Source organism: Gallinula chloropus (assembly GCF_964237585.1).
Source record: "Gallinula chloropus genome assembly, chromosome: 15".
Classification (NCBI taxonomy): domain Eukaryota; kingdom Metazoa; phylum Chordata; class Aves; order Gruiformes; family Rallidae; genus Gallinula; species Gallinula chloropus.
In genome coordinates, this window is record NC_140100.1 from 4,167,789 (window position 1) to 4,237,251 (window position 69,463).

Consider the following 69,463-nt stretch of genomic DNA (forward strand, 5'->3'; position numbering starts at 1 on the left):
CATGGCCAAGCCTCACCCTGCAGCCTCACTTTTGGCCAATATGCCTGTGCACAGGTAAGGCAGTCCCTCTCTTTCCATGGGCTAGTGTGTTTGATTTTCCTTGACAAGAGTGACGTTTCAGTCTTAAAAGCAGCCCCACTGCCAGCTGTGGGTGGAATGGCCACAGCCTTGTGCAGCCTTGGGGTCAGGGTTGGAAAGATTACCCTCACAAGACTGGGAGAAGGGATGGGCTCAAACACACTGGGACCATCCAGAGCACTGAGCTGTGGCAATGACACCCTGCAGGCAACACGTGCTCTGCATCATGAGGCTCAGGAGCAGCTGTACCGCTGTTCTGGGGCTGTTCTGGGGCTGTTTGTGGCAGTGGGGGATGCTGTCTTTCACAAACCTCTCCCGTGAAGTGGGACAAACATTTCCAAAACAAACTGGTGTCACAGTGTGGAAACCAATCTCTGCATGAGAGTAACCTTGGTCCATTGAGGTAAATCAAGGTAAAAGGTGGTAAAAACACAGTTACAAGTGGTTGCAGTGTGGAAAATGTCACCTGGAGTATTTCAGGTGTATTTCCTTTCTTGCTTTTGTCATTATCTCTAAGTTGTGCTGCCAGTAATTGCAACTGAATTGATAACAATTTGTATTTTCCCATAAGTGTTACTAAGAAAAAGATGTCGTTTCTTCAAATGTTTGTTGGTGGGGTTTGGGGGGCTTTTGTTTGGTTTTTTACTGAAGAATGTTCCTGGAATAAGAAGGTTCCCTATGGAAGTTTCTATTTTTTCTGGGAAACCTTTTTGAATAAAGTTTTTTAAAGCCACCCCTTGCTTGGGGGGAGCATGGGTTAGGTAAGAGAAGAATCCAGCATTTGGAACAGGATAAGTTTAGACTTGCTTCAAGCCAGTGCAAGTTGGACTTTCTCCTGACTCTTCTGTCAACAGGTTTCAGTGCTGATGCTCACATGTAGGTGAGCTAGTGAAGCTAGGAGGTTGTGTCCTGCAGCATCTCTGAACATGACACGCCTTTTATTATCTCTATATGGATTTTCCTCTTCTTTTTCAGAGTGCTTGGCTCCAGGTCCTTCAGGATGACTTCCTCATATCCTTATATTCTTGCCTTGCCTCTAAACCTGCCAGTGCTATGGATCCACAGTACTCCATTCTGTTCTTTTCCAAATATGACACCAACAAACTTGTAGCTGCTCTGACTGAGTTTAGCCAGCGGGTGGGTATCACACATCCAACTATTTGTTCACCCATAACACTAATGCTGCTGGAGTGGAAGGCTTTAATTAATGGTACTGTATTTTCTTACCTACACATTGTCTTATTTTAAAAAGGATGCTGTTTCAATCAGCAGATCTCCACCAACATAGTAGAGTTCTGTGCTGTTTAAAAATAGCTGGGAAGACAGGAATAAGAAGCATGAGTTCATGTGGGTTAGCTGTTCCTGGGCTTCCTATGTGAGTTATAGACTGACTGCACTTGAAGTACACAAATATAGCTCTGGGGAGAGTTGCTATCCAGAGAAGGGGTTATTGCTAGGGGTGGCTGGCCCTGTGTGGAGCCAGGAGTTGGACTTTATGATCTTTATGGGTCCCTTCCAACTCAGGAGATTCTGTGATTCTGTTCATAATGTTCAGATTCAAATGGATTTATGTTAATGTTTGGTTAGAAGTCCATATTCTGTTGAATTCATGTAATTCTTCTTGTCTCTTGCCTTCAGTTTTCCTATGTGCCTCTTGTTTTTGAGTGGAACATGATCTTCATCAATGGCCTGTGGGAGAAGATGTTGCAAGTGCCTGATATTGACAGCCCATCCGTTTTGTCTCAATGGGTCCATGAAGGACTTCAGCCATTCCTGGTTGAGCCTGAGGCCTTTGCTTGCCTCCATGCCAAAAACATCTTGTGTGAGGCGTTTCAACAGATGTAAGTGCTGAACAGGAGCACTGTTCAGTCCTGTGTGGCTGAGAGGGTAATGTGGCTCTTCCTCCAAAACAAAAGCCTAGACCCTGTAAGCACTATGAGCTGATGGAGGCTCAGGCGAGGTCTCTGAGGGGCTCTCTCCAAGGCTTCATCCACACCTACTGACCCTGTAACCAGTCTCTACACCAGCCAGCACATGTGTAATGACCTTCCTAGTGCTGTGTTTCCAAGCAGGAGCTCAGGATTGGCAGTGCAGCCCCCAGATGATCGTGGGGGCTGTTGTGAGGAGGGGAAGTCACACCGGTGGCTTTGGAATGGGATGTGCTTGATAGTATCAGTCTTCAAGTAACAACAATTTCTGTGAGAATCCCTCCCTGCCAGCTTTGACTTCATCTGTGTTTGAGATGTCTGCCTTTCTTACCCATCCTTAGAGTCGCTGCCCTGAATGGCATATATTCTGACCTTCCAGTGGAAGAACAGAGGAACCTTTACACCGGGATCAAACACTATCTTACCCAGGATGGTAAGAAACAGCAGAGTGCTTTAAGCCAGTGATGCATGCTGCAGCATCAGCTGCGATCTGTGGCAGGGCTGGCACTCCACAGAGTTTTTAGAATTCTTCTGGTTGTGAATGTATGTTGTCTCCTCAGTGGAAGTAGGCTGGGAATATGACAGTGATTAAGTAGAATCAGAAAATTTTACCCTGCCTGAAGGCTTTATTAATCCATGGGTTTTATAAATCAGCACAGTCAGTCCTGTGCTGACTTAGATCCTGTGCAAATTGTATTTACTTCTTCTGTTGTGAAAGGATGGTGCAGAGTTTTGCTCTGAAAGCTAAAGAATTTAGCTTAGAAGGGGGACCTCAGTAAGACACTCCCCTGTCTCCAGGCAGTAGCTTGCATGCAAAAATTTCATGTCCTGCAAGAAGTTTTTGGCAGATTCGAAGGGAGGAAGAAAGAGACTGGTGATTAAATATTTAGAGGGCTGTGAAAGAATGAGGCATCCATCCTGCCTCATGTGCATTTGCAGTCTGAATGCACAGACACAGATTAGAGGATGATGTGTGTTTGTAGGCTCTTAGGGAGCTCTCTGCTGACTGAGTGACAGATTGAAGCCCGTTCTGCCTCTGGAAGTCTGCATTCTCCACTGATTTCCTGATACAGTGCCAGTCTGTAATTTTTTGGTCTATACCTGTTTTTCAGCATCAAACCAGAAGTGCTATAATGCAGCTGTTCCAGGCCTGAATTCCACTGCTTGGTTTCGTAATTATCTTGGATCCTTCTTGGAGCATGCTACCACTGGAGACCTGCAGCTGTTTGCTGATGAACCAACAGTAAGTGCAGGCTCATCTGGGTGATGAAGAACCTGCAGTGCTCAGAATACTCTGTGCCTGGGAGGTGCTCTTCCTGCCGTTACCAAAATCCATGGAGATGCTTCTGGCAGGAAGTTTCCTCGTGTTTATTTATAGTGAACAGCCACTTCAGTTCTTATTTCCCCCCCCACAATGATTTCTTGTGACAAGAGGCACTTGTGCAGAAGTTGGTCACATCAGTGACCCATAGAACAGTCATAGAGCAAGAGCTTTCCCATGCCCTTGGTGTATGAAGAGAAATAAAACAAGGTCCTAGTGCTTTACTTGAAAAATCTCCTGATGATTTTAAAGCCAGGTGAAAAAACCCTTATTGCTTGGAATGAGGTTTGTTCCAACTGTCCCAAGTGACTGTCAGGATTAAGGTGTCCATCTAAATCAATTTTTTTGTTTGTTTCTTTGTTTTTTTTTCCCACCCTCAGCTTCAAAAATTTGCCAGGGATCCAGTCAACATAGAGATGGTCAGCAACCTCACCTTGCTCCCGGAGACAGCCGTGTACTACACCTTGCTGCTGACCTCTGGACCTGGTTTTCCTTTATCAAGGTACAGGATCTGACCTGAATTCCTACCTGATTTATGGTTTAGCATGATACCATGCTAAATAAGTGGTGATGCCCATGGCTGCTTCCATGGAACCTTTTGTTCCTCAACTAATTGCATTGCACTTGGTCTTGGGGAGGGCCAGACCACGAGTTCTGAATCTTGGGAAATGACTGACATGCAGTGTCAGCCACCAACTAATGACCAGCAGTGCATCTTGCATGTTTCTGCAGTGTTTGCATGACACAGCAGAGCTCCCTGTAAACAGGAGTGTCAGCGTTGTCAGGACTAAAATGAATCTGGGGAAATACTGGGTAAGAGAATCCTTTGGAAAAAGATCTGGCAGAGGCACTGTCTATTGTACTGGCAGCCTCTCCTCCTTGTCTCCCACCTGCAGTCTTCCAGACAGATTTCTTTGCTACCTGAGCCCTTCGGCAGTGAGCAACCTGAGCAGAGATGAAACTTTGAGCTTGGCCCAGAGGATCAGTAAGAACTGCCCGTTGAACCTGACACACACAAGAATAACTGAAGAGAGAGCTCTCTCCTCACGGACAACAGAGGAACTGCAGGTAATCCTGTCCAGCCCTGCAGCTCAGTTCTTCATTCACTTAGAGAAAATGGGGGAGGGTTGAGGATTCAACTCATGCTTCTTCTTGCACACAGTGCTGTAAGTCATCTTGATTATTTTTTTTATATTGTGAGGTCTGGCTGGTGTTTCATAATCTGAAAATTCTCAGTGGATAGAGGAGATCTACCAACAGGCTTCATCACACAAGTTTGAAGCAGAAAGTCCAATGATTTAAGATATCCAAAGACCGTAAGATCCAGTAGGCTCATGTCATTGCTTCTCTGAGTTTCTTTTCTGTCTGTGTGGGACCTTCTCAGGTTGCATCCTCTTTGGTGAGAAAGTTTGAGCGCTTCCCCCCTGCGGTCCTACGAGCGTTGGGCCAGGCTGCTGTTGGGCTGTCCATACCTGACATCGAAAGTGGCATCAGTGATAACGACCTCGAAGCATCTATTCCTGCCCTGGGGGAAGTTCATGGCTGGACTGCTGAGCAGTCCAGCGCTATTGTCAACAAACTGCTCAGCTCTGGCTATCAGGTACGAAGGATAAGATCCACAAATGTGCTTCACACCTGGTGTAGCTGGCTGCCAGCAAATAATGCTTGGCTCTTCATGTACTCATGTCTGTGTCCATTCTCTTTCAGATCACAGACGGGCAGAGCCTGGCAAAGCTAGGGAGCTTGGTGGCTGGCCTCAACAGCAGCACCCTTCAAAGTCTGCCTCCAGAAGTAGTCTTGGAAGCCATTAAGTTGCCTGAGTTTGTTCAGCAAGTGGTGACCCTGCCCTCTGTTCTGAAAATGACGTTTGTGGAGAAGGTGAGGTGGTTTTTCTCTTCAGGCGTCATAAATTAGCGAAGCTCCAGTGACTCTCAGCTGAGAACACTGGCTACCTGGGGCCAGGCATTGACACACACCCTCACACCCAGGCAGCATTCCCTCCAGGGTATTTGTCATTGCTAAACAGAGTGTGCAGCAGGACAGGTCCCTATCACTGTGCCTTTGTAGATGTCCTTGGCTGCCAGCCAGCGTGTCCTGCTGAGCCTCTTGGGGATGAGGGCAGAAGAGAAAAGCATTTCATGAGTTGGCCCAAGAAACTACTCCCCAGTGATGTGAAAAGATGCTCTCAGAGAAAGGATACTGTCATAGTTCAGAGTGAAAGTGTGTGACTAGTGAAGGTGGCTTAGAAAGTCCCTTCTAGGGCAGGCTGAGATTTCACCAATGCGGTATTTCATCCCTGTCCATGTGATTGTTTGGGATTTGGATGCCTCTGTGCCATGATTTTAGCCTCCATGTTGTTTTAGCCTCCATTTGTTGCATGTTTAGCATTCAGGTTTGTTGCTACTCATCTTCCCTCTGGTAGGAAAGACTCTGGCCTGTGTTTGGTACCAGAGGCCCTGCCTATAGCATGTCCTGGGGCGATGGGGCTGCCAGGGATGAAGTATTAGGGAAATAACATCTCATTCACCACAGGATTGTTCTGCAGTGTGCCTTTGACAAGTTGAGACATTGTTTGGGTTGGCAGAGAGGAAAGACACGTCCCTCCTAAAAACAGTTAGCCAGCCAGGTCATAAAGCCAGGGGGTAGGAAACTTATTGATAAGAGACTGAATCATTCCCATTCATTAGAACCCCAGGTATTAGCTCTAAGCAGCTCTTCTAGTCTGATGAATGTGTCAAACAGGAAATATTTCATAGCATTAGGTCTCTGAGCAATGCCCAGATGATCGGCAGGGGAGTTTGCCTGGCTTCTTTCCACTCTGTCAGTTCTTCTCCAGCAATTGTTTGTTTTAGCCACAGTGTTTGAATGATACAGTTTGTTGGATGTGGGGTTTTTTTTTTTAAAGATTTCCTCCGGTCTGGATCACCCTGCTGACCTGGTTAAATGTATCCCTGACGGTCTGGCCAGTTACATTCCAAAATCACTGCTTGTTTTTGGGGAAGAAAAGCCAAATGTTCAGGATCTCAATAATAAAACGTGGACTCGAGAACAGGTAATATGCTTGTGTCCTCCTTACCCCTCAGTGTCAGCCCTGAACTCTTCAGGGCTGTGAGTCCACTCTGCAGATCTGTACAGAAAATCCAGGTGAATGCTGCAGAAGAGCGTGGTAAACCACTGACACTCTGGCTTTCCTTCACAGGCTGCCATGTTTTTTGATGATGTGATAAAGGCAGAGCCTGACTTCAGCAGGTAGCCTTTTCCTTCTCTCCTTGCATTTTCCATGTTTGCTTTGATCGCAGTTTCTGTGTTTCCTTTGGCATTTATGGCAGACCCACCATGTTCAGACCATAGCAATAGATGAGAAATATCATGCAAACCCAAACACAGGAGTGTAGCACTGAGATTTACCAGGGTATCAGCTGCAAAAGCCACACTTGGACCCAAAAGCCACCCTTGTTTTCTAAGACAATGCTGCTGGCTCAGACTGCACCTGCAGCCTTGCTTCTGACTGCCTCTGTGAAAGGTGTTTCTAATCAGAGAACATGTCACTATTCCATGGGATTAGGTTCAGTGGGGCTGATACATGTCTTTTGTCAGCTCTCATATCTGAGATGAAAAATTATGAAACCCACGATACATCTCTGGAAAAACTGTGGAGTCAACATCAGTGTCCTGCTTTCTCAATAGAAGCTTTTATGGGAAAGAATAAAGTTTTAAGGGCTTCTCCATGAGCTCTCCCAGGCTGTGCAAACTATATTCAGTGATGAGGATCTGCACAACTCTGTTTCATGTTCAGTGTGCAACACAGGGAGGACACTGACCTTGTAAACAGGATACAGTGGTACTACTTGGGCTGGTGGTACCTGCATTTCTTCTTCCAGTATGAGACTCTAGATGATGTTTGTTTGACCAGTGATGGCTTCTTGATCTCCCACACAGGTCAAGACTAGCAGTGTTGAGGGGATGCAGTTTGGAGGGCATTAAGCTGTGAGAACGCAGGAGGTTTATGCTTGCTGTATTTGTCATTGTATGTGTAGGAGAGCAGCACTGAATGTTCTCCTGAAGTCCTTGCCCTCTGATTTGCTTTCTGTAAATGTTCAGGCTTTCCCAGTCAGTTCTCCAAGGTTTCACATGTGCATCTGCCAATGAGATTGGAGCAGAAAGATTTCAGGAGCTGGCCAAAGTCATGAAGAAGAAGAATGTCAAGCTAGAAGAAGACCAGGTCAGTTCCTGTATTTAGAAATGCTGTGTTTGATGTTGTCATGAAGATAGTAATGAGGAGTGTTCAGCAAGAATAAAACCACTTTCAGCTTAAGGAACTGCAACAAATGTAGTTGGTCCTGGGTGTCCCTCAAACCGTTCCCCAAAGAGAGGAGAAGTCAAAACCCACTTGGGTAGGTTTCTCAGGAACCAAGCCCTCTGATTTCTGTCTTTTATTATTTTGTACTTTGGAGCAGAGTAAAATATTTACATTTGTTTTATTTTTCTCATGTTTTCATGCTGTTTTCCTTCACTGGTGTAAATTGTGGTGTCTTTTCAGCTGAGTTGTTTAGTGAAGATGGTGACGCTGCATGGGATTCCCAAGGATTTAGATAGCTATCCTGAAGACCTGTTGCTGTTTTTAAGGTAACTGTGCTATGGTTTTCATGTTGTTGCCTTAGTACTTAGTGGGACAAAGTGGTATTAGTTCATAACCTAACTGGTAATGTCTAGTTCATGTTTTATGTGTCTTTCAAACTCGCTCAGACTTCCTTATTGGGCGGGGTAAGAAGTTTGTAGAAAGCCTTTAAAAGGGTTTTAAAGTCCTTTCAGATTCACCCATCCATCATACCAGTACAAACAGTATGAAGCTCTTTCTAAATACGTCTCTTTGGATGTGAATCCAGTATGTGGTCTTAGTGCTTTCTGGCCTCTGTGAATGTGCTTTTCCCTTCGAACGTCAAAGGCAACAGACAGTAGAGTGGATTTCTTTGTTGCAGTAGCTACCCATTGTGGTTCTGTGTCCAAATTGTGAACAATTTGAAGAGGAGTCTCATGATAGATCCCTTAAGGTGAAAATGAATTTTTAAAAAATGCAGACTAGGATCTTTGGGAAGAACCAGCTGCTGAGTGTTTAGCCTGCAGAAGCAGATGATGTATTGCACAGAGTGTATGTTGAACAGCTCTGAACCCAACTGTTTGATACCATCCACTAGAATTCATGGAGTATTTGTCTTCTAGTCCTTCAGATTATGCAGCAACGGGAAGCTGCAGGCAGTACTTTGCTCATATTGGGAAGGCAAATCTTCCTGTTCTGCCAAGGGAGTCATCTCAGAGGAAACAGCTGCTCTTGGAAGCACTAGAGTGTTTGGTACGTGGTGAGGGGACAGCTCTGCACAGGGCTGGGGAGAGCTTGGGCTTCAAGAGTGCTCTTCTACAGTGGCATCTGGTTCTGTTTAATGCCTGTGTCTTGTATGACTTCAGAAAATTCCTGGCAAACAAGTAAATAAGGAAAATGCAGAGATTCTGGGACGTCTGGTGTGTGACCTGGGTGGAGAATACATTAGAAGTTCTGGTGGGAATTTGCTGAAGCAGTTAAGCCAGTGTGAATCTCTCCTGCCTGATCAAGAAGAGGCTATTAGAAGTGTCATCAACAGTGGTAACACGACATTTGGGTATGATATTTTTTTTTCCTTCTGAGCATCAGCAAAACAATTCCCTTAAACAAACCCATTGTCCTATTAACACCTGAGTGAACTCCAGCCAACCAGCTTGACTGAAAACTTGAATAATTCTTTGCTTTTTCATTTCACATGAGGCCTTTTACATTGTCACTTCTGCCTTGCTGTAGTTATAAAAGCTTTCCCTCTGGTCTATTTTACATTAACCAAACTTCTCTGAGACTGTCCTAGTAAACAGAGGTGGGTCTCTAGCTGTTTGTCAGCTGCTGACTTTCACAAAACATTCTGTTTCTACCTGTCAGACTGACAGATGATTTATAAATCCCTGGCTATGGCTTACTGAAACATTGTCCAGGGAGGCAAAATATTTTCCCTTCCTGTGGCAAATGCCCTGAGATTTTGGCACTGAATTGGGTGACAGGGAGCAATGGCTATTCTTTGGTTTTCATGTTTAAGGAAATAAATGTATTTGTTGAAGGTCATTTTTCCATCCCTCAGCTCTCATTCCTGTTCCTAACAATTGCTTCTCCTCTGTTGGAATGAACTTTTGTCTAACATAAAAGTGATGAAGAAGTTTTAGGATTTAAATCTTGTACTTTCTCAACATCACAGCTCACAAGGACATAATCCAGGAAGCTTTTAAGGTATAGGAGGGGTTTTTAATTCTTCCTTGAAAGCTGATTCCTGCTAATTTTTCTATTCAGGCCTCCTGTAGCTTGGTCAGCTTTTACCTTGGATGAGCTCAGTGGATTGATTCCTGTATTGGGTCACAGCATCCTGCAGAAGATCCCCAAGGTAGGTTATTCATAGAGCTGTGAGGAGCTTGGGAAGCATTCCTAGGACCTGTAGTGTGGAAGAAATATGAGGAGGCTTGTTCAGCCAGTATGTTTTCAGTAATGTCCTCGTTTACAAGGGTGGTGCCAAAGGGGATGAATGGCCTTTGATCAGTGAGGCCTGATCAAGCTGACAGCCTGGAACTGCAAATCTAGATCGCTGACATCTTCTTCCTGTAACTGTTGGAAGAGTACTAGAGGTGGAAAGCAGTAGTACAGTTCTTTATGAGAAAGTAGAATAATTTATGGAGCATGGGATGTGATAGAGTTTCAGCATTAAGAAATTGGCCTTTGGCTCACCAAGGAAAGGTCCCAGGGCTATAGCAGCAGATCTGCTGCCCGTAGTACTTTAACAATGAAGTTTCTTGTCTGTGTGAGTAGCAACTTGTTATGTTGGTGATACACCTGAGATTGCCATATCCCCCTGATGAAATGTTTTTTTTTCCAGAATGCTGTAACCCTTTGGCTGAAAAACTTTGCACATGACTCACGTCTGTCAAGGGAAGAGCTGGCCACTGTTGTTGAAGCAGTCCTGCCTACTAGGCATAAGCGTGCTGATGGTATGGGAGCTTTCTCTGATCCATAGTGGCAGCATTCCCCTTGGTATCAAGGTTGTCCCCAGTGCTTGTGGGTGTCCCCTGCATATGTCTGAGTTGAACTATGAAAGGCTTGGTGGCAGGTCACCCAGGAGGAGGGTAGAACCATGACTGCATCCCTGTCCATCTCCAGCAAGGGAGCATTCAAAGGCTGAAGCAAAAAGCTTTAACACTGGGCATATTTGATAACTGTTTCAACAGGTTGCTCACCTGACAAGCAGATAACAGAGACGGTTCTTAATGATGACTTGATGCCTCTTTACTACACGCCTGAGGAGTTACATGCTTGCTTGAAGAACATCTCTCTGGAGAATCACCTCTCTCAGATACTGCCCTACGCCTTCAGTAATCCGCAATTAGCTGTGTTGAAGAGGAGGCTGGATGAGGTAATGTGAGGCCGAAGAATGTCCATTTATCTGCTGATGGAATTGCTCGGGGACTTGCCCATTTGAGTTTAAAGTACTTTCCAAGGATGGAGACTCCATCAGCTCCCTGGGCTCCTCTTCCAATATTTGACCACTTTTACTGTGAAAATACATATTTCTTAATATCTAATCAGAATTTTCATTGTCAGTTGGCCCTTGTCCTTTAAACTGTAACTCTGAGAAGAGTGCGGCTCCACCCTTTGTAAAATCTCCCAATAGACAGCTGGAGTCAGAAATAAAACACTTACCTAGTCTTCTCCTCCACAGACTGAAAAAACCCAGGTCCCTCAGCCCCACTGCCCCACTTTGTGTTGATTGAGTTGACACTGCTTCAGGTTTTGTTCCTTCCCCCTGGGGTCTGCTTGCCTGAGAACCAACAGATGTGCTCATGGAATCTCACTGGCTTTGTTTTATTATTTCCTGCACACCTTTTGGGCTTTTCCTCATTAATTTTGCAAAGAGCATAAATCCATAAGTATGATAATGAGTGTTCATAGCAGTAACGACAGTCTTCCCACAGATCTATCCACGTGGGTATCCTGAAAGTCTGTTCCCCAAACTGGGTGAGCTTGTTTCTTACATGACGCCTGAGGATATTTCCAAATTGAAGATAACTTCATCTACCTCGCTGGCTAACTTGCTAAAAAATCAGCCCCTTAATGATCAGGTAAGGATTTGGGTTTGCTTTCCTGCTTGTGTTTGCCTCCTGGTTTGGGAGCTGCTGGTTTAGGACTGGGTTTAGTGGGTTCAGAGGTGATTGGCCCATCCTTGAGTTCCAAACAAATAGACTTGAAATGATTCAATTTTCTTTTTTAAATTGTGCATTTCTTTTTGTTTTGAGGCTGAAAACATAAATTCTGATTCAAGTTAACTCTTGAAAAAATTACCTGTTCTTCTAGGCTTCTGCAATCATTAAACATTACATTAACTTGGGAAATACCCTGGATGCCACTGCCCTGAACGCAATTGGTACTAAATACTTGTGCCTTCTGAATGAGACCGAGTTGAATGTGATAGACCCCAACAGCTTGAAGTGAGTGAAATATTGTGATGCCCTTGGCTTCTTGGAAAAGCACTTTCCTGTCAGCAAGTGTATTTTCCTTTTCTCTCTATTTTCTTTCCTTTCAATGAAAGGAAATCTAGGAGGCACCTGCTCTGTGGCCAGGTTTAAAAGCCTGCTGTTCTATCTACTGGGAAGAGGGGGTGACTTGTTCTGTGTATAGAATCCCTGGGACATACTTGGAATAATTCAAAATTTATTCAGGTTGGAGAAAATTTTAAAAAATTCTCTCCCTAAATCTTCTTTTTTTTTGTCTTTTGCAGAATGGCATCTCTGAATGCTTCAGCGTGTTCACAGCGCACCAAAGACATCTTGTATGAGAAAGCAAAGCGTGCTTTCTCAGACAAGCACTACTTACCTGATTACTATAGGCTTATAGAACCATACCTAGGTATGTAAAGCAACAGCATGTTATGGGAAAAGAGAGAGGTCTTAGCCAGCAGCTGAACGGGTATCAAACACCATCTAAGAGGTGGGAATTTTCAAAGCCAAGTTGTTAAAAGTCTCAGTCTTTTCCAACTTGTAGATGACACACAATATTCTTGAAGGATTCTGTACCCGACTTCTAGTTGCCCAAATCAGATGTCAGACTATCACAGAGAAGATCAAACTCCTGACTTCTGGGATGGATAAGATCTGCTAGATCCATGAGAAATCAAGCTGTGAATGCTTAACACTTACCTCACAGCCTTTTTCCATGTCATAAAGCATAGATCTTTCCCTGTTAACTTATACACAGCCTGAACAAACTCTTCTTACCCTCTGTCTGGCATTTGGCATTGTCACAGATTGGTTTAATGGCCAACTCAATAATACCCCCCAACAAAATGAAGTAGCATCCATCTATTTTGCAGTCAAAACTCGCTTTGTTAGCAGCCCCAACCTAATACATTTTGAAGACACCATCATAGCTCTAACTTACATAGATACACACCACTGCTTGCTTGAGGGCTGTCCTCTGTGCATGGATACATTTTCTCTTTCTGGTCCCAGGGGGTGCTCCCAGTAAGGATCTTGGAGCTCTCAGCAAGGACAACGTGAACATGAACATTAGTACTTTTGCAAAGCTGAGAAGAGACTCTGTGATGGTGAGCTGAGTTCTGAAGTTGTTTGACTCCTCGCATGAGTGTGATGTGCAGTAGTGTGCTTTGGTCTCATTGTCTGTTGGTGTAAAACAGGAGCCGCTCCAGCAAATCCAGAATGATGCTAGACAAGTAAAAAGGGAAGCACAAGCCTGGAACTTCTTTACAAATGTAATTGGAAGTCATACATAGATGCTAAACCAGTCTTACTGGGGAATTTCATTAGAGCAAGCTCTCCAGGAGCAGGGGACAGGAGTCCAGTAGAATAAAATCCAGCTATGTGACAAATCTTCTAGCAGGAGTGTTAGCAGTACCATCATCAATTTTGGAAGAAATCCCAGTGTTTTGGGCCTGGACTGGGGCCCCCACTCTGAGTGTAGGAGACTTGTCATCAGAGGACCAGAAAAATAATCTTTGAGGTGTTTCTTCCCCTAACCTAAGGAAAGATTGTCCCAATTGAAACCACTCACCAGAAATTTGTCTGTCTTGTTCTTCACACTTCTGCTGATGGAAATCTCAAGGGTCCCTTGGTCAGAGGCTTTATTTCCATTTTGGCTTTTTACATCTCTAATGTTTGCTCTTTGCTTTCTCCTAGAACCTGACAATTCCTGAGGTTCAGGGTTTGCTGGGGATGAATCTCAAAGGACTATATAAATGGCAGAACCAGTCTCCCATCCGGGAGTGGGTCCAAAAGCAGAAACAATCAGAACTAGACAAGCTGCACGTTGGGCTCACTGGGGGAACACAGGAAGGCTACATCAACATCGTCACGCCCAAATTTCAGCGTACGTAGTCTGTTGGGACCCTCTCATTGTTGTGCTTTAAATATTTTGGTGGGGTGGGGGGGTTACAGCAAGGAGAACAACTACCTGATGCAAGCAAGGTGCTTTCTGTGAAGAAGTGAGTGCACCAAGCTGATGGGGCTCCCGGGGTGCTGAGTCAGGCTCAAGTAAGTGGTGGCCTTGGGCAATGCTGCCACACAGCTCTGCTTCTCCTCTCAGCAGCACACATGCCAAGGCTCTAGGGAATCCTGCTGCCTGCTACTGTGTGTCAAGTCACACCAGGGTAGGTTTAGATTGGATATCAGGAAATCTTCCCAGGGAGGGTTGTTAAGCCTTGGCACAGGCTGTCCAGGGAAGTGGTGGAGTCTCTGTCCCTGGAGGTATTTAAAAGAAGTGGTGCTGAGGGACATGGTTTAGTGGTGGATGGCAGATTAGGGTGATGGTTGGACTTGATGATCTAAAGGGCCCCTTCCAACCAGGACAATTCTGTGATTCTATGAGAGAGCAGACTGGTGATCTGAGCCACCATGGACCCCTTCCAGTGGCACTTGTCACTGCTGATCCACCCAGCTCAATAAGACGCATTAGGCAGTGCTCACCTCCTCCCTTCACCTCCCAGCACCAAGGGGCAGTGAGTTCAGTTCTGCCAAGGAGCCTTAAGCCTTGCAGAGCAAAATCCAGGTCCGAGATGAAAACCAATCCTGTAATCCAACTGAGAGCATCCTTACTGGCTGAACAGCTCAGCTGAGTGAGCACTTCCAGAGCTTCATCCTCTGCTCTGTGTTGGATTTAGGCTGTAACTTGGTGATCCTGTGGGGGATGGCTACTTACCAGATAGAAATCCTTAGTCAGAAAGCCAGAGTTCTTCCCTGGATGTGGCCTGAAGAGTGTTCTGTTCCATGGGGGAGAACAGTTCAGTTGTTGATTTCTTTGCACTGATGTCTGCTGTTTTTCTTCTAGCACCACCCTCGGCCTCTCTGGGTACTGTGGTCATGCCGCTCCACCTCCTGCCTGCTCTGCTTACCAGTTCCCTGATGATGTTAGTCCTGTCTTAAAAATACTCCCTCAACTGAAAGCAAGATGAGGGGGACCAGCCTGTGACCTGCTCTGAGGCGTGTCGGGGACAGCCATGCCTGGGGGGTGAGGGGATGGATGCTCAGTGCTAGCAGACAACTGCTGTGCAGCCCAGGGTTTGCTTTTAGATACTTTTCTCCTTTAAAATAACTCAGAAAAGCCCTGGTGTTCTGTCTGAAGGGAAGGTTTCAGACTCTTCAGAGCAGGATCCTTGCCTTGTGGACAGACCAAGCTCAGGTAAGGCCCAGACATATTCCTGCAACATGATCAATGTTGGTATCTTACTGTGCAACCCTGGTCAGTTTAGAGGTGAGAAAATTGGCTGTTCTGCTCTTAACAAATAGATTTCTCAGAGCCTGATCTCTTGACACTGCCAGGCCCTCTGAGTGGGAGTGAAGCTATGGCTGATTCTGAATAAATAATGGAACTAAGTAGAAAATGCCAGAAGTTGCTATTGTCTTCTCTTTGTTCAGACTGCCTGCCTTCAGGTCTGCAGGTATTGGTCCCAATTAAATGGTCAGAAAACCCAGATCTGCCTGATATTTTTCTTTGGTTTTGACTACTCAGCTCTAAGGGCTGAGGCTGTTCAGAGCTTCCTCATGGGAAGGGCATAACAACATCATGTCAGATTTTTCAACACTTTTTTCTGCTCATGGGGAATTTCTGCCCAGAAAAGCCTGGATGGAGCTTGTACCCAGCCCCTGAACTCCCCTTCCTCCCCTGCCTTCAAAGACATAAGACGTTAATTGTCTATGCTTTACAGAAAGAACAGGGGGACACTGCTCTGTCCTTCACTGCAGACTTCTAGGTGACAAGAGACAAATCCCTGCTGCCTGCATCCCATAGAGCTGAGGCACTAGGTAGGCTGGAAGTAAGGGGGGGGGGGGGTCTGCACTTTGAACAGCATCCATCCCCTCATAGAAATCTTGATTTGTTTCTTCATGCCTAGGCTCACTCTAAACAAGTGACATACAAAAGTGTCCCTGGCCCATGGAGAATGAAACTAGTAAGTGGAAGATCTACAAGTCATGGGGGACACACTTCTTTGTAGGAGGAGCCAGTAGATAATGAAGAAAGTCAGAGCAACAGGAGTGGCCACCATTCAGACTGAAGCTAGCTAGAAGAACGATGCAAAGTGCTAAACACATCAAAGAACACATTTGATTAGGAAAAAAATAGTTGGTGTTTATTATAGAGCATTGCAAAAGTAATCAAGATAGTTAATTATCTTCAGTTAATCATCCCTCTAACTAGGCTTGGCAATGTTTGAATAAATCTTGATCAAAAATCTCCTAACTTCACGAGACAAGGTAAATGCAGGTTAGTGGATCTCTGAGCTTCCAGACTGTGTTGCTGGGCCACATCCTGCTTCTCTTGCACCAGCCAGTAACTCAAATCCCTGAGTCGTCCCACCGTTTAACAGATGAAGCACTCGGTGTGACACAGTGGGTAGAGCTGGGCCCCTGTCAGGGATGATGCATTGACAAACCTGTTAGTATTGCTGATATCTGTGTGATGTAAAACAGCTACCTAGTTAGCACCTGCTGGGCTGCTTTGGGCTGGAAGAACAGTTCTCCTCCTTTCACTGTCCCACCTCAAAAACCAATCAGTTCTGTGCTGGTATCAAATGGCCAAACTCTACTCCTCTCCCAGGTTTAGGCTTTTCCACAGGGAACTTGCCAGCACCGTTTGCTTTGCAGGATGGTGAAAATTAAAGGAGGGATCCAGTGAGTAGGGTGCTGCAGGTGTCAGAGAAGCCCTTGCAGCAGTGAGCTTCCCACAACTGCCATCAGTATGTGCACCAGGCAGGAGGAGAGTCTGGATCCTGATCCTAGGTGGAGAAGACAGATAAGAAAGAATTGGATTACCCAGATAAAGAGTGTGTGTGAGCTGCCAGGGCAGTAGTGTTGCTTTGTATTCGGGTACCCAGAGGATCACAAGTGTCAGGACAACGTGTCTGCCTTTTGCCCATACCTGTGCCCTCAGGCACCCACCTGCACCCCTGTCAGAAATGTCACCTGGCCGCAAAGAGTCAGCAGAGCCAAGTCCTTCCTTTCACCAGTGTACAGCAGGAGTAAATCTGAGTCGTTAAAGCTATGGGTGTAGCTCTGTCAGGACTCCAGATTTTAGGGCTTTTACAGCGATGCCTGCTCAGAAACATGGTGTGCAACTAAAATACAAAGGCCCTGTCCGTGCCTTGTGAGGAGCACTCGGTGCATTGGCACTGCTGGAATTACCTCAGCCTTCTGCAGAGCAGCTGAGCCCTGCTGCCTGCTCAGAAGTGATGAGACATCTTAAGGTGCACCTTGCTGGAAGTGGGAGCCCACAGGATCCAGAGGCAGTGTGCTGTAACACCCAGTGGACACCCTGCTGACACCCTGTCGCTACCTGGGGTTTCTCTAGGCAGCATCACAGTGTTGGCTGGCCAGGAAGGAGGTGGAGCAGCCACTGCTGTTTAGTGAGGACATCTGCCTAAGCCTTCCCAACTCTGAGCGTTCACACCTTACCAGCTTCAGGTTGCAGGTTGATGTATCCACCCGGTGTTGGTCTCTGTGGCTCTGGCATGCCTGAAGGGCTCCTTTTAGTGGTCTTGCTGCTGGTGGTGGACGAGGGGCTGTGAAATGCTGGAGGGGCACCAGTCTTGCAAGGCAATATTGTAGTCTTGGCTGTCGAGGGGATGATGCTCTCTTGGGTGGGAATGGTGGAGTTGGGATTTGGAGGGGGCTTGTGGGGAGGGAGGTTCATTTCTGTGGCTGCGGTGCGTGCAGAGGTGGGGTTGGGGACAAGGGTGCTGGGAGCTCTGTGAGTGCTCGGAGCGATGGTGTTAGGGGTGGCAGGAGTGGGATGGGTGCTGCCCCCAGGTGTCGGGGGTGTCATGGACACGGGCGGGGGGCTGGTGTTGTGAGTGGTGACAGCTGGATTAGTAACAGCCCTAGTGCTGGTGGTGGCCCCGCGTGTGAGAGCAGGGGGGGGTGGGACGGTGCGGGGAGAGGTGGTGTTGGGAAGGACAGCGGCAAGGATGGTGGTGAGGAGGGTGACAGCGGGAGGGGTGGCCTTGTTTGAGGTGGCAGGCTGGTGGATGGAGCATGGGATGATGGAGCCTGTGGTCAGAGCAGGTCGGGCAGTGGCAGCAGCAGTGGGACTCGCAGCAGTGGGACTCGCAGCAGTGGGACTCGCAGCAGCGCCAGGGGCAGTGGTGTAAGCGCGTGGGGGAGTGCTGTTAGGGGGGGTCGGGCTGATGGCACTTGGGGTGGGGGCTTTGGGAGGGCTGGTACTTGAAGTAGTGGTAGTGGGGCTGCTAATGGCCTGAGGGGTGGGGACAGTGGGGAGGGCGGTGGGTGCAGGCGTGGTGGCTGTGGGGGTGGCACTGGCTGAGGCAGTGGGGTGAGGAGGGGTGGCTGTCCCCGTGGGTTCCTTCTTTCCCCCTTGCAGGCCAATTCCCAGGACACAATCCAGTTCCTGCTGGTATTGTGTCTCCACCCAGCGCATCACCGAGGTCTCATTTTCGGCGTCCTTCAGGTAAGGGAGGTTTTCCCCAAGCAAGTTTTTCACATCCATGACACTGAGTTTCTGCAATACACGTACAACACCATCTTTGCTCATCCTCACAGCCAGCATTGCTATGAATGGCTCTTCCATGGGGGCTGCAGAGCAAGAGAAAGCTTCCATGGAAGTTCAAAACCACTGCTCTGATGGGCTCTGGCCTTGAACCCCCCTGCTCAGCCCTCGACTAGCCCTGCCCTTCAGTGGGGAAGTGAGCAGCACTGTACTGAGGCCATACCTGCAGTTCCTCAGGATTTAGGGCAAGAAAGGTGTCCAGGTCCATGTCTATGGCAACACCGGCTTTAGCCAAGTCTTTCAGGTCTTCTGCCAGAGCTCCACCTTGAAGAAAGCATAGGGGGCACCTAGACATGTACAAACTCTTCCAACGCTTTTAGAGAGCTCTTGGGTGTGTCTCTCATATGTCTAAACCCCCCTGGCCCAGGAAGTGATGCCCAACCTTGGTTGCCATGAGAAGGAGGGTGAAAGCTGAAACACCTACCCAGGTACGGCCAAATTCGGCAGTAATAGGCTCTGGTGGTGCCATTCTGGCCAGCAAAGGCCTCATGGGCTTTTCTGTAGAGTTGGTCCTTGTTGGCTTGAGAGCAAGAAGAAATGTCCAATTGACCAGCAGTCCTGGGGAGAGGGAAGGTTGCTGCTTAGATCCGGGGATGCCACCCCAAACCATAGCTAAAGCCCTTTTGTTGGCCAGGGAGGAGGAATGGTCTGTTGACGAGGGTGCTGGTGGCTCAGGTGGGTGCTGGTGGCTCAGGTCGGAGCTGGGACGAGGATGCAGCCACCCCACCATGCTGCCTATGAGTGGGCAGAGCTGAAACAGAGGTGTAGGGGTCTGCCATCCCACCACCTGCTTCCCCCACAGTCCAGGGGCCTCACAGGATAGAAACACATCCCTACAAAGTGGTTTACCCAATTGCTTCTGGAGGTATTTGCTTGATCTGCTCCTCCTGCAGATCACACAGGTGTCTTCCACCGATTTTCCGTAGCAAGGGACCAGTCAAGGTGCCCCCCAGGGCCAGGTACCTGCTGAGCAGCTGTTGGATCTGTCAAACACAGTTCATATGGTTGCAGGCAGGAAGATGTTCCCGGTAGCAACAGCCTTTCCCTGAGCTGGGCTCACGCCCCAAGCATTCCCAGTTTGGGATCACTGGTGCCTGACCCCCGCTGCTGCTGTGGGTGTACCTGGGCATCCCCCCACTTGCCATCTGAGGGGTTGAGCAGGGCTGAGAGCGTGTCGCTGGATGTCACTGGCCACTGGCTGATCTCCTCTGCCGTGTACAGGCGGGACAGTGACCCCAACAGCCTCAGCTGCTCCTCTGGGATCCCCGATGGGTAAATCTGCAGCAGGAAAGAGGTTTGGGGAAGGGAAAAGGCGGCAGAACCGGGTGCAATGGACCCACTCGAGCACTTTCATCCCTGTGGCCAGCAGTGCCTGTCCCCACAGTGGGTGTTGCCCATCCCAGAGCATGTCCACACGAAGGGGGCTGTGGGGGGGGGGCTCCTGCCCTGTGTCACCCATCACCTGCTCTAGCTTCCTTTTCACGACCCACAGGTAGTCACTGGTGAGCGGCTGTTCCAGCAGAGGCCCCAGGTTTGCCTGTAAAACCTCATTGCTCAGGCACAGGTCAAACTGCTCGCTGGTGTCGTAGCTGATGAGCAAGAGGGGGTCGGAGACGTCGCTGGCTGTGATGGGTGCGGACAGGCAGCCTGTGGGCAGGGAGGCACATCAGGCAGATGGCATTTCCCCCTTCCCTCCTGGTCCTGTTCCTGCCACGGGGCCCCAGAGTCCCTCGCAAGGGCCCCAGGGAATGAACAGGGAGTCTCAGTAATGTGGCTTAGCTGTCCCTGCCAGGCAGGACTGCGACTCATCCTCCTGTTCCCCAGATCCCCAACCCGCAAAGACACCTTATCCGTAATTCCTGAAGAACCCAGCCAAGTTTCTGCAGGCTTTGTCCTGTTAGACATCTAAAAAGGCTCCAGTGAGGTGAATCCCTTCCCATGCCACCCACACAAGCAGCCTCTGCTCTTGCAGTGTCTTCCCTTGGGAGTTTTCTTTTTCCCTCCCCAGGCTCCTTCCTGGCCGCTGCTGCCATATTCCTGCTCCCAGGAAGAGCGAACACCCCTGAGGTGTTGTAAGGACACCCCCACCCCCCATCTCCCCAGTTACTCTGTGGGAATTTCACAGCTTTCTGCCTAGCTCTGCCCTCCTCCCCAGGATACCAACCAGCCCGGGGGTGTTTCCCCCCACCCCAGGAGCTCAAAACTGGTCTGGACTGGCCGCAGCGAAGGGAAATAGATGCTCACGGTCTGTGCTGCGCCTCAGCCTGGGGTGAGATGAACTTGACACTGCTGCAAAGGCCTTGAGGAGGGTCAGAATCTTCTCCCGCTGGGAACGTCCCTGGCTGCCATACGCAGCCACGATGGTCATGCCGAAAGCCTCCCTCGCTGCCTGCCAGGGCAGAGGGTGCTGGGTCCCACAGCCTGGCCTGGCTGATGGGCAACTTGCCCCAGATCTTGAGGAGGGGGCTTACCTTGGGCACCAGACTTAGCGTGGTCTGGTTCAAAGCCAGCAGGAGCGGCCCCAAGTCCTGCAGAGTCTGTAAATCCCAGCTTGAAGGATCCCTGAGGCCAATGGGAGCAAGACCCAGCTCAGCATCCTTGCAGGTACACCATCCCACTGCTCAGCACCCACCCCCTGAGAGTAGGGGTGCTCCTTAGGGGTGCTCCTTACCCGTACACTGTGCCCCCACTGAGGACCACGGCATTGAGGGCATCCCGCTGGGCCTCTGTCAGTGCTGGGCAGAGCTTCAGGTTCTCCAGGATGCCAGGGGCTGAGGCTGTGATGGTCCCAGCTGCCATGTCACACACCAATCCTCCAAGGCTGCTGAGCTGCTCGGGGCTCAGCTGGCTGCTCCTCACCCCCTGGGAGAGAAGACACAAATGCCTGGTGAGGGGTGGGGTGACCCTGGCTGCATCCCAGCTCAGCCCCCACTCACCAGGCAGGCCAGTGCCCCCTGCAGCAGCCCTGTCCGCTGGGCTGAGCCTCTGGGCAGCAGGTCCAGGTTCCCACGGGAAGCCCGGGCATAAAACGCGCTGCAGTTCCCACTGGGCACCTTGGTCAAGCTGTGGGAAGCCAGAGTCAGTAAGGAACAGGGTGAAGAGCTCCTTGAATCTGGGCAGGAGGTCTTTCATGTTGATTTGGGGGACAGAGAGGGTCTGGGGAGAGTCATTTTATGTGATCGCTGAGCAATGAGCTGCTGGGCTGCATGGGGATGTGGGGGGGATCTCCTCTCACCCTGGGCAGGATTCCATGTGGGATGGGGACTACTCCATCTCAGAGGAGTGAGGTAAGGAGAGGACTGGGGAGCTGCAGGGCTGGAAATGTCCTGCACAGGTCAGTGTGGTGCCCACAGATGCCGGCTATTGTCCTAACCCTCTTCTCCCACACAGATCTCCTGTGTGCCCTGGGTGTGCCAGGGCTGTGCTGGCAAGGGCTGGATGGCACTGAAACCGCAGCCGTGGGCTGCCCTCGATACTCACTCGAAGAAGAGCAGCAGGTCCGGTGGGTACCTGCTGAAATCAGCTGTCAGGTTCTTGGCAGCAAGCAGCCTGGCCAGGCAGGAGAGCTGGGCAGAGAGATCATACCGAGAGGGTGAGAGCCCTTTTTCCTCAGCACCCCCTGTCTCCCCGTGCCCCATTGGGCTCTGGGGGGGTCTGTGCCCCCACCTCTGCCCACCTGGGTGCTGCTCAGCTCCGCTGTTTCATTTTGCAATCCCTGGACAAACGCGAGGATGTCGGCAGTGGTCAGGTCACTGGCTGTGAAGCACTGGAAACCTTTCTGGACTGAGGCCACGGGGCTGCTGGGAGGAGGCACAGCTGCATTTTGCCACCCACTTCAGCTCCCCAACACCCTATGGAGGATGAACCTGTTTGTTCCCTTGGGGAACCACCCCCCCCTGCTGCTCCCTGCTGTAAGTAAGTGGGTAAGTGGGAATAAGGTGGGGTGTCATGAAAACATCCCCAGCCCCAGCGCTGCAGTGGTGCCCAGGGGGATGCCCTGCTGCCCATCCCCTCAGCTGGTGGCAGAGGTGCCTGCCATACCCCAGGCTTTGGGTGAGGGACAACCAGCGGAGCCTGGGTTTCGCTCCGGGGAGGCTCCCGTCGCATCTGCTCCAGTCCTGTTAAAGGGGAGGAAGTTCTCAGTGTGTTTGTGCTACAACAAAAGCCAACATAGCTGAAATCCCAGCCAGGTGCTGGAACCAGAACCGGCTGCACAGGGCTCTAAATCCTCCCCAGCCAAATGACCTGTCACAGCGGCTGTGACGCCTGTGGGGAGAAACATGACATCCACCTGTGCCTGCCCTGCCACCCCTGCCCCCTCTAGAGTGTCCCTACTCATCAGAGACCCTGGCTGGGGCCATACTTACTCGTGCTGCTCTGTGGCACACAGGACAGCTCCGATGACCAGGGCAGCCTGGGGAGGAGGATGGGGGATGCTCAGCCATGCTGGGGGGGGAGGGAGGGGGGTGGGGGGGGTGGACAACAAAGGGTTTTTCAACTTGGAGGTGAGGTGGGCGATGGGATCTGACCCAGCCCATGTGCCCAGGTTGGTGGCACTGCAGGCAGCTGAGAACTGCAGCAGTCCCGAGGCTGCCCTGGGCAAAATCCACCACAGCACCTCTCAGGAAGGGGGACCCTTCAACAGCAGGACTGTCCTTGCTCCCTAGAGCTGTGAGGTACCCTCAGGTTTGGGATCCCAGCCCCTGGTTTGGGATAAGGGCAGGGAGGCTCCTGGGCAGGTGAGGGAGGGCCAGGATGGGACAGGACTATGGGCTGCATAGGGGATCAGTGGGGAGGCTTTGCCTCTCTGGAACCAAGGGCTGGAGGAACCGTGGCAGGTCTGCTGCTCCTGGCACCAGTCACGAGGTTTCGGCAAAGCCCTGGCACATTTGGAGCCACCAAAGAAGCTGGTGGGGACTCACCACTGCTGCTTTCACCAGGTCTGGGGAGAAACCTGCAACAAAACAAGAGCAGATTGTATGGGGCTGTGTGGGGATCTATGTACCGGCAGTCGGGGCTGTTCCAAACCAGGTCCAGGTTTGGAGGCTGGGAAGGGTCTGTTTTTTGTCAGTCCAACAGCATTCAGTAAATGCTGGCAAGTGCTCAGCAGTGAGCAGCCCCTGTGTCAGCCAGCACCAGCCCGGGCATCCTGGGGTGTCTTGGGGTGGGCTTAGAGGACAAAATTGATAAATCTGTCTCTGGAAATCTGTGCAGATTTCCAACACGGTGCCAGCTGTGGCTGGGAAAACTTCCCACCGCCCATGGGTGCCAGTGGGAGCCTGAGGCAGGGCAAAGCCACGTGCGTTGGGAATAAAAGGTGCCGTGGGCTGGAGCATCCCCAGTGCCTGGGGGGATGCCTGGGGGTCCTGGGGCAGGGCCAGCTTTAGGGGGACAAGTCATAACTCACGGAGGCAGAGAGCGGTGTCTGTCTGGGCTGGGGCTGCCCACACCATGCTGCTGGTGCCGGGGCTTTGTCCTCGATGCAAGCGCTCACGGGGAGCCGTGTCCTGCCCCCGGATGGTGCTGGCTGCTGGCCGGGCTGGGGATGGTCCTGTAGCCGATTCCTTTGTCTGCCGCTGGGGCTGGAACCGTGGGAGTGCAGCGGGTGAGTGTGCCCACCCATGCTCCGTGAGCGCCCACCCAAACCCCCCCAACCAAGGGAGAGATTTAAAATCCTATCTGACAGAAAAAATAACGTCATTCTCCATCCGTTAGGAAAAGCAGCTCCACAATAAAGTGTCCTTCCCGACACCGAGAGCTCTGATCCCGCCTGGACCCTGTAGGGATAAGGTCCCCCTCCATCCCCTGGCTCTGCACGGGGCCACAGCAGCACAGACTGGGAGAACCCCAGCATAACCCAGTGTGGGAGCACCAGCAGGCAGCGCCCTCCCCAATTCCACACCCCTCAGGTAGAAACCCGACAGAGAAGAAATCCCCACTCTCGAAACGCCACTGACGGGCTGCTCAGTGCTGCCCAGACCCATTCACTCCATGCTGAGCAGTTTTCCTGCTGAGCCTTAACTATGTTCCCTAAATCCTACCGGTGGCCTCTCCCGCCTGGCTGTCGGTTTGGCTGGCGATGAGGATGCAGCGCTGCTGGGCTGAGGAAGGCGCTCGCCCACCTGCAGCAGCCAGGGATGGGCAGTGACGGGGACAGCCCGGCACTTATCTGCTGCGGGGTGGGGATCTTGTGCTGAAAACGGGGTGTGACAGCGCGGTTTCTCAACAGTGTTTTGTAAAGCTGCTTTCTCTCCCGGTTTTGGGGTTGGGTTGGGTGGGTATTTTTTCCCCTTTGTAAAAGGTCACGTTGAACTTTGGGGCGAATGAGTTGAATTCTCTGGTTTGGTAATTTCTGTGCTCTCAGTGGAGACAAAGGTCTTCCCAGGTAGTGAAAACCCTTTGGGCTATTTGGGGGGGTATTTTATAGGGCAAATGGGGTACAGAATGGACGAGTCCTTGGGGGTGGGCTCAGAACCCCCCTGGGAAGTACTTCCCTCATGCCCTTCCCTTCTGCCCTGCCTGCTGACAGTCCCAGTCCCCTTTTTTGCACCTCTCTCCCTGGAATTTCTGATCTCGCTCTGAAACCCCATCAAGCACATGCAGGGGAGAAGGAGGAGGAGAGGAAAAGAAGCAAAGCCTTTCTCATGCTGTGTGATAAAACCCTAGAGAAGTCCAATGCCGTGCGGTTCCAAAGGGTATATGAGCATTAATCCTAGGAGAAAGGAAGGATGAGAGCAGTGGGCAGTGGTCAGCTGAGCTGCAGCACCCGCCTGGCATCAGCAAAGGGTCATGGGCCTGCCGACACAGCATCAGGTCTGACAACCCCTGGCGCTCCCAGCCCATGTCCCCAGCCCCATCCCTCTCTGAGCAACCGGTCCTGCAGCACCAGGGCTTGGTCAATGCCCGTGTTTCTGGTTTCTATTTCGGAATGATTTACTGTAAAAATAGCTCTTGCTGGAGCAGTTCAATTACAGAAACTTGTTTGCTACAAGGCTGCGGGTGGGACACAGCCCCCGCCCCGGGCTCGCTGCCCAGAGGTGGCTGGAGCAGGAGGGCCGGAGCAGGCTGGGGCCCCTCTGTGGGTCACCAAGTCCACCGTGTCCCCACAGAGCTTAAAACCGGCTTGAAAACAACCCCAGGGGCTGCAGAGGAGCAGGCACAGGAGCATCCACCCCAAACCCAAATGTGCTGGGAAGCAGCTGCGGAAGCCCCTTCCCCCAGGGCCTCGAGGGGTCAGCGCAGGGCACTGCTGCTGTCAGCTGGACAGACGGAAACTCCAACTGCATCTCCTCCCTTCCCAGCCAGCTGTTTTTCCATCCTTGCCAGGTTTATGCTCTTAAAACTCTCATGACCTGAAGCCTGTAAGTAATTCCTTTGGTTCCTCACTTGCTTTTCCTGCTGCTCCAACCAGACCATTGATAGGTGGCAGCAGCTTTCCCTGCGCACCCCCGAAACACTGCTCCCCCGTTTCCCTGCCAGGGAGAGCTGCGGTGGTTCAACATGAGCTTTTGTGGTTTGGGACAATCCCAGCTGCTGGTGCAGGCTGGGGTGGGCAGTGGGCAGGGGAAGGGCTGGGGCTGTGGCATGTGCCCTGGCCACCTCGGGCATCCTTGGTCATCCGTGTCCGAGTTACTAAATCCAGAAGGACTTTCGGGCAGATAGTGCTGGTGGTTTCGGCCAGAGGGATTTCAGCAGGGTGAGGATGAGCACCAGTGCTTGCACAACACATTGGCCGGGCTGGAACCCCAGAGCTGGTCCTGCCGTGCCGGTCTGGGCTCATTCCTGGAAGCCCCTGGCACTGGCTACGCTGCAGCAACGCCCCGCACACTGGATGGAGAGACCAGAGAGTGACTGTGGGGTGTGCAGGTAGTGGTTTATTGCAGTGCAAAGAGAGGTAAGGGTTATTGCAAGCTGTACAGCACGTCACAAAACACGCAACCGACTGCAACCCATCCCCCCCAGTATGAATGTGCGAGTGGATCCCCACGTGACGCAGCGACGGCCCCGTGGCAGTGGGGAGGAGGGAGCAGGACTGGAAAACACCTCTTTGCAGGGCAAGGAACAGAAATATTCATCTCTGCTTCCTGCAGCGTCAGGTGAAGGTGCAGGACACAAAGGGTGGTGCAGGGTGCAGGGGCTCCCCGATGTGGATGGCGGGGTGAGCACTGGGTGCCAGCCCCCCAGCTTTGACAGCTCGTCACCATCCCTTTGTGCATGCCCATGTACGTCACCCACCTGTGATGTCCCCCCATGTGCCACCCCCATGTGTGACCACTAGCCCTATGGCTGAGGACAGCCACGTCCCAGACGTGGCACCCACCACGCAGCAGGGATTGCTCCTGCACCGGGGCCCGTGGGAAGGGCAGGCTGTGTCCCATCTCCGAAGTGGCAAACCTCAGCCATAACTTTTCAGTACCTCCTGCACACGTCACCCATGTTCGTTCTTTGGCAAACAGGTTCATGGCATTAATTTACAGCTTGAGGACCTGCCCATGGCTGTCTCTTCCCTCCCTGGGCGCATCTGTGAGAGGGCATGGAAACTGGGAAGAAGAAGATGGATCTCTTGTTTCTCCAACCCCCCAAGCCCTGTGCCACCAACTTACAAGCCCCCAGTCCCTGCTCAGTGCCCAGGGCTGGTGCCTGCAGAGCCACGAGCGCATCCCCACCCAGCAGCACTCTGTGCCAAGCATCAACAGCAAGGTGACATCGCCTCGTCCCCAGCCACACACCACGGCACGGTGAGCTTGCACCCCCCCTATGCCAGGGATGTAACCCCATGGGGTTTCGGTGACCCCTGTGGGGTGTGAGCAGAGGGCTGTGCCACCGCTTTATGGCCCCTCAGGGTGGGAACACGAATGATGTGAAGCCACCATCAGACCCTTTTTAATGGGGTGAGGCTTGTGGGGTGCCGGTGACTCTGGGCACATGCTGAGGTGCTGAATACCTGGGGATGGGTGTCAGTATGTGAGGGGCTCCAGCCAGCTCTGTCCCCTGCCAGCCCACACCAGCTGCCCTGTGCTCTTTATCTTCTAAGCATCCTCCACGGGCAGCAGAGGACAAGAGGGGTGGGAAGGTGTGAGTGAAGTGGCATGACACCAGCCTGGGTACTTCCAGAGAGAACCCTCTTGGCATCCCGCAGCAACTTCCCGGTGAGGAGCCATGCAGGGCAGGGGGTAAAAACATGAGGCTTATCCCCCCCCTCTTCACTGTTTGGGTAGAGCAGAAAGGGGCTTGTAGCTTCTGACATGCCTCAGCAGGGTCACAGCCATGCTAGAAGTGGGTTTGAGGAAAAGGCAATGCTGCTATCAAAAGAACAGCGAGACCGATTAAAAAAGCTTTGGGCTGTCAGCTGTTCTGACCACAGGAGGACTAAAAACACACGTTCCCGAGACCACCCGTACTGCAGAACTGCTAAAAGACTAGATTCTTCTCCTAGAAATCTGAAAAAAGTTTAAAATCCATTCCTATCCACTCACTCACCTTTAACAAACATATTAAAAAAAAAAAAACCCAAACCAGACGTGGGCTGAGGCAGGAAGGAAAATGCGAGGGGATGGGCAGGGACAGGCAGGGATGGGCAGGCAGCGCATCCCCTGCAGCACTCAGGGACCTCTCCCAGCCCTGTCGCACAGCCCAGATCTGTGGGCAAAACACCCTGGGCCACCCTGGGACTAGGAGTGCCCCCAGGCTGTACTCTGGCCTCCTCATCTCCCACCTCCTGTGCAACACATGTGCCCATGAGCATGGCAGCCTGGAGTGACAGGAATGGGACCAGGGGACACAGACATTGATGCTGCATCCAGCATGTTCCCCCCCTTGCTTTGCTGGGCTGCGTTTTATCATCCCAGCACAGAGGGTTTGCAGAAGTGTCCCTTGTGCTCGTGGCACTGGCAGTGTCTGCACCAGCCTGGCTGTGCCGGAGCCCCAGGACAGGGACGTGAAGCTTTGGGGTCACTCTAAGCTGGTATGTGACACACTGGCTCTACTGCTGAGCCTTGGAATTAGGAAAGGGGCATCCAGTGGCCAGATGGATGATGTGTACATTAAAAAATAAACCCATCCTAATCCCTGCTAAAATCTGTCTGATCCCAGCCCCAGAAGTGAGGGAAGCCACGGCATACAGAAAGTGCAGATGTGGAGTCAGCGCTGGGCTCCGCGGGGACCCACCAGGGACAAGAATGGAGCATTGGGCTGGAAATGCAGAGACGTGGTTTGTGCTCACTCCAGAGCCCACTCGGCCAACCACTGCTCGCACCGGGCTCGCTGCTCCTCTGTCTCCAGGTTCTTGGCTTCATGCTGTTCCTCTTCTCCACTGCCGCCACGTACAGCTTCCTCCTGGCGCTCTTCCTCCTCTCCCTTCTGCATCACCTTGTCCTTCAGCTCTTGGATGATCTCATCCAGCCGGTGAGTGACGTGGTGGGGCACCCAGTTACTGTCCATTGTGGTGACGAAGGGGTCGGGCGCACAGACCTCGATGAGCTCCTTGCCGGTGGGGATGCGCAGGTAGTAGGCGTGGAGCATCATTCTATAGGGACTGCTGTCCTTCTTGTGGCTGTAGGTGAAGTCCCCCACGATGGGGTGGCCAATGGCGCTGCAGTGAACCCGGAGCTGATGCGTCCGCCCTGGCAGGAGCAGAGGAACAAGGAACACAGGTTACCCCCAAATCCCCCCTCAAGGGCATAGTGCTGGCAAGGTGACAACGGGCTAACTGGCAGTTGTCCCTCTGATCCCAGAACCTGAGTCCTCTGCAAGCTGAGTGCCCTGCTCAGCTCTGCTCAGCCCTTTCTCAGGCTCTGCTATTAACTATGCCACCATGGTGCAAACAAGGCCCGGAGCTGCAAGCATGGGTCCTGCTACAGCACCTCTGCATGTCCAGCCTCAGAAGCACCCTGTGCCCGCGCTGCCCCAGCCCCCAGCTCCCACCTGTCAGCGGCTGCAGCAGAACCTTGGTTACGGGGTCTCCGCTGTAGGACCCGTGCTCGAGCACAATCAGCTCTGACTGGCAAGGCTTGGGATTTTCACAGCCTGCAATGAAATCCAGAAGGGGTTGGGGGTGTCAGCTTCGCTGTGGCACGGCCCAGGCATTGCAGGAAGCACAGGCAGGGTGTGGGAGCTGCTCACCCTCTGTCCCATCGATGCACATCATGTGGGTCATGCCCTCGGTGGTGTTCTTCCCTATGGCGTAGCGGATCGTCACACGGCTCTGGCTGACGTGGCCCCGGACCTGCAGGCCCAAAAGCTGGGTTGCAAACCAAGGCACAGCACTCGCTCCTCCCCAGTGCCAGAACCAGGAGGAGCAGAGGTCAAGCCGCAGTTTGGCCAGCTCAGAAGATACACCCAAAAGCAGGACTCGGAGGGGTGGGCTTACCAGGGCGAGATAGGCTTTGGTCACCAGACGGTCCTTAAAACACTTGTAGGCGCTTCCCGCTGCCGCTTTGTTGAGTGCCACGCACAGGGCCCCGCTGGTGGAGAAGTCGAGCTGGTGGCAGAACCTGTGGAGGAGACGGGAGGCGGAGGAGTGTGCCGAGGGCAGAGCAGTGTGGAGGCAGAGCCCGGTTTGGTCCCTGGCCGCTCACCTGAAGCCGTAGTAGGTGTCGGGGTCGGCCAGCTCGGGGAAGCGGTACTTGAGCTGGCTCTGCAGGGTCAGCGTCTCGTACCACATCTTGCTGTCGATGCGGATGTCCCAGTGCTTGTTGACCACGATGAAGTCGGAGCTCTGGTAGAGGATGGACAGGTTGTCGATGGTGCCCGGCTCCATGGCCAGCGCCCTGCGGGGAGTGTGAGGGAGATTCGAGGTGAGGGGGGCGGGAAGAGCTGCCAGCGGCAGCCCCAGGGGTGGGCACGGCACCCCGGGGAGAGGCAGGGACCCCGCCGGGACAGGGCACCCCGCGGGCTACAGGCACACGGACGATGCGGCGGTACCGGTGTCACCCCGCGCGGGTCCCAGAGCGACACCGACGTCACGCCGGCCCCAGCCTCACGCGTGTGATGCCGCGTAGGTGCCGCCACCGTGCCGGTGCCACAGCAGCGCCGCAGCCACGGTCCTGCCGGTGTCCCACCGCACCGTCCCGCCGCTGTCCCGCGTGGCGGCCCCCGGGCCGATCCAGCCCCACGGCAGGGGGGCCTCGGCCTCTCCCAGGTCCCGCCGCCCCGCCCGCTGCCGATCTCGGCCGCGGCGCCCCGCAGGAGGCACGCACGGCGGGACGGACCCGGGACGGGTCGGTCGGTCGGTCGGTCCGTCCCCGTCGGGGGGTCCGTCCCCCGTCGGTCGGTCCCCGGCGACCGACCCCGCAGCGCCGTCCCCGGGCGGGGAGCGGCTACATTGTATCCACCGGCGGCGCCGGGCCGCTGCCGCGCATCGCGGCCAATGGGCGCCGCCGCCGCCGCGTCCAGCCGCGCGTCACGTCCAATCAGTTCCACCACCGCTTCCGGCCGCCGCGCCGCGTCCAATCAGCGGCGGTTCCGCTGCGGCCGGAAGCGCGGGACGCGGCCCATGGCGGGTCCCGAGGAGCTGCCCGAGGAGCTGCCGGAGGAGCTGCCGGAGGAGCTGCCCGAGGATGATTTCTGCCAGAGGTTCGCGGACGAGCTGGAGGTGCTGGCCGAGCTGGGAGGTGGGTGCTGCTGCGGCGCCGTGCCCGGTGCCGGAAGGAGGGAGGGAGGGAGGGAGGGAGGAGCGGGCTGTGCGCGGCTGGACGGGGAGCCGCGTGTGCCCGCCCCACCGCGAGTCCCCTGCGCTGACCGGCCCCGCCGTGCGATGCCCCTCGCAGATGACCCGTCTCCGCTCGCTGGTCCCAGAGTCTCCCAGTTCCGGGGCAGGAGGCAGCCGCCGGAGGAGCCCGACCCCAGCGGGGGCAGCGGCCCGGGGGATGCCAAGCCCGGGAAGAGAGAGCGGGGCTGCTCCCCGCCCGAGTCCCCGCCGCCACCCGCAGCTCTCAGTAAGTTCTGCTCCGGCCTGCTTTGTCGGAGGCTTTGCGGCCCCAGGGGGTGCCCGGGTGCTGCTGGAGACGGTACCACCCTTCACTCAGAGATGCTTCTCCTCCTCTTCCTCCCACCCCGGTGCCTCCTGCAGCCCCGAAACCAAAGCGGCAGCGCCTGGAGGCTGTTAAGAAGCTCGACTTTGCCACAGATGATGACTTAGCTCCAGATCTCCCCTGGGATGCCGACACGCTCGTGCCTGGCTCAGAGACACCATCTGCTCCCCGGGTTGTCAGGTTGGCCGCCTTGAACCCCCCCCTTTTAGCAGGGGTGAGGGAAAGAGACCTTGAACCCTGCCATGGTGGGTTCCCTCGCCCCTGCTGAAGAAACCTGGTGTTCTCCAGCTCGGAATACCCAGAGATGATTGGCATGGCCCCGCTGCAGCCCACGCCGCCCTCCGAGAAGAAGCGGGTCCTCAAGCGGCCACCCATCCTGGAGGACTACATCAACGTGACATCTACCGACGGCACCAGGGTCTTCATGGTCGTCAGGGATGATTCCTCCAGGACAGGGGTGGAGGTACGGAGGGGTCTGAAGGCTGGGTTTGCTTCTCTGTGTCCTCCACCCAGTCCAGGAGGAGAATCTTTGATGGAACTTAAACCATCTGTGCTGAGCATTGAAACGAACGTTGGTGTGTGTCCTCTGCTCCTCACAGCTCCCTGATTCCCTGGGCTGGAACGCACGCAGGCCACTGCATTTGTTGGGGGTGCCTTTCTCCTACCTGAAGCAACAAGTAGATGAAGAGGTATCGCATCTTATACCGACCTTCCCATCTTTCCCTGCCACCTCTGTCTCCCAATTCCCTGCTCCTCCCAGACATCAGTTAGTGGGACTCTGGCACCCACCAACTGCCCCTCTTTGTGCTCAAGCGTCGCAGGTACGTTCTGGAGGCATCGCAGCAGTTAACAGAGATAATAAACAGGTGAGATGTTGGCTCAAAGTCCTACTACTGTCCCTGCCGTGCTGTCTGATGTGGATCCTGAGATGCTCTGGTGAGGTCCAAGCTTTGGAGATCTACAAGAAGACTCTCTGCCCTCAGCATCCCCAGCTTGGGAGGTCTGGGGGTGATTCCCAGTCCATCCTGAGTTGCTGAGTGGTTTGGGGCACGTTAATTCTTTCTTGCAGTTGCCTTGAGAGTGAGACCAGCACTGAGAGCCCAGAGCCCACCAGGGAAGTGGGGCCGGCTGACGAGGAGGAGTCAGCACCTCATTGCCTTTGGGTGGACAAGTTCACTCCCCGGCGCTACGTGGAGCTGCTCAGCGATGATGTGAGTTCTCAGATAAGTGGGGGCCTAACTAGGGTTTGGGTGAGTTTGCTGCTTCTATAGTTTTCCTTAATGCTGTGGGATCTTGGTTTTACGGTGCTGCTGGGACCTTCAGAAGTGCTGGCTGGGGGCCTCTGTTCCTGCTGGTCTAGCCTGGGGGCAGCCCTGCTGTGAGGAGCTTGGGGTGGGTGGTTTTTAGCTGTAGGCTGCAAACCTTCTAAGAAAAGAAACTGTGAAAGATGACCAAAACAAGACCAAGACAGATCCTTCTGGGGTTCAACAGGGTTTGCTTGCTTTCTTGCAGTACACAAACCGCTGCCTTCTGAAGTGGCTCAAGCTCTGGGACACGGTGGTGTTTGGGAAGGAGAAGGCTGTGAAGAAGGCCAAGCCCAGTGCTGAGACTCACCCTCCATTCAACCAGCCCAAGGAGCAGCAGAGCAAGTGGAAAACCAAGGTTCAGCTCACAGAGGAGATTCTGGAGGCTGAGCTGGACCAGCACAAGAGACCCAAATACAAGGTGAGCAGGACAAGACACTAATGTGGTGGGTTGGCTCTCCTGTCCTCTTCATCCTGCCACCATGGTGAGGAGCGGGGTCTTCTAGTACAGACCGAGGAGAAATTGGATTCCCTGTTTCTCCTGAGGGAATGTGGGGTTTTCTCATTTCTTCTGTTTTGAGTTGGGTACTGGGATGGCAAGGAGAGGGGAACAGAGTTCCTCCAGAGAACTTAAATGGGCCAGGTGAGAGAAGACATGCTCTTTTTCAGCAGAGGTTGCTCTTTATGTGTTAGGGGCAGATGTGAGATGCCTTTGTGCAAGAGTTTCTGCAGCTAGAAAAGATGCTGAAACGCTAAAGGGAGCAGGGGTGACGTATCCAGGCCATCTCACCAGCCTCAGCCTGTCCACTGAGGACATAAAAAAGGGGAAAGCAAACCTAATGGCATTGCTTCTCAGGAGTGCATTTCTGGAAGGGTTTTTGTTCAGCTTTTTCTACCTACTGCCCTGTAAACTTAAATATGTGCACGAGGGATGCTGCCAGGACAACTCTGTCACCGCTGAGAGTTCCTGCTAGGTTATCCTTCCTCCAGTGGCTTTCCCTTTTCCCTGTGTCCACAAACCAGTGCAGCAGCTCCCAGGACAAGTTTGCAGGCTGTGAGAGCCTCATCCCCTCAGGTGGCAGCCCTGATGGGCTGATCTTACCTCTTTGCCATAGGTAGCCCTGCTCTGTGGCCCACCTGGATTAGGAAAGACCACACTGGCCCATGTCATTGCGAAGCACGCAGGGTACAACGCCGTGGAGATGAATGCCAGGTGAGTCTGTGCTGGCTGCCCGAGGCGGTGCCGTGCCCGAGGCGGTGCCGTGCCCGAGGTGGTGCCGTGCCCGAGGCGGTGCCATGCCCGAGGCAGTGCTGTGCCACAGCAGCCTGGCACTGTCTCCTCTTGCAGTGACGACCGCAGCCCCGAGGTTTTCAAGACTCGCATCGAAGCTGCCACCCAGATGAAGTCTGTGCTGGGTGCTGATGAGAAGCCCAACTGCCTGATCATCGATGAGATAGACGGCGCGCCTGCCGTAAGCCCAGCCTGGATCTGGTCACCTTTTGCATTAACTGCTTTATTACTGCCCTCTTAGCAGCTCATCCTCTGCTCCGTTTTAGGAGGCTTCTTGGCCTCTAAACAAGAATTGATCCCTTCTGTCCTTGATTTATTTTTTTTCTTCCTCCAAGGCATCTATCAATGTGCTGCTGAACATCATCAACCGAAAGGATGGGGAGGGGGAGGCGGCGGCTGGAGCTGGCCGGAGAAGGCGGCGTGAGGGTGGGCTGCTGCTCAGGCCCATCATCTGCATCTGCAACGACCAGTTAGTATTGCCTGCATGTCTGGGGAGGGATGGGGGGCTGAGACCCCAGCCCCAAGTGCTGTGCTGAGTTACCTGCCACCACACCTGCTGCTTAGAAGTCCCTTAGGAAAAGTAAAAGTGCAACACACTCAGCTTTCCGGAACCCCCTTGGGTTGTGTATCTGCAGGGGTGACTCGTAGCTAGGTGTGAGCGTACAGTTGTGTCTGTGCACACCTAAGTGTGCAGTGGTCTGTAGGCAGCTGCTAAATAACACACCTCTCTCTGAGCAGAGAATTAACAGCTGGATTCCTTCCTCTGCTAGGGCTGCTCAGAGACCCCTGTGCTTCCCTTTGCCAGGTACGTCCCTGCCCTGCGGCCGCTACGGCAGCAGTCCTTCCTGCTCAACTTCCCTCGGACGGCACCATCCCGGCTCGCCCAGCGGCTCTGCGAGGTGCGGCGGGGCTGAGGGTTCCTCTCACCACCCCCGAACCCACCGACGGGCCCTCCCTGCTGACCCCCCTTCTCCTGCAGATCGCTGTGCGGCAAGGCATGCGGGCGGACTCGGGCGCGCTGCTGGCGCTGTGCGAGAAGACGGACAATGACATCCGCTCCTGCATAAACACCCTGCAGGTACTGGTGTCGCTGGGAGGTCTCTGGGGGAGGTGGGCTTGCCTTGTCGCTGATTTACCTGGGGTTAGATGGGGATGGAGGAAAAAAACTGTCCAAGGTGGATGTCTGAAATGACTGCCCCATCCCCTGTGTATTTTTAGCCCTGATTTCCCTGCAATGGAGGAGGAGTGAGGTGCCTCTGCCTCCAGCTTTCCCCACCAGCTAGCTCTGGTGGGCATCCCTTCCTTCCCTGCAGTTCCTGTCCCCCACCAGCCCATCGTTTGTGTTGCAGTTCCTGCATGGCCGAGGCCAGAAGGAGCTGAACGTGCAGATGGTGCAGACGATGAAGATCGGTTTGAAGGACCAAAACAAGGGGCTCTTCTCCATCTGGCAAGAAATCTTCCAGCTCCCAAAGGCCCAAAGGTAAAAGGGGGGCTTATTAGTTCTGCTGTCTGTGTGGGGTGTGTTGATTTGTGGTGTCCCAAGACCTGTGGTGGAGAAATCTGAAAGGTCTTGGAGAGCTGGTCTGCCGTGCAGCAGACCTGGCTTCATCAGATCTGTGTGCCCAGATGCTCCTGGGCCACTCTCCTTAGTGCCCAATCATTGGCATTGATGCTGCCTTCAGCCTGGTTTGCAAGTGTCCGGATCTTCCTTGCTGATCCGTTTAGCTCAGATACCCTGAGCTCTTCCCTTTGGGCTCCCCAGGCACAGGATAGGAATGGACCCTGCTTTGCCAACCCAACTCCTGGTGGGCGATGAGGACCTGTCCTACCTCGGGGGGACAGCTGGCTTCAGTGCATCCTCCCAGCGCTTCCACCACATCCTGCACCTCGCCATCTCCTCAGGGGAGCAGGAGAAGCTGGCCCAGGTGGAGTAGCTGGGGTGGGGAAGAAGAGCTGGGCCCCTTCCTCTACCTTGCTGGTCGGACCAAGGGCAGCTCCTGATCTGGAGTGTGGTGGGTGGGTGCCCTGGGAAACTCCTCCTTGCACTGGGGTCTGTAGTAGTTTTGGGGTGGAGTGTTAGGATGTGTTGGAGCTGAGCTCGGTGGGATGCTCTGATGGTACCATCTGCTCAGCCTCAAGCTCTCTCTAATCCTGAGTCTGCTTCCAGGGTCTGTATGAAAATTTCCTGAACATGAAGCTGCGGGACTCCAGTTTCAGCTCCGTGTGCTTGGCCCTGGAGTGGCTGGGCTTCTCTGACTTGCTGGGCAGGGCTGTCCTGCACGGGCAGAGCTTCCAGCTGATGCGATACCTGCCTTTCCTGCCCGTGGCTTTCCACCTGCTCTTCGCGGCCACCAGCATCCCCCGGCTCTCTTATCCCAGCAGCCAGCATGAGGCAAGTACCGAGGATGGCGTGGTGGCAGCGTGGCTCCAGCTCTGTCACCCGTGTGTGTGGTTGCAGCTGTGGCTGAGCCATCCCTGCCCTCTCCACTCAGGCCCTGGCCAAGCTGAACCACATGCAGAACCTCGTCGTGTCCTTGGTGTCGGGGATAACACCCAGCGCCCGCAGCCGTGCGGGGCTGCAGTCTCTTGTCTTGGAGGTGCTCTGTCTGCTGCTGGACATCATCGCCCCAAAGCTCCGACCGGTGAGTGCCCACCAGCCCCCTCTCACTGCTGTGGCCAGAGTGACATGTCCCCTCAGCAAGTCCCCGTGAGGGCTGGGACATGTCCCCTGCGCTGCATCACCTAGACCAGACCTCGCAGGGTTGGCTTGATGTTGCAGCTGATGCAGAGGCCAGAGGGAAGCTGGCACTGTGATGCCCAGTTGCTGGGTGTGCAGAGCCGTGTCCTGCACCTCCAGAACCCTCCACCTGAGGAGTGGGCTTGCCCTAAGCAGGGTTTGAAAGGCTGCTGCAGCCCCCTTCCAGCTTCTGTGGTTCACCTGCACACACGGCTGCCTTGCGTGCATTTACCCTTGGAGTCACCAGAGGGGTTTGTCCCTCTCTGCGACCTGTGTCCTTTAGAGGAAACTAAACTTGCTCCAAACCTCACGGGTATCAACTAGCCCCTCTTGTTGTGGGACAGACCTCATGGTTCAGGTTATCTTTGTGTTTGGAAGTCCCTGCAGCTAGAGGGTGCTCTCCTCCCCAGGTAAGCACACAGCTCTACAGCCTGAAGGAGAAGCAGCAGCTGGCAGACCTCATCAGCACCATGCTGGCCTACAACCTCACCTACCACCAGGAGCGCCTGCCCGAGGGACAGTACGTCTACAAGCTTGACCCGTAAGTCCTGAGGGTGGGGAGAAGGTGTAGGGCTCCAAAATAACCTCAGAGAGGTCAGGAAGGAGTTTGAGCCCAAAGGCGTCCTGGCGTTGAGTTGGGTTCTTGCGGCCAGAGGTTTCTGTGGCAGTGGCAGCTGGGTCGGTGCTGGGACGGCTGCAGGGAGACCCCTTTCTCCAAGGGTGGCTCTGGAGATATGATCTGCTTATTTGCCTTGGTATTTATTGTTTTTGAAAGGAGGAGCCTGGGAGCCTGAGGTGAGGCTGGTTTTGATTTGATGGGATAAGAGGAGAGGAAGCAGCTGCCTTTTCCCTGCTAGCAGAGACAGCGAAGGCAGGATGGAAGCTGCCCGGGGCTGGGGGCAGCAGGAGTGCCTGGGCACGTTGCATGCAGGAGGTCACTGCAGGAGTGCTCTTGCATGGTTGGGAGCACATTGTCCAAGGCAGTTTTGTGCCTCATCAAGACAAAGCAGGAGGAAGAGGAAGGAAAAGGGGGACATCAAGGCACGGCATGGCATGGCTGGCTTGTACTGAGGCTGTGGCTGTGGCTGGTGCCTGCTGCCCTGGGGAAGCAGAGCTATGCCTGGAGATGCTTTTGTTGTTAAAAAACTGGTGGCATTCTGTGAGCAGTGTCCTCTTGCCTGTGTACAGACTCCCCAAGCACTTGTGCTGCATGGGAGCTTGTGGGTGCTGCATCAGGATGAGGGAGCAGGTGAGCTTTCTTGGTTTTAATTGCTGATTTGTATATTAATAGCTGGCCACTGCCAGACTTGAATCTCAGTGTGCTTTAAGTATATATGGAGCTGTAAATGCTCTCGAGGCTTCAGTGAAGTAATACAGACCCGACCACACTAGGAGCAATGCTAATGTCTTCCTGGTGCAAAGTTAATTACAAAAATTAGCCTCTATTAAATCAAGCAGCTGTACCTAATTACAGTGAAGTGCTTTATTTTACTAATTTTTTTTTTTTCCCTATGTAAAGGCCTGTGGGAGCTGCAGTGGCTGTAGGGAGCTGCCAGGCTGTGTCACCCCAGCATGGCTGTGGGGAGACTGTGGGACGTTGGGAGCCACATGGCACAAGCAGGCGTGTCACTTGGCTTCACTTCCCTTTTTCTGTGAATTCTGAGCCCGTTTCTGGGCCATGTGCAGTGATGATGGGCACCGCATGGGTGTCCCGTCCTGTCCCGGTGGTACCTGCCAGTCACATCCCAGCAAAGGGAGCTGTCAACAGCAAAACCCGTGTTTTCTCTTAAAAACTCCAAATCACAGAGTTGACAGTTAGTCTGTTCCCTTATTTTAAGGAGAATAATATGGAAAATGAGCTAAGGGTGAAGTATGGAGAGCTGGCAGGGGAACCGGCCCAGCTGGCTCCTCGGTGCCGGGCCTGCGCCTGGGCCTTTGCTGTACTGACACGGGCCTAGCTCCAGATCTGGCACACTGTCCCTGCTAAGAATAAAACTGCTCTGATTAGCCAAAATTCATGGCCGTATCTTAATTAAACGGCTCCCTGCGGGCACATCAGGGTTCATGCAAAGGGTCGTGATGCTGCTTGTGCCCAAGCTGTGATGTGGCTGTTTTTTTTCAGGGCAATCTGTTCAGCACAGTCCCACCTGCGATTTCATCTTCCTGCATTAAAGCCAAGATTAAAAAGCACGTAATCCCTCCCGAGTTCCCATTCAGCTGAGATGCCCTGCAGCAGCCTGGCTCTGCACGGCCAGCACCGCTCGCTGGGCTTCTCCCCGTGCTGCTGCCACACATGCAGACTTGGAGAGGGCAGTGATGGGGAAACTTGAGGCACCATGGCCAGAAACACACTAAGAAGCTGAGGGGGATGGGGCTGGGAGTCTGGTCAGTCTCCCTGTGCCAGTGTCAGGCTGCAGTTTGCGTGATGCTTTCTTGTTTCCAGTATTGATTTATTTTCTCTGCTTCCCTCACTTCCACAATGCAGGAACGTGGAGGATGTCTGCCGGTTCCCAGACCTGCCAGCTCGCAAGCAGCTGACCTACCAGGCCAAGCAGCTCATAGCCAGGGAGATCGAGATGGAGAAGATGAGGAGGACGGAGGCTTTACTGCAGGCACGAAACTTGGGCAAGGTAGGGAGGACTGGCGGTGTCCTGTGGTTTTGGGGGGTGGTGGGTCTGTGGATGGGGATAAAGTCCTTCGGGCTGGTGTGGGGACATGGTCTTTCCAAAGCAGCCAGTGGCTTTCGCTCTGCAAGTAGAAATCCAGGATTAAACTCCCCCAGTCACGGCCGTCTGCCCGCACATCTGCCTTCAGGATAGCACATCCGTGCTGGGGTGACATGCCTGAAGGGCTCATCTGTTTGCAGGAATTGTGGAAAGAAATGCTGGCTGTGATTTAAAGCTATAAAGCCTCCAGCTCTGTAACAAGGGTTGTGGCAAAAGGGGAGTTTTAATTCATCTGGCTGCGATTCATACGTGTCCGTGGGGGAGCTGACCTGCCTTCTCCTGCCTGCATGTTCCCTCGCTGCTTCACTTTGATCCTCCCCGAGGTCCCGAAGCCCCTGGGAGGTGCAGTCACTCTGCCTGCCACTGACACCCTCTGTGGAGCAGGAGGCAGGAGAAGCTAGAAACTGTAGGCAGGCTGTAGCTGGTGCCTGCCCTGCCCCGGTGCCGCAGGGATAATTGATCCCTGAGAGCCCCTTCATGAAGCAGAAGGACTTTCTCAGCAGATGCGTGGGGCAAAGAGATGCTGCAAAAACATCTCTGAAGGCTCCTTGTTTACATGGTGCCAGCAGTGAAGTCCCAGGGAAAGGGGCTGATGCCGTGTGCGAGACAGAAGAGTACTTGCTGGGTCGTCTGGATATTGTAATTGATCCCTGAAGCAAATAGAGAGGGGTGTGGGACAGGGGAACTGGCACTGTCCTGCCTTCAGGCTGTGCATCACCTTGGGCGGGGGGGCTGCCCAAACCTTGGGCTCAGCCAGCCCCGAGGGAACCCTCTCTCAGAGCTCTCCTCCTTGCAGGAGCCCAGGAACGGTCTCGATGAGGCCGGGGAGCAAGCGGACACGGAGCTGGCAGTGCCCCTCAACCACCAGCAGCGCCTGGAGCACATCATCCAGAGGGCAGCAGTGGAGGACAAGGTGAGGGGGCTGCGATTTCTACCTAACATTCTATTGGTGTGGGCTTTGGCTGGAGAGACTGGCTGTCTCCATTGGTATTTCTTCATTTTAATAGACTACTCTGACACCACCTGTCCCATAACTGCATCGCTGGGTTTATAGCATGGGGGCAAACTAGATCTGGGTGGCAGTTATGGATGTGCCCCGCAGAGTGATGGAGATGTGGATGCTTGGGCTCACACAGCTGGATTTTGGCTTCGTGGAAGCTGAGAGGTCTGTGGGATTGCTGCTCGCACAGAGCTCAAGGTGCTGTGGGGATCTCAGCAGGTTGGCCAGGCTGATCCCACCTCACGCATCTCTCTAGCAGCCAGGAGAGGCAAGAGGTGGTCCCCTGCCACCACCCCTCTCCACGGGCTCAGCTTTGAGACCTTGGCTGTCCATAAAACCCTGCTTCAGCACGATGAGCTGGAAAGTTTGCCTTCCCCACCTGATTTTGAACACTGTTTGCATTTTGCTGAGGCCGCTGGCCCTTTCTGCAGGATTTGCATCTGGCTCCAGTTCAGGGGCTGGCGCAGCCCTGAGTGTGGGGTGACAGCCCCCTGTGAGACCCTCAGCGAGGGGCTCCTCTGAGCTGCCCTAGATCTGCTCGGAACTGAGCAGAGCTGCGTGGTGTCACCGTGGTGCCAGAGAGAATCCCGGTTGCTTCTCACTGTCTCCAGACGTGGGTAGGCGCCGACAGAGCCGCACTCACCTGCCTTTTGCTTTTCACAGCCTGAGACCGACTTCTTCGGGCGGCCGCTGCGTCGGCGGCAAGTGGCCGTGGCCATGGGTACGTGGCAGAGGGATGGGGTGGCTGCGGTGGTCCCGGCCCTGGGGTGGTGGCAGAGGGATGGGGCAGCTGTGGGTGCTGCCAGGGGCTCCCTGCTGGACCTCACACAAACGCCCGAAAGTAGGGCTCTGTCCCTAAGCCCTGCTGCATGCCCTGGGTGACATCCTGGCGCGGGAAGGGGAGGCTGGTGGGAGAGCTGCTCCCTGTGCAGTGGGCAGGGGGTTGCGGATGGATTCTGGCAGCGAATACACTGAGCTGGGGAGCGGGGTGTGGGTGCTGTGTGTTTGCTGGGCCGGGGTGTGGGCACATCAGCTGTGGCTTCACAACCCCCCTGTGCCTGCTCCTGGCCCCTGTTCCCCCTGTCCCCGTGCAGCCTGGGCGCAAGTTCACGGAGTTCCCGTGAGTTTTTGACATTGTTCTTTCCCCCCCAGCCCCTCAGGTTTCCGAGGGGGAGTCGATTGAGAGCCAGATGGGAAAGGCCGTGGGGAAGAGTGACGTCTGGTTCCGGTTTAATGAAGGGGTGTCCAACGCTGTCCGGAGGAATATCTACATCAGGGACCTGCTCTAGCAGGGCAGGGATGAATCCCAGGGACTGGCATCGACAGAACTGATGGGATAAGCTGGCATGCACCCCAGTGGTGCAGCATGTTTAGATGATCCTGATTTGGTTTATTTTTTAGTACCCACTCGTTTTGTTACAATAATAAAATGTATATAAAACATCCTAATCATGGAGTGTTTCTGTTTATTTCATTTACAAACCCTGAGTTGTCAAATTCTGCCTGTTCCCCTGCACAATCACACCCTAGGATGTACAAAAGGGTAATTTAAAATTGCTGAAAAGCTTTTTAAAAAGTTTTTTGTTCCTTCACAAGTTGGAAACAGCCACCGTGATGGCAATGTGACTGGAAACTGCCCCCCCCACCCCAGATCCCAGAGAAACTTGTGCTGTTCCTTCCTCCCATCCTAACCCCACCCCTGCCCTGTGCTTTTTCCATCTCCCCATTTAAGAAAACCCACCACTTTTACTACTAAATATAATAAGACACAAGGAGGGGAGGGTTTTTGTTCAGGTAGTCATATTAGGAAGCTAGCTAATAAAAAAGTGTACATTCAGGGTGGGGGCAGAGTGAGGGGTGGCAGGAGCCAGTGTGGGCAGGGGGCTGCCCTCAGAGGACGGTGCATTTGCCTTTCTCCACCCAGGGGTTGTTCTTCATCAGCTCGGGGTTGAGGAAGGGGTCCTCAGGAATGCCGTCCTCAATCCACTTCACAAACCTGTGGGCAGGGAAGCAGAGGGGTGGGCACAGACCCTGCCTGGTGGGGTTTGTGTTGCACAGAAGGATCTTGGCTAATGTGTCACCCTCTGTGAGGACGCTGGACGTGGCGTGGGGGATGTGTGGTGGGGTCTGCAGCAGCAAAACGGGGGGAACAGGGAGGATCTGCAGTGCCTGGGCCAAATCCTGCTTTGGGGGGAGCGATGCTGCAGTGCTTCCTGCTCAGGCAGGGATGTGGGGGTGTACCCTGCTCTGGGGTGCAGCAATGTCAGGGTGTACCCTGCTCTGGTGACAGTGTGGATGAGCTATGCTGGTCCTTGAGCCCCTGTGCATGTGGCTGCTTTTACAGTGCAAGGTGCTTTCTGTCCCCAGCGTTGTGTTGCTAAAATTGCTGGGTTTCTGTGCCCCCCCTTTTAGGACACCAGCAAGCGAGGGGGCCACAGGCTGGGTTAACTGGTGTGGTGTGAGGTACAAGCCAGGCAGGGGGAAGTAGCTCTCTGTGGCTTTGTGTTACAGGTTTATGTCTGTTGAGCTCTGCAGGATGGGGGAGATCTGCACACTCGCCTGGCTGAGCACGGAGCGCTGACGGGGGGGGTCACAGGGGGCCAACCTGAGGTCAGGGGGTCCTATGGCTGCTGCCACATCCTGGCCACCACCGGAGCCTCACAGCTGGAAGGGAGCTGGCACGGGGTGGGGGGGTCTGGGGGTGGTATGGAAATGAGCATGGTAGGGGAAGGCTGGTGGGGTTCTGCTACTGGGGCTTGGAGGGCTTGAAAGGGGATTTTAAAGGAGAAATAAAAACCCCTTTTGGGAGCCTCTGGTGATTTGTGGGGGGACGTGAGAGGTGGATGTGAGGTTGGAAAAGAGCCGGACTCTGCTCCAGGCTGTGCAAACCCATGTCCTGCTGCTGGGCCAATCTGGGAATGTGTAGAGGGATGAGATGGGATGGGATGGGTTGGGATGGGATGGGATGGGAGGGGAGTGTGGGCACCCACTCACTCGGGTATTGTCTTTGAGGACATCTCCCGCTTGTAGGCCAGCTGGTACTTCAGGCTTTCCACCTCCTTCTTCCACTGCGGGAGGTCCCACTCGTCCATGGTGGCAGCCGGGGTCTCTGTGGGGCTGCAGATGAAAACATTGGTGCTGTGTCCCACGGCCACATCCTGTCCTGGCCTCCCATAGCTCTGCACCCCCCAAAGAGGCAGCTCCCCAGGACAGGGACAGTGTACCCCCATGCCCCAGGGGATGTTTCCAGCCCCATGGCAGAGCAGCCTGTGGCTCTGGGAGCTTTCAGGGTTGGTCTCAAAAGGCAGAGGCTGCATTTACCCACCGGAGTGTGACTCCAGCCCCACACTGGGTGGGTGCCAGGTGCTGCCCTCCTGTAGCTACACCATGCCCATGGGCACATGCAAAACTCAAGGACCTGGCCAGATTTGACTGCGATTTGGATGGTTGTACTGCTTGGGGTGGAGAGTGGGAAATAGCAATCAGAGGCTATTTGGGGGGTTGGGAGAGGGGATGGAGGAGGATGTCTCCCCTTTTCCTGCCCAGCCATAGCCCCAAGTGGGGCCAGGAGGGATTTGGGGATCTGCGTGGCTGTGTACACAGCCCTGGAAGCAGCACACATAGACAGTCACCTCTGATCCGGGTGGCAATTTCACCCCCAACACCCCTCTACCCCCATGAGCAGTGGCTCTGAGTGCTGGCTGCCAGTGGGGACATGCATGATGGGGAAACTGAGGCACGACAGCTGCTGGGGCACAAGCCGTGACCACAGTCACACGAAACCTCCTGCAGGCACCTGGCTCTTCGTGCCACCCCACGCATCGGTGGCACAAAGGAACTGCTCCATCCCGTGGCCTGCCATGACCCCAGACCCTCCAGCACGCAGAGACGTAGGGCAGCACCCAGCAGCTCTGCTTTGCCCCTGAACCCCAGGGGTGCCCACACAGCCCCAGCCCAGGCTGCAGCGAGGGCTGGGAGGGGGGGGTTGGGGTTGTGCTGCACGCCGGGTCACGAAATCCAGCCACGCACCCGTACGGCTGCAATCCAGCCACGCACCGGCACGGCAGCTGCACAACCTCCCCCAGCCCGGCTTCTCCGCAGAGCATCCCCCGGAAACACGGCCGGGCACCCGGAGCTCAGCATCCCCCCCACCTCCGCCCCATCCCCGCACCCGCGTCCGGCCTCCCCGGGGCTCCCGGTCCACGCCGGCGGCTCTCCCGGAGGCGGACGGGGACCAGCATCCCCATCCCCGTTCCAGCCATCCCAGCAGCAGCAGCCCTGCACCTACCTCGGCTGGAAAAGGTGTCAGCGGGGAGCGGGGGCCGCGTCCGTGCCCGCCGCCCGGCCGAGCCGCCTGGCCTTGCCGCGCTGCCTGCGCCCGGCGCTCCCCTCGCTGCCGGCGAGCCCAAATCCTCTGTGTAATCTATTAATGCACGGCCGGGCCAGCACGGCAGGAGCCGGATAATGGGAGTGTGCCCCCCCCCCCCGCCCCTCTCTCCCTCCCCTCCCGCCCGCCTCCTCCTCCCCCCTCCGCTGCTCCCGGGGGATTTGGCTGCGCTGAACGTGAGCCGGGATGGAGGCACCGTCCTGAGCCCGCCGGAACGGGGCTACGGGACACGAGGGCCCCAAAGAGGGTGGGGGGTAACGCGTGGTGGGACACAGCGGCACTCCAGGGAGGCCCCGCTGCATCCCCGCCTGCATCCCCGCCAAAGCCAGCCGCCCCCCCCTCCTCCCCGCCCATGGCTTCCCCAGATTTCTGTCGGTTCCTCCGGCTTCCCCAGTGCTGGCGGAGATGATGCGGGGGGGGGTGGGGGTGGGGGGATTGTGGTGGTGCAGGTGTGCAGAGAGCACCTGGGGAGGGATGAGTTGAACACACACACACACACACACACACACACGAGTGAGCAGTTGGAGGCCAAGCACAGGGTGAAGGGCAGGCTCAGCCCGAGCACAGCTACATTAAAAATAATCGTGTGACTTGCAGGGAAGGGGAAAAGCCAAGTAAGAGCTGTTATCTGATTAGAGGCAGGGTAATTGATGCAAAAGCAGAACCATAAAGAAGTGAGGAAAAAGCCTCCCCCCGCCCTTTACCCTTCATTAAACAGCCAGTTAGAGAAACTTCAGGTCATTATGGTGCCAGCAGCTTTGAGTTGAAAAAATACCCCACAAACCAACAACAAAACAAAAGCAAGTTTTTCCACAAAGAAAAACGGCACCAACCGTGGCCCAGGAGCCCCTCCTTCACCCCGTCTGTGGGGATGCTGGGCCAGTGCCCCTGTAAGCGACTGTTTGTCCTCTGTAGCCCTCCTGGGCCAGAACATCTAATTACACACAAAAGTCTGACAGACACACACAGTAAACAAAGAGCGTGTGCGTATACACACACATATGTGTTTACACACACACACACTCTGCATATATATATATATATCTCATATATACGCAGGTTGAATAGATATATTATGTGTGTATCTATAATAGAGGTATGGTTGTAATTATATGTATTAGATACTACATGTTATATAACATACACAAAGCACATTAATACATACAGGTATATATGTGTGTGTACATAAACATTAATACACACATATATGTGTGTACACATATATACACACACTTATATAATAAACACACATTTATAATTATATTTTATATAATATACACACCCATTTTTACACATGCATGTATTTCTATATATAAAAGAAGTTATATATAGAAATATATAAATGAAAAACCTATATGTATATAGGCAGAAGCTGTCACAGCATGAAAACATCAGAGTGATTCCTACCAAGCAGGAGGCTGATGCCCTGCAAGACCGACCTGGGCAAAGCAGCGGCACCAGCTACTGCACAGTGAACACCCCGGCCCCAGGACAGTGATGAGGACTTGGGGCCAGGGCCTGCTGGGCCCCCCCCCCCCGCAGCCCTCAGCCTCCACGGGCGATCGATAGCGGTAAGAGCCTCCCCGGCAGCCTCACGGAGCCACTTGCCCTCCATCCTTCTCTGAGAGGATGCTGGAGTCTGGGGCTCAGCCAGGGATCGATCGAGTTATTTGGGGTCAGCCCCTGAGCCTGCTGCAGCCGCAGCATGAGGGGCTTTTTTTTCACCCCAAATAAATAATAAATACACATTGTTATTGCAACGCCAGTGCTGGGTTTTTCTTTGCTGCAAACAAACAGCTGCCTGGAGCGGGGCTCCTTTGGGGTGGCTGCGGCTCAGGGCACGCTCCCCATGCTCCCAACGCCACCAGCGCCTATTAACGAGGTCAGCGATACCGAACGCTGAACGGCAGATTATCTGGCTGTTGACATCAATCGTAATCTCCCTGCGCTGCCTCCAAACAATTATGGGAAAGGCTGGGGTTTAACGATGAAATGACACTGGAGACGGGTTATTGGATTTCCGTGGATTTTCTGCAATCTGACAGCAGCAGCGAGGGCTGAGCGGGGCTGGCAGAGCCGCGCGGGTGCGGGGCAGCATCCAGTAAATTTAGGAGCCACCATCGACACCAGCCCAAAGTCCAGGGGCTCATTGAACTCATCCTTCCTCCAGGCAGCAGCTCCCCGGCGCCAGGTCCCCCGATGCGGGCAGGGAGCCTTTCCCTGGGCAGGCAGGACCCAGGCAATGTCTGCCCAGCCCTTGGGGGTCTGGGACAGACCTGGCCTGGGCAGACGGCAGCCCCCAGCACGGCAGATTGCAGAGCCTGCATTTGCTACCCCCACCAGCTTTGTAGATTAAAGAATTATGAACTCCTGAAGTTTTGCAATATTAATGATGGTAGCCATCTGTTAATCTGGCAGCCAGCAACGAGCTGTTTTTTTACTTTGCTCTGTCCAGTTATTAAAACTGAGTATTTCTGTTTGGCAGCAACTGGAGGAGCCTAACTCTGGTGCATCCCAGGGTGGCAGGGCATGACTTGCACCCCTGCCTTCTTGCTGTCCCTGCACTACTGGGTGCAGTGTGGGAGCAGGTCCAAGAGCAGGGGAAGAGGAGCTCCCCAGGCAAGAGCTGGCCTGGGGAAAACAAAACAGAGCCTGATGCTACACTGTGCACAGCCCAGGGATGCTGGCTGGAGGTGAGGGACAGCACCAGCAACCAGCCCACAGCTGCCGAGAGCTGTCCCTGGGAAGCACAGGGTCTGCCCACAGTGCCAGCTGCTAATTATGGCTCTCTTTGGGATGGTATTTTAAAACGGTGCACACTCTGAAGGGATAAACTCATTTAGCAAGTTAATTAGTGTCCTTGGTAGAAACTCTATCAGCAGTCTCCAGCCCCCATGGCAGACAAGGTGGGAAGTGTAGCACAAGCAGAAGCAGCATGTTTGGGGATGGCCCCCGATATCTGTCCCAGCACCACTGCAGCTGGGAGCTGAGCCCAGACACTTTCATTGCACAGGTCCACATGAGTTACCCTCTTCAGAGCCTGTTTAGACACAGAAAGATCTCAGCCTTGTGGCTGAAGGTTACGCTGCCAGGCTGCACATCACCACTCGAGCAGAGCTGGAAGATCCACACAGTGTTATTGGCACCACTAAACCTGGAGGGGGGGGGAGGAGGGAGGGGATTTATTTCTCCTCTGTGTAATATTTAAGACAGTCCAGCCCTGGCCTGTAATCAATTAGTTGATGAGCAAGGTGCTGCTGGCCCTGGTACCGAGCCTGCTTACTGCTGCCCACAGCCAAGCAGCACCTTAGTCCACAGGTATGGAATGCTCCTAGCCTAGGTAAGATCAGCCCCAGGCCAGAGTTTAGGAACATAAACCAAACCTCAAACCCAGTCCAGTTATTTGCAAATACTCTGTTCATTGTTTGGCAATCTCAGCTGCACACACACTCCTGGAACAGCAGAGTGCTGCTCAATAAGATACAATATTGGGAGGAGAGCGCTCCGGGTGCCCATTTTCCTCTCCAAACTACACATTTCAATTTTTAATGAGCTCTGTTCCTCTCAATTATACCTGGAGCAAGGCAGATGAGATCAGCCTTCAATTTACCACTGAGGTTATCCTAGTCATCATCTCAGGGTAGGGTGAAGATGTTTTCTACTGTGGTTGACTGTAATGACTGTAACAGTCTGCCTAACACACATCCAAAGTCAAGCACAGCTTGCATTGTTACCTCTAGTCTAAACCCTGCTATAAGGGCAGCTATAACATATCAGAATTCTGAAGTGGATAAATAAGCTATTTAATAAATTAAATGGATAATAATATGCTATTTATGCTACTTTATTCCCAGCAGGAAGGGGTAAGAAGGCACCTGCCCTCACCTGCCTTACATGGTGACACTCAAGCCTGGACGCTGCTCAGTTCAGCCTGATATTAGGGCTTTCTGGGTTGCTGTGTCAGTTTTCCACAGCCCCAGGGAAACAAAGCATGATGCAAGCCACTAGTGAGAGTGTTTCCATGGACTAACAAACTCTGGAGTGCAGAGCAGGAGCCTTCAGGGCAGGCAGGCCCTGAGTGTGTCACCAGCCAGACCCCAGGTCAAGAGGGGACAAAGCAGAGGAGCTTACAGCATCACCCAGAGAAGTGTTTGCAGCTTCCTCCCTCCTCTTTGCTTCCCCACAGCTGTACCAGGCACAGGGACATTTCACTGCTCAGGCAGATGCAGTGAGAAATGTGCAAGAAACCCCTCACTCAAAGCAGGATCAAATACCCTGGCACAGTTCTAGAGCACAGACACCCCACAGCCAGCGCTGCTGACACTCAGCAGAGCCCCAGCATCAGGGGGCTTCACTGACCTCTGCTTGTCCTGGCTGAGCTTGGACAGCATGAGATAAAAGGTAGAGCAATGGCTTACACCCCAACCAAACACACAAACCCCACAGAAAAACCCCAAAAGAACTGACAACACAACGACAGAATTTATATGGAGGTTTATTAACACTGTGTTGATTCAGATACATGGAGGCTTTTGGAGAAGACTTGAGTAACAGCATAGCTTATTTAGATAACAAAACTTGCAAAAGCTACTGAAAGCCTCAGATGTGCAAAATACAGTTCATTAAATGTTAAGATTCTCCCCACCCCCCAACTGCTAAACCAACACAGGCAGGTGTATCACAGTGGGGTGAAGAAGAGTGTAAGTCAGGGAAGAAATACTCCTATTTCTACCTCCACAATTCAAAAGTCACCACTTACCACTGCAGGGATCTGAGAAACCCAGAGAGAATCAGCACCAGTCTAGCTTAAAATAAAACTTAAAATAAAACTTAAAATAAAGCCCCACAACCAGAAAACCCTGAAAAATAGATTTTTTTTAATTACAAACAAAAGCTATTTACTGCATTGGGGCCTTCCTGCATTTGGTTTCTTGAAGCAGCTAAAGAGAGGTTCAGTTAATGTCCTTGTGGTTTATTTGCTATAATCACAGGCTAAGCAAGGAGGTGTGCAAACAGCACCCTGTCCTACACCTGTGGAGAGGCAGTTTTCCTTTTTTTAAACTTTTGCTCTCTCAGTGGTTGTTCTGCTGCAGACATCTCACCCACAGCACATCTGTGCAACAGGAGTAAAGACTTGTGGTGCTCTCTATACGTTATCTGTTCCCCTCCTCTTGCTCTCCACCCCTGATCAGCATCTCTTTGTAGATCAGCTTTTAAAAATTATTTTTTTTAAACAGACCTTCAAGCTGTTATCTCTTTAAGTGACTGTGTAACACATGGATCTGGAAGAAAGGAAAACTTCAGCACACAGCTACTGTTCACCACCTTAGCCTAGGATGTCCTTTTTGGATTTGTCTAAAAGTCAGTTTTTAACTGAATGTTTGTGGAGATGACAACCAAAGCAGAACTCAAGGCACTCCAGGAAGAGATTTCTCTGATTAAGGCAAACTGGAAAATATTCCTGAGAATTTTGCTGAATTACAGGTCTTCAAAAATGTTTATGAACTTCAAGACTTCGTGATGAGCTGCAGTGCCAAGGGGCAGGTGCCTTAATCCCTGGGCAGAAGAAAAGAATTGGCTAAAACACACTTAACTTTTTTTTATATTAATGTAATTTCTGCAATAAGTGACATTGACATATGATTTATTTCAAAATATCATGTCTCAAAAGCATATAACTGATAGGTGATGCATTTGTCATTGACAGGCTTTGCTGTTAAATTCTAAAATAGAGATACTCACAGCATTGTGAAAGAAGTTGCAAAGATGCTTTGCCCATGGACACCTGAAAACCAGAGAGAGATTCTTAATCCATGTTCTCATGGGGACAGTCTCAGCCACTCTGCCTTTTGCATTACTCAAAGCTTTACAAGAAGGCTAATCCAAAATTCACTTCAATTTCCAAATGGAGATGATTTCAGCATCAGATGTACAGAAAAATCATTAAATCAAAATGATAGAGCATAAGAAACAGAATTTCATCAGATTCTCTTGGACTGCTGCAAGACCATACTGGAAAGCCTCACAAAACAAGAGCACAGCTAAGTGAATCACAGGTTCATTAAAGGCACCTTAGCTCACACACAGCTGAGTGAAATCAGGTATTTTCTCTTCTCAGCTACACACAGCAAAGGCTGGAGAGAAGAAACAGACAGAAGCACTTCACAAAAAGGTCACCTGCATGTCCATGAGTTCCTCTTATGACAGCAGCTAAGAGGTGAATTCTCAACACTACTCTGCTGCCGTCAGCTACGTGTGAATTAAAAGTGCCAGAACAAGCAATTCCTTTCCAGTACACAACCACAGAGTCAACTCCTGGACATTGAAGTCCACTACTCTAAGCCTATAATGCTTCACTGTGTAATGCAGGAGAGCAAGGATTACACTTGCAAACAGTTAGTGGTTTCAAAAGCAACACATCAGTGTTTTACTGTCATTTGTAGTCTAAATACTCAGACTTTTTGGGAACTGTTTTCTCCACCCACTGAAGCTCTGTGCTGCTGCAGAGCAAATGGTGTCTCCTCTTTTAAAAGAAGGTAAAAATGAGAGGCACAAGCCTAGTGCTGTCCTTGGTGCACATGGCAGGCTGCAGAAGCTCCCGAATCCTTAGTTTTTGGTGGGGATACGCTCCCTCACCACCATGTGAAGTATTTCTTATAGCTTAAAAGAAACATTGACATCTGTATGCCCACTGCATTCTTGCCAATACACAATAATACACACCAAGCTACTCTCAACTGCTCTCACTAAAGTTTTACACAGCATTATGCCTCCTTAGAGTCCAGCAACCACTCTGCTGTACATCCTGAGGTTTTCTGGTTGTTGTCAATGACAATGGTATTTAGGTAACAGCACTAGACTGTACCATGTGTTGTCTTGATGACTGGTTGGGGTTGTCAAGAGCACATAACATCAGGCACTGGGAAGAGAACGCTATTTGGTTGCAAGAGGCAACAAAGAACAATTTACAATCTACCCAAAGCAGCACATCCAATATCTTTACTACCACTAGTAACAGGGAAAAAATAAAAGAACCAAGAATGTTAAGAGAAAACTACCACCAGCCTTGGAGCACACCCCGATTTGCTATCTGGCTGCGATGAAGACTGACACTTACATGTGCAGGTTCTCTGTAATAATATTCAGAGTGAACAGGCCAATGGATTGCATCTTCTTATGTCTGCACGTCAGGAACAGGCACAGGAATTCACCCACGTACTGGGGACCAAGGTTTTGCCACCTAAGCAATATGAAACCAGGAAAGGGAACACAGCTGTTCAGAGATAACATTCCTATTGATTCCTAGCATCTGATTTGCTTTCTTGACTTCCCCAAAGCACAGGGCTGGCTGGTCCCAAAGAGCTAGGGATTAGATCCTGCTGCAGATTACTGCTGCAGGACTGCTCTTACTGCTTCTATAAAACAGCCTGATGGCAGGGAGCAAGTGGTTACTCACAGTTTTAGCATTGTTGCTTTCTGACGATTGAGATCCTTCAAAATCAGGTTGACAGTGCCATGGAGAATGTGTTCTTCATAGGAAAGATGGTCCAATAACAGCCTCAGAGCCCAAAAGTTATTCTAGGAAGTGACAAAGTAAGACCAGTGGTTTAATCTAGCTACCAACCATTTCTTAAAGAACAGAAGAAATTCAAGGTCAGCAAAGTTAAAGGGGAATAAAATCAAGTTAAATGTGTCTAAAAAGTTGGTATTACACAGATTTAAAATATAATTTGCTTTAATCTTAGAACAGAAATCAGTATCTAGGACTCACCCCAAAAGCCAGGGCTATCTCTAAGAAGGAAGTCAAGTATGGAAGATCACAAAAGAGCATCTGTTGTACTGCTTGCACGGCGAGAATAAGACAAGCCTCATGGTGCAGCTACAGGAAGAGATGCAAATCAGCACCAAGTTTCTACCATTCCAGACAGATTGATGCCAGACATGACATCTACAAGAATCTTATGAAGACCACAAGAAGGGGGAATAAAACAGGCACTTCTAATTATACAGCATGTTTCACCTGGTGCTCTTGAGGTCCTCAGAGAGACATGAAGTCTCACATCATCACAGAAGTAGAATTAAGGAGAAAAATATTCTGACCCAAAAGTCACATATTTGCAGAGCAAGTTAAAGGCAACTTCCTCAAAAGGAGTAAAAGAAGAATAAGATAGCTCCTTAGATATATTGACTGCTTTTAAATACAGAATACATTTCAAGCTGTCTTTGAACAAGTTCCACTATACTTCGAGCCATCATTCAAAACGAGTTCAGAAATTCTGGGCTATCCTGAGTTTTGAGGCAAACACACTGTCAAGTCTGAAAGGACAGTCTGCAGTTTGAGTCAAACACCACAAGATCACCCTGCGAGAAGTAGAGACAAAAATGAGCTGTTACCAACCCTCCCACTTAACAAGGTGACTGAGTAAGACTTGTCCTAGGTTGATGGTGTCAGGGAGAACAGACACTAATGATTTTCTGCCCTTCAGATACCTGCTCTAACATTTAGACTGCTAAAAACAGTCTTGGGTCAATTCCACCCCCAAAATCTTTAAGCCCCCTCTTAAAAGCTTTTCATCACAATCTGTGATACTGCCGTATCCTCAAGCACAATGAAACAAACCTTACATTTCCTTATTGCCATGTGCACACTTACATGAGGGGAGAAAATAGCAGGTGGTAAAGAAACATTAACTTTTGCCTTCAGTTCCTCCAAAAGGCCACCACTGGCAGCCAGTACACCCTGCAACAGAAGTAATGAGTCACAAGTAAAAGGGAAAGATATCCAGAGACTCTACAGCCATCAAACAGTGCCAGAGATGGCTCTTCTATGTGCTTTTACTTATTTCTCCAGCATTTTTACAGATGAAGTTGACTGCTCAACACTGTACTAAAGGCAAGTTAAGGCTTTACAGTGCTAATCAAATCTTATCACATAACTTCATTTGAGTTTGCTATTTCTGTTCTTGGGAAGTAAATACCCAGATACTGATGCTTTTGGACTACCTGAACAGATTTTTCTTAAACTGCTCTCCTATCCATTTTATTATTTGATTCATCTCAATATTACAATATACAGAATCAGCATTAGGCATTGAGCTGTAAGGAGAATTAATCTACTTACTGCTGGATTTAACAATCTGGAATACATTGCAAAGCATTACATTTGACATGTACCACAAGAGTATTTGATGAGGCATCACAAAGTTACCCTTCGTATTTAGAAGAACAGGCCAATGCCCACATCAAATGAAGCTTTGTATTAACCCAAGACAACAGGTTCTCCCACATGACAGTACCACACCTTTTGGAAGTCAAGCGGTGGCTCTTTCAGGGACAGGGGATGTAGGTGCCCACTTTTCTCCAGAAAACTGCTACTACCCAAGATCATGATGAGGGAACTCCAGCATTTAGGCTGCAACACAGCAGAACATTTGTTTTACAAGGTCAAATCTGCTCACAGGAGTAGACTGTTCACAGACAAGAGGGCTCTGAGAGTTAACCCTTGCATTAAAGCAGTAACTGGACAAATGCAGGTAATCACACAGAAACACTTGACAAGGCACAGAGACACTTTCAATAGACTCACGTTCCTGTATAGTAGCACATTGGTGTAAAGGAGTTTGAGTGCCTGCTTAATTAGAACACCATCTTTCAAGGGAGACCCTGCAAGAAAAAAAACCCCAAAATATTACCTTATATCCCCTGAATAGCTAGAGAGTATGAACACAACCATGATATTAACATAGTTACAGATACGTTTCTACATAAACCTAACGAAGAGAAACAAAAAAGTGTCTATAGCTATTTTAACAACATCTTGTAGGTTCTGTACAGAAAAACAACATCAACTGCAAAGCACTATTCTGGAAAGCTGCAGAGAATAGAATACAGTTTAGACTAAGCCATCAGAGAACAAAGCCCTCATTATGATGTACATCACACCACCGTACCATACACGCTGTCAGTACTGTGTACATTTCAGAACTCTACTTGTAGCTCAGCATCTTAAAAATAAGTCTTTCATTTCAATATACACCTTGAAAAGCAGCATGCACCAGGCCACAGATATCAGTGGCTGAATTAATGACAAACATAACACACAGATTGTGAACCCCTTCCCATCAGGAAGCTTTTATTCTCAAAGTCAAGGCTGAGGCATAGCAGCACGCTAAGTCACACACTGCCACTGGTAATGTCATGATATAACAGAGTGCTTCATATTTTCTTTTAATAGATTGCTTTCAGCAAAACAACCTCACAGCTGACAAAACAAGTACACTTCACACCAACTTCAGGCTAAACAAATTCACACTCAAATAGAAAGACATCCTTCCTGCCCAGGGTTATTGTACCCTGCTTTTGTCCGATGGATTTATTGGTTGGTTCAGAGTCACTCAGAAAAACTAAAAAGCTGTAATTAAGGTTCTAAACATATGTAAGCAAGAAATCACACTTGCCAACTGCAATCCAAGGGCCAGGGTCTAGCATATCGTTTCCAGAGGGCACACTGCCTGTTCTGAACATCTTCAGGTAGACCTCGAACTGGAAAGGTGTTATCCGGCAGGCAGTACAGCACGCAAGGCTGTTGACTGGAAACAGGAGTGAGTGTGCAGCATCAAGGAAGTCCCCAGTTTTACACAAGTAGAATGGGATTTTATCTCGAAGGTCTCTCAACCTGGAGAACAGAAATAAATGAATATTTGATTTTTATTAATACAAGAGTTTTACAGTCTGATTATGTTTTACCACTAGTAAGTTACATCCACCAAAAGGCAGAATTCAGCATCGCTTTCACTTCACAAACAGCTTTTCACTCTGCCAGTTTATTACACATTAAAAACACACAGACTGGGAGGTGATCTTAAGGCAAAGAGACAATGGGGAGCAGGGGGGGGAGGGAGAAAACCATTTACCCTTTGGTATCATTGCATTTCACAGCTCTCAGGTAGCGAACGACTTCTTTATATCTGGAGAGAAAAAAAAGACTGAGTAGGAAGAGGAAGGAAGCACAAAGCTATACACAGGTCAATTGTATTTACTACAATTAACAAAGAAAACCTGTAAAACTTCCCACAGATGAGACATTACACAACAGGATAGAAACATCAGTGGCAGAAAGGGACAGTTGGAAATAAGTTCCAGACAGCTATGCACATAGTATCTCTACCCTGTAAGTAAAACAGGAGGTTGCCTTTCAATTTAGGTCTCCAAGTGGACTGTATTCATTTGAACATGATTTCTGAAGACCCAGAGACCAGAATACAATTGTTTTGCTGTCTTTCCCCTAGTCAGCCTTTGAAGGCCAGAATGTGTTTTAAACATCCACATCTAAAACCTACTGAAACAAAGAAATTATCTACTTCAACATTATTTTCTGGTCCTGAAGCGTTCAAAGGGCTCAATTCTGCTTGAAAAAGCTTCAAAAAAGTTACTGGCCCTGTTGATAAGATGCAATGGGCACGAACAGCTTCAAATGTATCTTTGTTTTATGTTTCCTCATCACACAAAATTCCTGCAGATGTTAGGAAAACACTACACTGCAGGAAATACCATGCAAAATATAGAAGTCAAGTTCATAAAACAAAAAAGCCAAGAGATAACCAAATCCGTCTTACTTCGTTTCATCTAGCAATTTCTCCACTCGAGCCTCTATAACAGGGAGTGCTTCCCACAGAAACACTTTTCTTCCTTTCTGTGTTCTTTGACCAGTGATGTTCTGGCCTTTTAAAACAGTAGTCAGCAATCCGTGGTCCCATGACACAACATTCAAGCTACAAGCACAAAAATAAAGTCATTTTAAACCATGTTTTGTTTGTAAAACAATTCAAGTTTGAGCAATAGTGCATTTTGAGGTTTACAGCTCACTTCTGGGGGAAAAAGGATTATAAAGAAAAGCTATATGGACAACTTAGCCACAGCACCATGCAACCTTTCCTATAAGGACAGGACAAATACAAAGCAGCTAATGCTGAAATCTTCCTACAAAATACTCACATCTAACACTACCAGTGAAAGAATCGTGCTTTACAGCTGCTTTCAAGTCAGGCAACTGCATAAGAAAAAAAAAATATCTTGTAGACAAAACCCCAAAGAACATACCTATTTGAGAAGCCAAAGCAGTGACATGGAAGTGGGATGGACTGAAAAAAGTTAATAAACTTATCATACAAACTTCTTGGGAAGTCACACAACACCAGCATCCTCTGCAGTTGCGTTGTGATCCTGTGTTTTGAAAAGAAAACAAAATCAAAACCTCTTAGAATCAAGTGAATTGCTATTAAATTCTCACTGTTAATCCTATGGGAGGTTATTCTACAGAGGCTTGAGGGGGTCTTTTTCTGTGTCAGACAGTTTGGGTCCATATTTATGTTGTGCTTTGGGATCTGTAGCAAATAATGGTATTGCTCTTTTGTTATTAAGCACCAGGGAAACCAAGGTGCTGAGGACTTAAGTTTTAAAACAAAGATCCCCAGTGAGTATATGTGAGAAACACTGCAGAAAAATATGATGAGCCTGATAAGCAACCTGAGTTCTGGCAGCTTCAAAGCCAGTGAAACCATCGTTTTCTTAACTGAAAATTGGAGATAACACTGACACAGCATTTACTCTTTTAAAAATGGGGGAGGGATGCAGAAAAATTTCCTTTTTAAGTAAGAAATTAAAAAAAAATAAATCAAGAATAGTAATTTAATATGAAAACTGATATAGGATTTAGGTTATACCTGTGATTAGTTTCAAGCAAGAGGTGAGAATATATAATTGTTTTTGAGCGCTCCTGAAAAAATTTAATTCTTAATTCATTAACCTTCTGTTACAAGCAAATTGGGGGTTAAAGGTGAAATTCAAAGCTAAAATGAGAAATGAATTATGCCAAGGGAGCTAGATGTCCTCATTCATGGGCCTCTGGGGGAACTTTACTATGTTACATCCCAAACTACTCCATCCCAGTGGAGTACAAGGCTGCTGTTTTGATCTTTAACAGACACTATTTACTCTTTGGATTAATAACCACAAGTAGCTACCTGACACCCTCTGGTCTGGCCTTACAGAGCACTCCTTAGGCTACAGTCAGAAAGTAATCCATCTTCTTGGCTCCAAGCTCCCCACTGAGTTATTTTTTCTGAGGCAACAAAGACGGGTTTGAGTGTTTATGTGACTAAGGCAGGTATTGCCCTTGTCCTTCACAGAAAGGGGCTAATAATAAACAGAGCTCTAAGAATCCTGATTTGTAGTGTACAACTGTAGAATCCAACAGCATGCAGAAGTCCCTGCTCATCAGGGTGACAAGTGCATGTTATTGTTTATATTCTTCTGCCTGGCTCTGGCCATCTGCTGCCTGCACATACAGAGCAGCAAGCCATTCCTGCTCTGCTCACACAGTGCCTAAGCCAGTACAGAGGGGTTGTGTTCCCTGATAAGGGCTTCCTGATGCTACAGACAGTACACCTGTGTAAGCTGACTTCTATCTTTTAAGAGCTAAAGCATTCACTGTTTTTTACTCCAGCCTTTGAACTGAAATAATGTGAAACAGCAGCAGAGTTTGCAGCTAGCAACCATTTCACAGCTGTCTCAACATCACATGGTAAGACAAGTCTTACCTTTGCAGCAGACAAGGGACAGCAATCTTTAATGAATCAGTATGGCCAAGGTTCTGCCAGCTTCTAAGAGGGAAGAAAAAAAAAAAAAGCACTAAAAAAATGTTTGCCTGGATTTCCTATTCCCAAAAGTTTCTCCTAACAGGGAAGTACTCCTAGAATTAACAGTTAAGGCAGTAGCTAACAACCTGAAGCATACCTCCGTTGCATGACCCAAGCAGAGCAAAGCAGTACCACACCTAAGCCTGACACATTAGACCACTGTGAGCACTTCATTGTTTTTACAGGGCCTCTGAATGGCTGTACTACCATCATCCCATGAGGGGCCAAACTGCATCCTTGTGTACATACAAGAGTGTGAAGGACTCAAAATAAGCATACAAAAAACCCTACCCAAAGAACATATCCATCCTGCTCCCTGCAAACCTCCACAGCTGCTCAAAAAGACTTAGAGTAGCTGCTGTTTATGGCCTGTCAAACCAACCCAGACCACATTTACTCACCCCTTTATAAAAAGCCTTGAATTTAAGCCCCAAAATATTTAGGTTTTCAAAGAAAAGCTCAAACCAGACAGTAATCAAGCAAGAAACAGACATGACAGAGAAGAAAATAACCAGCATAAGTTGTAAAGGCTGAAGTATTTAAAGCCTGTTTTTATTTATCATGCAGTCCTACCAGCCTCCAGACTTTAGGGAAGCATCTAAAACCTGTTACCCAAGGAACATCACACCCTCCCTTCCTTCCAGGTCAGAAGCAGATGTTTCTTCACACAATGCAGCTTGTGCATTCTCTCCTCAGGAAAGTTCCCCTGCCCCTGTACCTTCTCCTGGGGAATTAACTCCATCTGCCATCGTCTGCCGTCCACCACCTTCCCTCCTCCCAGTTCCCAGATCAAATTCCTTCCCCTCCTTGGAGATCACCTCCTTTCCTCATGACTCAATCCCACCTCACTTCTTCCTCTCATATACAACCTTTAACTTTCTCTTTCCCACAAATCCCTCCAATCTCAGTTCCCTCAGGTCCATTCATTTCCTTCTCCTTGCGCTGCAGCCAGGGTTGTGATCTTTACACTGTCCTTACACTTCATAAATGGAAAACCAGAACTCTCACTTAATCTCCTCCTTTTGAGGAGCAAACAAAGATCACACACCAGATGTGGAGCCAGATACTTACAAAGCAGGGTCTTTATGAAGTGCTACCTCTTTAGCTGCTCCAAGAAACATGACAGCAGCAGCTCTAGGGCTCTCTTTTTCTGCCTGATTTAAAAATCTTGTTACCAATGCAAAAACTCCAGAATACCTAAGGAAGGTAAGCAGTCTGTAAGATAAAGTGTCTGTAATAATGCACTTCAGAAACAAATAGGAATTATGGTCACTCTACAGTTTGAGAGTAAATTGACTTATCTTTCCTTGAAAAGCATCTGTAAGATGTGATAGGGTATTTCGCAACAGCTACTTTAAACGTTTTAAAGGCATATACCAGTGACAAGAAGCTGAACCTCATCCTAAAGAACAAATTAGTGAAAAAAAGCTTTATTTAATGCTTTCCCATGTTATAATAGAGGGATATTATCAAGTCTTAGTATAGCACAATAAATGCACTTAAAATTGTATTCAATGTGTATTTAAAGATGTATTTAAACTTCATCAAAGCATAATTTAATAGCTCACTGGTCAAGTAAGTTCTCTCAAAGGTTTCTTCTGTATCAGGTGCCATGATTCCAATTAACACTTAGATAAAGGAAAACAAGTTTGCACTGACCAGTATTTCCTGCTAGCAGTGGAGTTGTCACTTACTTATATACAACCTGCGTGTTGCGTGTTCTGCAAATATTGCATTGCCCAGGAGACAATGGTGGGAGGCAAAAGCACTCATGTTGTGTGGGAGGTATTCTTTCTCCAATCAAATAATTATTATATGCCTCAGAAAGTTCCTGGATAAATTTTATTAGAAGATTTCCTAAGAGAGCAGACACACATGAAGCCATTAGTACATTTTTCTCCCCCCTCAAAATCTGAACAGAGACAAATCAGAAGTACCCCGCATAAAATATTCAGCAACTGACACCCAATCTTAATGGCTGGGAAAGCTTTGTTGTTTCTTCCAGGAGAAGGAAGAAGGAGTAGGGAAGCAAAAGAACTTGAACCTGCAGACCCATAACTGGTCTGAATACAGCCCAGAAAGACAGTAGCAACAATAAGCTGCTACTTTAAAACACAAATGTCACAAAGCCTTTGTAAAGAGACCAGACAAGGTGTCCTCATGTATTACAAACATCATCAAGCCACAGACTGAGTGGCCACAACTCTCCCAGGAGAGTGTGTGTGCAGAACACTTACCACCATGCCGAAGGTCTGCATCTATGTCTGTGAGATCAAAGTTGAACATGACAAGAACACCAGCCAAGGCAAAGTCACGCTGGTCCTTCCAGAATTTGCTTTTGTTGTGGGCATTGCAGTGGCAGAGGGAAGGGGTTGTCCAGTTCTTGCACTATTTCATAAAATTGAAAACCAGGGAAGAGTTTGGCTTTCCCTCCCCACCCACCTCACCACACTCCAGCTCAGCAAATCAAGTTAGTTTCTCTGAATGAGGTACTAGAATTCACTTCATCCTTTACACATGTAGGCAAAGCCATGGTGAAGTACTCTAACAGTCAGGGCAAAAGGCCATTATGGATCACAGCTAACTAAAAAAGAGCATTCCTAATAGTTTTGTGTCACTCCTGAATATCCTGCAGCAAGACTTCGGGCTGGCACCTTCCCCACTGCACAGGAACCAGAGCACTGCCTCTGCACATTCACCCCAACTCTGCTCACAGCTCAAAGTTTTATCAATTCTAGTAAAGACCCAAACAACCCCCCCAACATCCAGCTGCCCCACCCTCTAGATTGTCCTAGCCTTAAGAGAAGTCTGACGTTTTTCTAGCACAGTGGGTCAGCAGTCTAATTTAGCAGTTGGATCCCATGAAACACCCCACTGCCTAAAGCAAACAGGAGATAATTTGTTTGTGCCACATGAAGATCTACTCCAACTCACTGAACTATTAGAAACAAACCCAGACAGAGCAGGATTACAAAGCAGACAAACACCAACACTCAGGAGAGGGACTGCTGAAATAATAAAGTTTCAGCATGCTTTAGAGTTTTCTTTTAAAAAGGCTCTTGAGTAATTTAGTTGCACTCAAAGCTATGCCCTTGCTTACAGCCCTTCTTACCTCAGAAGCTAGTTTGTCACAAATGTAACAGTAACACTGGTCACAGATATCAGCATTCTGTCCCAGAGGGGAACATGCGTCGCATTCCATTCTCCTGCAGAGGAGAAAATCAGAATGTTATTTATGAAACAAGCTACGTGCTTCTCCAACTCTACCTCTGCTTTCAGCTGTTAAAAAGCTAACAGAATTACTTGACAAAATGGAGTAAATGTGGAGAACAACCTCCTCCCCCCATTAACCTCTGCATCACTGAGCTTACTCAAACGGGTGCATTGTGCAGTCATATCTTGCATGAGGCATCACATTTGCTTGTTTACAGAAAGTAACCATTAAATCACATTCCTCATCCACAACTTCTTCAGATTTCTTCTCTTCCAGGACAGACTTCTCTGTAGAAAAGGAAACATGTAGTGTAAATCAGTATAATGGTAACTCCAACTTCATTACAGATTCAGCCAGCTATTGACACTTCCTAAAAACACTTTTAGGCACAAGTTTTCATGTAGTGCCAAGAAGAATGAGAGTGGCCTGGGACATAAAAAGTCATCCAACCACTACCAAAAGAAAGGAAATGTAATTAAAAAGGACCCAACTTACACTGAAAATGCTCAGTCTCACCTAAGACTGCAGTGTTTGGAAACTACACAGCAGTATCCTTTAGGGTAAGAAATACCATGAAAGAAATCCCAAAAGCTATGAAATAGTGGCAGTTCCTCCCAGCTATATTTTTGGGGTACTTTGCTCTCCTAGCAGCAGAAAGATAGTTTTCCAGCATATAACATAATCATTTATTTATTCCAAAAGCTCTGTGAAGAACTCCAACAACAAGAGCACAGCACTCACCCAATGGGTCTACTAGCAGAACTGAATTCCCAAGCGTGCTCTCAGATTCATCATCGCTGATCAGGATGATACTTTGTTCTTCTTCTTCTCTTTTTGATGTCCCCATGGCTATTGCACTCGAAAGGATGGGAGCTATTTAGCAGCAGACTGGACACAGAGGTAGTTCACGCTTTGAAGGTCCTTTCCTCAGGAAGGGAAGAAAAGGACTTCTCCAAGGCCCAAACTCTTCATCTACATTGAACAAGAGAACAGAAACATTCCACCCTTACTGCAGCCAGCGGTGCAAAAACCACCACAGCTTCCATTCACAGCTGAGAGAACCCTAAAAACGAGAAGGTGAGAGGAAGGAAAAGCTGAATAACGGGAGATCTGCTGTTCCTCGGGCGGGCTCGGCTTGGGACCACCTCTGCGAGAGCTGCCCAGCCACACCACCTCCTGCTGCCAACGACCCAGCTAGGCCCTGCGCAGGCTGGCGGCACCGCGATCGATGCCCACCCAGCAGGCCCGCCTGCTCCCAGGCCCCCAGCCGAGCGCACGGCGCCTCACCCCGCAACGGCAGGCCCCGGCCCCCGGCCCTCACCCCGCAACCGCCTCCCAACCGGCCTTAATCCGCCCCCCCAACCGGCCTTAAACCGCCCCCCCAACCGGCCTTAAACCGCCCCCCAGCCGCCCCGCGCGGCCCCTCACCCCACAAGCTCCTCTCATCACAGCCCACCCGCCCCACAAGCTCCTCTCATCGCGGCCTATTCGCCCCCCCAGCTCCTGCCCACCGCCCCCGAGCGCTCTCCTCACCGCGGGACGCGCAGCCCCACTCCCGCCGACGCCACCGAGCCGCTCGGCCCCGCCACTCTTTGAACGGATAAGTGCTTCCGCGGCGGCGTCCCCGGAAGGGGAGGGGATAGCGGAGGCACGTCCGCCCTGGCAGCGGGCGGCAGGAGCAGCGTTGGGGTGGCCATGTTTAGTGAGGGCAGAGGGGATCTCCTCATGCCTGCGGGCCCCGGTGCGGTGGCTGAACGCACCCTTCGGAAAATCGGCATCAGCGCCGGGTCCTGCAGCCCCTCTCGGTACACAGAGGTCGGCAGGAGTTTTGTGTACCGGTTCCTGTGGGCTTTTGGGCGGTGCCTGAGTGGCCCGGGCACTTCGCGCACTCCTGGCTTGGCGGCCCCAGCTGTGCGCCCCGTAGCCGGGGGTGACGCTTCCCTTCCAGGGAAGCCCGTGTCAGCCCGAGCCGCCGCAGCCAGGGCAGCAGCGGCTGGGGGACGAGATGTTTCCCTGATCATCCCTCACCGCCGCCTTCTTTCCCGACCGGCTGTTGCGCTGCAAACCCGGCGGGAGATGAGTGGGAAAAGGGCCACATCCAGCAGCCGAGAACTTCCCCGGTAACACTAGGTGGTACCAGAGCTCCACACAGCCTGGGACGGGACCAGAAAGTGCCTCGGAAACGGGAAATTCGGAACCGTGGAGAGCTGGTTTCAGATGTGGAGTCGCGATAGGTCAATGCGCTGTCGGCAGAGGAACCCCTTTTCCTGTGGGAAGGAGCGGACAGGGGAGTTCCAAACAAAACAAGGACGATTTTCTCATGTTCGGTGCAACAAGTGTTGGCAGTTAAATGCCAGCAAAGCACTCGATAGGGAAGCCTTGGAAGACTCTGATTTTCCAGGCAATTTTATCATTACTAGCAATAAGTTAAGAAACATCTAGGAAGTATTTCAGCTTCAGCAGAAACTGCTGTTAAATCAAAGCTAGGCTCTGTGCCCCGTTAGCATTGGGAAGTACTGAGACAGCCCTCAGCTCCATCACCGGTTTCTCTACGCTGCGGTGTGCTGCCTGAAATAGTCATGCCTTTTTTTTTAAAAAAAGGAACTCTTTCCTGCAAATGAATATTTATTCCATGAATAATCTTTAACATCTTTGTAGCTTTCAGCACATTGGGGCAAAATGCTTCAGGTTTCTGCGCTTACAGTGAAAAATCTACACCCGGCACCGAAATAGGTGGCCTGGTTTCAGCTGCGTGGAGCGCTTTCAAGTAGAGACAGCGTTTCTTTCACCTAGCTGCCTCTGTGGCACGACAGCGTTTTAACAGCCTGGAGTAACTCAGCGCAGCAATTTAGGTGATGAAATGAAGTATTGAGATAGCGGGGAGAAATAATAAAAGCAGAACTGGCACTGGGCCAGAGTAATTTTTCTAAAACTCCGCTCTCCTGTGTCTCCTGTGAGATGATCTTACGGCTAAATATGGTCAGGACTTCAGTGCTGTGCCTCATCCAAAACACAGCAACGCTGGTGTTTCCTCTCTTTCCAGATGAAGAGTCGGCGTCGGCAACCTATTTTTAGTGGTGTGGGTGTAAAATATGTTGGTTAAATTTCACATTGCCTGAGCTCTCAGTCTGCTCTGCCACGTCGGGTTCTGTGCCCAGACCTAGCAAAGCCCAAGGTCTGGGGTTGACATCATAGGCTCCTACTTCACGGTCTTTGTCTTGTAGGTCAGTGTTGTTTGTATTCGGGGTGAAGAGGCTGCCCTCCTTCTCCTTGAGTCTGTAAGTCAAATGTCATGCCCCATCCTGAGCCACAAGCTCTGTGAAGTAAATAAAAAAGGAGAAACAGCTTCCAGCGAGCGCTCAAAGTCACAGAGAGAGGAACAGTGGTTAGGCTGGTGTTCAATCCATTTCAATAGCCAGCAAGAGCTGGCACATGGGGTGCTAGAAACAACTCAAAACATACCTGGGAGCACAAATGGATTCTTCTCCTGTTTCAGTACAAGAGCAACAGCTTTCCCATCACCTCACAGCACAGACTGCTTTGTCGTGCACTTGGCTCTGTCCCTTTCTGTGCAGAGGAAGCAGGAGCTCTGCACTGCTGTTTGCTGGGGTTTGGCCCAGCACAGGGGTGTGTGTGTCAGCTGCCTGGGAACGGGAGGAGAGATTTGGGAATTGGGAAGATGAGGGTATATTTGGGGATATCTGGTTACCTCAAATTAAAGGAGTGCAATATAGGTAATGATTAAGGGCAGGCTGGAAGATGAAACTTTAAGGAAGGAAGATGGAATGCCATGCATCAGTAAAGCTGCTGCTGGCAGTGGGGGCTGTGCCCATCGCTTCCCCACAGAGCCCTGCTATGGTTTATGTTCCAGGGGAGGCGTGGGAAGGTCCCGGACTGGACCCACATTGGGGCTTCCAGGAGACCTGGAAGCAGCCTGGACCAGGTCAGGGCACTAACAGAAGATGTAGAAGACTTTTGCTCCCCAGGAATGAACAGCTGAGGGCCAGAGGAGCATGTTTCTCTCCACCAGCTCCTGAAGGAGAGGTGGAGTTTCTCTCTGGCTGCAGCAGCAGAGCTGTAGAGCGAACAGACCATTAAAATCTCCCTTCAAAAAATTTTTCACGTCCCATTTATATTTACTGCTGCTTCTTTCTGTTGAAAGTCAAAGGCCTGTTTGTACCCGATGAAAGGCTTGGGATATAGATCAATTGACTGGCAAAGGCTCCGAGGACTGAAACCTGCAATTCCACACGGGGAAGTGCTAATCCATCAGTCTGCTGAGCCCAGGGAAGGTGCCGCTGGCCTTTCCAGGCACTTGGAGCTGACTCATGTCATGGCTCTTGCGCTTTATTGGCCCAGAAAAGGATGTTCAGTGCTGGAACTGTGAAAGAGTCTTACAACTGAGTTTTGGGGAAAAGCGTTGTGGTCTTTTTTTAGTGACCTGAGGTATCTCCACAGATTCACTGCCTCTGTTGAGGGACAGACCTTCTATGGTGACACGAAGGTGGTCCCCACCCACCTTAATCTTTGAAGTGCCTCCTGGTGCATTGCAATGGGCTGAGAAAGCGTTGTGTGTGCTGCATGGAATCAGCTCTGCTCAGGTTTCATAAGGAAACAGGACTTAGGTGATTGTAACATGGATATGAGCTAATGACAGGCCCTGTTTGTATCCTGATGTCACTGAGCTGGAAGGAAATCATCCTTGTCCAAAAACCAGGATGCAAAAGGAGGAGTTGAGGAAAAAAACCCAACCCATGCCTGACTGCAAGAGGAGAAAAAGTGGTAGGAGGGCAAGGAAAACGGGTTAGCTGAGAGCCTGCCACAGCAGCTCTCCACCTCTGTCTAAATAAGAAAGAAGCTTTTACTTGAACCCCGGTTTTGTGAGGAAATGAGATTTATGTGGTGATAGCTCGAGTGTGAGTGCATGTGACCCCCACCACACCAACCCCTGGTAATTAATGAAGTCTGGTGGTGATTTCAATGGTCTGCAGGTAGAAGTAACAAGTTCCTGAAAGTATTGTGATAAGAGGTGCATGTGCTGTGTGAGAGAAACCCTCCATTTATGTCTTCACAGAATCACAAGGTTGGAAAAGACCTTTAAGATCATTCAGTCCAACTGCTCCTGTCCTGTGCTAAACCATATCCCTAAGTACCTCATCTATCTATCTGTTAAACACACCCAGGGATGGTGACTCAACCCCCTCCCTGGGCAGCCTGTTCCATATCCCCACAACTCTTTCAGTGAGGAGCTTTTCCCTAATGTCTGATCTGACCCTGCCCTGGTGCAGCTTGAGGCCATTTCCCCTTGTCCCATCTCCTGTCACCTGGCTGAAGAGACCATCGCCCACCGCTCTACAACCTCCTTTCAGGTAGTGGTAGGTGGTGATAAGGTCTCCCCTCAGACTCCTCTTCTCCAGACTAAACAGCCCCAGCTCCCTCAGCCGCTCCTCATATGATTTCCCCTCCAGCCCCTTCCCCAGCCTGGTTGTCCTTCTCTGAACATGCTCGAGGACCTCAATGTCCTTCTTATGGTGAGGAGCCCAGAACTGGACACAGCACTCGAGGTGCAGCCTCACTGATGCCGAGTACAGACAGGGGCACAATCACCTCCTTAGACCTACTGGCCACAATGTTTCTGATAAAAGTCTTCTCTGAGTTCAACCACAATCAGAAAACTACAATCTAGGAAGAGAATGGGACAAAAATTCCCAAGCCATGGAAAAGCCTATGAGAGTCCACATAAGACAAAATGCCTAAGAAGGGGATGCTCAGGTGGCTGATCAGGTGGGAATTGCTCTGGGTGAGTTATTAATCATGTCTTTTCTTCCTCACATGACGTCTCTGGTGTCAAAGAAAGGGTGAAAGCCTGCCACAGCCCCAGCACATTCTGGTTTAAAAGCCCATCAGCCCAGAGGCACGAATCCATTGGAAACTGGGCTTCATTGCTTCCAGCACTCACAGGACAATGTCCTTTCTTAATGCTTGAAAGAAAACGGCTTGCTTAGCTCTTTCCCCTTGTAATTTCTTTCCTTCCCCTAGACCAAATAAAGTAGAAACGAGATGCCGTGAGAAAGACTGTTCTCAGGCCCTGTAAAAATGGTCTGGTTCGTTGGCTTTTCAGGGGGACAGCAGCCAGGCCAGGGCAGGAGAATAGCAAGGACCCACCGGCGCTAATTCGCCTTCGGCTCCGAGCCAGCCTGCATCCCGGGCGGGAGAGAGAAGTGGAGATGCTCCCTACCTCGGCACAGCGGCAGCCAAGAGCTCTCGATTTAAGAAACAGATGAATATGAACCTCATTGGAATGCCTTCAAAAATCTGCTAGCACTCTCCTCCCTGCCGAAAGCCGAATAAATCCCCTTCGTATTTTAGGCTCCTAGCGAGACCCTGAAATATTATCAGTGCTCTTTGACACTCTACCTGCCCCTCATCCCACCTGGCTTTCCACAAAACACATTTCCTCTGCTTTCAGGGGGAAAAAAAAAAGAAAAGAAAAGAAAAAAAAGGTCAGATTCATTCAAACCCTGACACTTCTCTAGCAGTAGGGTGATCAAGTCTCCTCCATTTTATATTTGGTATTTTAATAGGGCTTCCTTTTAGACCTTTAATGAGTTTTTATTCCCCTTTGTATATCAGACGCTTCAGTCCGACCGACAGTTTTACTCACCCCATGTGGAGTAATATGAACAGCCAGGATAACCTTTTATTCCTGTGGCAAGGTTTGCTCTGCCAACATTTTTCTTCTGCTCGCAGTCGGGGGGATGTGTTTTGACCCTTTCCTCACCGCCGTTTCACCCATCTTTCAGCCCTTGAGCAAGGACGTTTCCCCCCTGGTGCAGAGGCAGGAACAAACCCAGCCCTGCTGTCCGTGCTCTCAAATGCTCACAGCTCTGTATCAGGGAAAGAGAGGGGAAAAGAAAAAAGTCAAAACAAAAGCAAATGTGGGCTTTGGCTCATCTGAACAGCTGAGTTGTGTTACTTCAGCCTGAGCCCAGGCTTGCAGCAAGCGGGGCAGGCTGAGGGCTGTCCTCATCCCTCTGGGGAACTCATGGGCTGTGTAGGCTTGTGGGGTGCTGGGGTGTTTTATCATTTGCACAACACACACGCTGACGAGCGATCGGCTGGAGAAGAGATCAAGTTGTGACCCTGCCCCATTTAATTCTAACATATCCTAAGCCCAGCAGAGAACAAACCTCATCCGGCAAGGCAGGAGGTGCCTGGTCTCAATGGTCATGCCCCAATGCCTATGGGAAAAGATGTGTGCCCTGGGCAGAGTCAGGAGGTGCCTGGATCCCCTTTCTCAGACCCGGCTGGTGAGCAGTCACTGAACCACACCGGAGGGATCTTGCAGGACACCAGGCTGGAGTTGTGCAGGACTACACATGCCAGGCTGCGTGCTGAGCAAATAAATAAGTGGGTGTCAGTCCTGGCCTCACATTCCTGCTGGGCAAACAGTGACGTGGTGGGTGACATGGGACGGGAAGAGCGCATGAAGGAGGAGGAAAGGCAGAGCCATGGTGAGAAACAGAGATCCCAAATGGGCAGAGTGGTACAGGCTGAGCCCCGCTCTGGGTGATGGTGGTGGTTGGTCACAGGCACTCAGGGCAGCATGTTGAAAAGGC

At 51.0% G+C, this 69,463-nt stretch overlaps 4 protein-coding genes across 5 annotated transcripts; 2 read left to right on the plus strand and 2 right to left on the minus strand.

Moving 5' to 3' along the window:
- Positions 1–1,831: 1,831 nt before the first annotated feature.
- On the plus strand, positions 1,832–14,820 carry MSLN (mesothelin; the record flags this gene model as incomplete). Its single annotated transcript, XM_084270928.1, has 20 exons — positions 1,832–1,919; positions 3,119–3,249; positions 3,708–3,829; positions 4,224–4,395; positions 4,712–4,927; positions 5,035–5,205; positions 6,233–6,379; positions 6,527–6,576; positions 7,429–7,549; positions 7,868–7,953; positions 8,548–8,677; positions 8,791–8,981; positions 9,692–9,782; positions 10,269–10,380; positions 10,618–10,802; positions 11,741–11,874; positions 12,165–12,292; positions 12,895–12,989; positions 13,579–13,768; positions 14,726–14,820. The coding sequence occupies 20 exons, from the start codon at positions 1,832–1,834 to the stop codon at positions 14,818–14,820; spliced, it is 2,655 nt and encodes an 884-aa protein (XP_084127054.1).
- Positions 14,821–26,335: 11,515 nt separating this feature from the next.
- Positions 26,336–30,794, minus strand: RPUSD1 (RNA pseudouridine synthase domain containing 1). Of its 2 annotated transcripts, none has more exons than XM_084271023.1 (6): positions 30,667–30,794; positions 30,034–30,225; positions 29,826–29,949; positions 29,579–29,681; positions 29,381–29,482; positions 26,336–29,079 (listed from the first exon to the last, which is right to left on the minus strand). In XM_084271023.1, the coding sequence occupies exons 2-6, from the start codon at positions 30,213–30,215 to the stop codon at positions 28,676–28,678; spliced, it is 915 nt and encodes a 304-aa protein (XP_084127149.1). In that variant the 5' UTR covers positions 30,216–30,225; positions 30,667–30,794; the 3' UTR covers positions 26,336–28,675. The 2 variants fall into 2 exon arrangements, with proteins under 2 accessions (XP_084127149.1, XP_084127150.1); XM_084271024.1 differs by lacking the exon at positions 30,667–30,794 and adding an exon at positions 30,380–30,476.
- Positions 30,368–41,989, plus strand: CHTF18 (chromosome transmission fidelity factor 18; the record flags this gene model as incomplete). The annotated part of the gene is made up of 23 exons (XM_084270929.1): positions 30,368–30,452; positions 30,565–31,068; positions 31,225–31,392; positions 31,527–31,668; positions 31,777–31,951; positions 32,088–32,177; positions 32,302–32,354; positions 32,558–32,699; positions 33,001–33,213; positions 33,908–34,005; positions 34,141–34,264; positions 34,419–34,552; positions 34,889–34,982; positions 35,063–35,161; positions 35,433–35,563; positions 35,846–36,008; positions 36,251–36,475; positions 36,576–36,725; positions 37,231–37,361; positions 39,306–39,450; positions 40,343–40,459; positions 41,210–41,267; positions 41,699–41,989. The coding sequence occupies 23 exons, from the start codon at positions 30,368–30,370 to the stop codon at positions 41,833–41,835; spliced, it is 3,378 nt and encodes a 1,125-aa protein (XP_084127055.1). The 3' UTR covers positions 41,836–41,989.
- Positions 41,990–42,436: 447 nt separating this feature from the next.
- Positions 42,437–43,638, minus strand: GNG13 (G protein subunit gamma 13; the record flags this gene model as incomplete). The annotated part of the gene is made up of 2 exons (XM_084270983.1): positions 42,437–42,542; positions 43,541–43,638. 2 exons carry the CDS (start codon positions 43,636–43,638, stop codon positions 42,437–42,439), a joined length of 204 nt encoding a protein of 67 aa, XP_084127109.1.
- Positions 43,639–69,463: the final 25,825 nt, after the last annotated feature.

Coding starts and splice junctions, on each gene's coding strand:
- RPUSD1 (XM_084271023.1), bottom strand. CDS start 30,215: ATGGAGCCGGGCACCATCGACAACCTGTCCATCCTCTACCAGAGCTCC. Junction 29,682..29,825: donor CCAAAGCCTATCTCGCCCTG/GTAAGCCCACCC, acceptor TTGGGCCTGCAG/GTCCGGGGCCACGTCAGCCA. Junction 29,080..29,380: donor TCTGCTGCAGCCGCTGACAG/GTGGGAGCTGGG, acceptor TGCTCCTGCCAG/GGCGGACGCATCAGCTCCGG.